The sequence below is a fragment of the Melozone crissalis genome, unplaced genomic scaffold (assembly GCF_028551555.1).
Source record: "Melozone crissalis strain CALT ecotype California unplaced genomic scaffold, PUWL_Pcris_2 ptg000039l_1, whole genome shotgun sequence".
NCBI classification, from domain to species: Eukaryota; Metazoa; Chordata; class Aves; order Passeriformes; family Passerellidae; genus Melozone; species Melozone crissalis.
Window position 1 is genome coordinate 4073546 of NW_026535817.1, and position 72089 is coordinate 4145634.

Genomic DNA, 72089 nt, shown 5'->3' on the forward strand with positions numbered 1-72089 from the left:
TTCTTAATTAGAAATTAATTCCAAGAGACAATCTGACCAAGGATTATGGTCAGACCTTTGACAGAGCCCTGTATTTAATCTCTTGAGTAAATTTCAAATGATGATTTATTGTCTGTCACACAAATTCTGTTAGCAAAGTGAATAAACTGCATTTTTTTTTTAAAACAACCCTCATCTATTATTCTCAACTCTCAAAAGTCTTTTTAATTTTAAAATCAAATATTTAGGAACGGCAAAATATTGCCTTTAAAAATGCATTTCAATGTACTAATAAGATAAGCTACTGATTAAACCAGTCCAGGTGTTCAGAACTGCCTAGACATCTCCATGGAGCATGGTTCTGTGCTGTATCATCATATTCTCTCTTTTGTCAGGCTCATTTTGTTTAACAATATTTCAATACTGTGCCAAAAAAAAAAAAAAAAAAAGCTTTTATGTTTCGCTTTATTTCATTCATTGCTGTTCTAATCCACACCAGAATTACAGTTTTTATCTGAAGATGTTATGTGGGAGGTGATGAAGGGCCCAATGAAGCTGCTTTATTCCCTTTCTTCCCACTTGTGGTAACAGGTCATGTTGGGGTTTAGCTGGAGGGAGAATCTGAGCAGCTTCACTTTAACAGGAAAATTACAGTGCCATAGCTGTGCTGATAGAACTCCCCCATGTGGATACTCTATTCTAAGGATAAAACATATTTTATTCTAGTGTAATTACTTTGCTTTTTAATTCTATCTGAGCAGATCCCTCCAAAGGGAAGCATATCAAGATATCCACAAAGCTTTGTTTCTTCCTGTGGTCCAGCTCTCTCAGGGGAAGATGAGATGCTGGGACATCACCCAAAGGAAGAGCATCATCTGCCACCTAGTCCAGCCAAAGGGCCCTCTCCAGGGAGGAAAAAGGGGTTTGAAAATGGGTACCATGAATAGTGGTACCCATTTTCAATAAGTCAATAGTCCTGGGTAGGTAGAAGACACAGACAGACCTGTCTGCACGTGTTTGCCCGTGCAGAATTTCTGGACTCCGAAACTATTTCTATAATTCCACTTTATGTGTCAAAAAAGACTTCATGCATCAAAAAATTACTAAAAGGTCTAATTAATAGAAATGAAAAGAAATAGGAATGTTTTATTACTTATTCAAGCCTTTCTTCTCTCTCTTAGAAAGACTGAAACTCTTCAGTGGTGATGCATATAAAAATCACTCTGATCTAGAAATAACATAAAAGGTTTGCTTCTGCTGCCATGATAAATAATAATAGTGTGGAAAATCCAGAACTGCCTGATCACACGCCATTCGCTGATCAAGGATACATTTTACATTATCAGCATGGAAAGTAATGCTCTTTGTTAATAGCAGAATATGTACCACAGCCTGAATACAAATAGTTATGCCCACAGCACCTGAACTTTCCAAATCACCAGGACAGAACTATTTTTAGCTATAAAGCTATTTTATACCATTTGATTTTTCTTAGGAGTGCAATTTTTTTAAAAAGAAAGTGCCTTGGTAACTCTTTTGCAGCTTTACACTTCAGTTACTAAAGTGTCACAGATTTTAGAGACCATCTGAACTTCCCCTTGAAAGGTATGAAAATACTCCTGGATGACTTCTAAACAATCAACTTAAGGGCAGACACAGCTTGTGTAAATCAGTATCACTCCACTTAAGCTGATGGAACTATGCCAGGATATCAACTTTCATCTGGCACAGTCTGTTTTTTGCTCCCAACAATTCTTTTATGGAGTTGGAGAACTAAAGGGTTTCAGAAGAGATTTTTCTGGGTGCTGTCTGACCTCTTTGAGCCCGACTGATGATTTAAAATAGAATTTTAGCTGATGAACCAAACACTGCATCGCATTTCCTCCCACAACAACAATCTGAAATAATGATCTATAGGTGCTTACTGTTGCCAGCACTTTTTAAATGTTTCCCCTGGTGCCTCAACAGTTGAAATCCCAGGAAGTTAAATTAGCTTGCAAATTTGACTGAATCAACACCTGCTCATCCAAAACATATTTTAACTACAGGAAGGAATTCTTCACTCTCATTTGGAGCAGCAGAAAAAAAAAATCCCACCCAAGAACACAGAAATCAGGGCCAATTTCAAGGCTCTGCTGGAATACAGAACTAAGCCATAGCAAATTGTTGCTGTTCCAGCCTGTTTTCTGTGGTTCCGGTTCACAAAGCAAAGCTCGGCTAGTAGTAAATTTAATATTTGCCACGTTTCTCCTGAAAAACAGGCAAACCCAGCCAAACATTTTCTCTCAGGCAATGTGATATAATTTGAGAAACAGAAATTAACATCACAGTATCATTAATAATTTCTGCTTCACTTTTGTTTTCTTACATGCCTTTTCATTCACACACACAATAGCATGTGTTTTCATTAATACACATAATGACATAAGGCTGAGGGAGACATTCTTGTGAAGAGCTGCTGCTGTGCCTCTCTAAACATGCTCAGCTGGGGTTGTTCCATGAGAATGGCAGCTGATAAGCCACAGAAGCATGGCTGGAATCAAGGAGGGAAGGAACAAGCACTGTCTCCTATGCACCAAAAAAAGTGCCACGGCAAATGGGATTGTGCTGGTTTTAATATCAATCTCTCCCTCATGAATACACAGCTTTAGCTGTAAACATTTAAAAAAAGAGATAAAAATAAAATTTCCAGCTAAAACACCCAGGAAACAGATGTTCTGTTTGGCAGGCAGCTCTGGCTGCCATTGTTTCAGAGGGCAGCTGCATTTGAAACACCTGAGTAAACTCCAGGGAAGAGACCACATATGCAAAAAATATAGGTACAAGAACCTTCAATGCATGGTGTATTCATTTGCCATGCATGAGTACCAAATGTGTTCTCATTCCTAACTTAGGAAACTGCATGGAATTCCTTAAATTACCCACGCTTAGGTTAGGGCAGAGGTTCCCTGAGATACCTGGCAATCATTCTGTCACTGTTGAGCCCCAGTACCACAGGTTCCAGGAGCCCTCACAGCCATCAACACATTCCTGACTGGATTCACCTTATCTTGAAAACAGTTCCTTGATTTTAAAGTGATTCACTGTTGTGAACACTGTTAATTGTCTTTATTAGTGCATCACCATCTCTCACCATCCAATAGAGAAGTCATCCTCCCTAGAAATGAATGAAGGAAAGAATGAAAGTCATATACCCACAGAGAAACAAACAAAAAAAATTTAAAAATTAAAAAAATAAAGAGAGGACAAAAAAAAAAAAAAGGATCTCAACTGAAGATAACCTTTAGTTATTGATAATAAATATCTCAATCATCTTCACGGAAGTTTCATCACGGGAGAGGCACATCCATAATCATGCTACACATATATTCTGTATCCTTATATATACACAATACATTCTGCATCAAATATACTCTCTATCCAAAAATGATGCAATATTTTTACTCAAAATTTTGCTGCTGCTTTAGTTTTGTGCCAGCTTTTTATGGAGCCCTGTACTAACTACTGTCAAGGGAACTCATTGTATTTTTTCCCCTGTAGAAGAGGGTGAGGATTACACTAAGACTTTAAGTAGAGGAGAGATAACAAAGAAAAAAGGCAATAAAGAAGAGACATAGGAAAAAAATAGAACATCTATAATCTTTTAGTTCTCAACCTTTTAAATAAGTCAAGTAGAGATGAATAGTAATTTAGTATTCTAGGACCAAAATGAAGTGAATTTTGGAGAGCTGCACCTTACAGATATAGGGCAGTCAGTTTTGGGAAAGCTTTTACAGTCCATGTCAAGTTTCTGAAACAATTTAATAGACAATAAGCAGAAGTTCAGCATTTCTGAGTTTCAGACTGTGTCATAGCAGCCAACATTGTGTGAGGTGCTGTGATGCTGGGGAAGCACAGTCACAGGGCTGGTATGAAATCTCACTGTGAAGGGAACAATAGTTAATAGCCTTGTGCTGATGATGCATTACATCAAGAATCACTAGCTCAACAGCAACTTCTGATCAAGCATCATAATAGTGGTAGAAATAAATGAGAGTGCCTCTGTTTTTCCAGGCAGGTCAGCATCCCACTGTCCCATCCCACTGCTAACTGCAGCTTTGCACAGGCACATCACAGACACTGAACTTCTCCATCATGAGTACCAGAAATAATGTTTAGCTGTTCTCAATGAAACATACTTTTTTTTTTTTTTTCTGGTTGAGGTCTTCAAAACACTTAAAACCCCCAAACAATCTATGGTTTCAGTCAAGACTGGAGAACAGGGCAAATGTCTTTTTAGTCAGAGGAATTGATCAGATGATCCTACAAAGGATTTTGTTGCCCACAAAAAGTCACCTGGCCAGGGATGCACACTAACTTGGGTGATTCAGGGAGAGCACTGCACCTGCCCAGGCTTCTTGGACAACAAAACTTTGCTGGGTTTACTGTGCCAGCACAACAGATTCAGAAATGATTGACTTTGCCTCTGTCTTTTGCCAGTTTTCAGTCCCATAGTGTAAGAACTTCCATTGAAACACATGAAATCTGAAAACTGTGGGAGACTAAAATGTGCAGCGTAGGGATGCCAAACAGTGCCAGGGTCTCCTAGATGTTCCTGGGATAATTGCAAGGGATGAGACTGGTATTAGACCCACAGTGCTTGAGACAAAAGGCAACTAAACCCCAAATAAAAGTTCCAGTCATGGAAGCTAAAGATAGAGTTAGAGAATAGTGACATGATGGAGTGACAACTGGCCCTGCAAAAAAGGGAAGAGAGTGTCAAAACTGACACAGGAGCTGTAAGCCTGAATGACAGGGAAGATGCTGAAGCTGCTGATGGACAAGCAACAGTGGATGTCAGGAAAATGAGGTGCACCTGTGGAAAAGAGCTAGATCTAAGCCAGGGTACAGAATGCAGCTCAAACAGAACATTTTCTACTCTGGAAGAGTAAGACAGTGTTAAGACCTAAGGTAGGAATTGCCTTCTCCAGGAACCAAGGGAGAGAGGAAGAGAGATAGAGGGAAAATTTTCATATCTATTGAGAGAAATTCTAATAGCAGAATTTATATTTTTCTGTCTTGAATTGTTAAATCTATTTTAGATAACCTCATTTAAAGAGGCGGTTTTGCCATGCACTGGATTCTTGTCAAAACTATTTCGGGACAGCCAGACACCAGGTACCCCATAGTGAAGTCCTATATAGAAATGTGCTTGATAAATCAGTGTGGTTTTTGTGAGGTTCCCCAGGATGAGGTGAGAGATGAGACTCTGACTCCATGTTTTCAGAAGGCCGATTTATTATTTTATGATTTTATTTTATATTAGACAATGCTATACTATAACTATCCTAAAGGAAGAGAAAGGATACAGACAGAAGGCTTAATAAGAATGAATAATAAAAACTCATTACTCCTCGGAGTCTGACACAGCTGATGGTCGTTGGTCATTAAGGAAAAACAATTAACATGAAACAATGTTGGCAAACAATGTCCAAACCACATTCCAAAGCAGTAAAACACAGGAGAAGCAAATCAGATAATTATTATTTACATTTTTCTCTGAGGCTTTGCAACTTCCCAGGAGAAGAAATCCTGGGGAGGGGATTTTTCAGAAAATATCACGGTGACCCATCACAACATATTAGCACTGAGAAACTGCATGGTGATACAGGTACACTGACCTTGGATATCTCAGCTGACCCTCCAGAGGCATGTAGAGTTAATTCTGAGTTTACTCCTGGGGGGTCTAAACCCTATTATGGTGGGCATCAGGAACAAAAAAGAGAGGTGCTTAATCTGCATCATAGTTTGAAAAGTGACTGAAACATAGATGGTAATAATGGAGTTCTAGCAGCAAAGGGCTCAGTGCCCATGTCTGTCCTTGTGAATACAAACCTTCATGATATAGAATTGTTCAGCTGTGGACAATGTTAGACAAACAATAGAAAAGGAATTGTTAGCTATATGTCTGCTTTTCTATATCCTTTCTGCTTTTCTCTCTTCCTTCTTCTAATTCCCACTTATTAGAGTTTTTGAGTAACTTAAAATCAAACAGTCTTAGAGTTCACTAAAATTGAATGGGCAAAGTTATTGCTTTAGAAGTGCTTTGTGTTGATTGAATATTTCAATAAACCTTTTGCCAAAGTTCTTTGATTTTCTAAAGTTGCCAGTAAAGTATTTGTGTTGTTTTGACCTCTTGGGAACATCCCTAACATCTCACTCAGAGTAGATGAGCAATTGCGAACTCCTTTCTAAAGCCTCATTGAGCAAGTTTGTTTGGGGCCTTAGGTTGTTCCAATATATTTATCTTTCAGTTGACAACAAATTCCTTCCTAACTTGTATTCATTGCACCCCTGACGTGTGTTTAGTTTTACTTTCTGCTTTGTTCTTTCTCAAGTGTTAAAAGGAAAAAGAAGAATACTCGAATTCTGATGGACAAACTGTGATATGCAAGTCTGAGATCTTAACTTCAAAGCCTGACTGCACAGAGGACAAATGCAGGAAAAGTGTTAAAGGAGTGACGGCAGTGGGTGTCAGATGAGGAAGGCTCATCAAAACCTACCTTAAAGTTCAGTGGGAAGTCTTTCCCTGCTATCACTAAACGACTGCTCCAGAATGTTGGACTGCCAGAAATCTCCTTTGAATCTCCACCCTGGAGATTCAAAGGAGATTTCACCTCCACCTCAAGGCTTTTAAGATCCAGTGTCCTTTTTCAGGTCTAACAGATTAAACACTAACAGTGCTCACTTAGCCCCAACAGTTGCTAACCTCCATGAGGCAGCTGGCTTTGCTGGTTAGTTTATCTTCCCCTTTCAGATATTACCCTAACCCTCTTTTAAGTTATTTTTTATCTTTTTCAGTCTGAGGTTCATCCTAATAGCTTTTTCTAAATGTGCTGGAAATGAGTATTTTCTGTTTGCTTTGCCCAACTGATTTCTAAAATTTCTTTTTTTTTTTTCCCTTTCTTTTTCATTAAAGCGAAGCAATAGATTCATCTCTTAACCTCCAGTTTAACTGAATTATTAATCAGGCCATCAAAGTTGTTTACAGTTCGTTGTGTTTTGCATTTTTAAAGACTGATTTTCTACAACATGCTCATTACTTTCTAAAACTTTACTGGTAAGGGAATCTATGCAGAAGTACATGTGCATCCCATCATTATTTACAGTATTTTTCTTCCCACCAACACCTGGAAATTACATAACTCTTGGGAGCATTTATCCTTGTAAACAACATAGAGACTTAACATATCTAAGCCTAATACTTGCCATATGGTGGCTGGAAAGGTGACACGAGGGTTTTTTATCTTTTTAAAAAAGAAGAGAGGAAGAAAAGAAAGTCAAGAACAAAGCAAGGACAATGACAGAACAGTTGCTGAGAAAAACAGGCAGAGGAATTGGGGAGAAAGTAAGAAAAAAAAAAGTGATAAAAGAACATGTTGAGTAAGATTTCTAGCTGGTGTCTGTTCCAGGGTTGGGATGAAGGGAGACTTTCTTGTAATTCTCTGTAGATCAGAGGCTGTTAAAATCAATGTACAGGGGAAGAGAAGACACCTCATATGGTACCATCCTTAGACAAAGGGTATAAATTCTATAAATTTATATTATAATTTTATATAATATATAATTATATAATATACGATTATATTATACTATACACTATATACTATATAATATATAATATATCATATATAATTATATTGTAATCTATTATAATTTATTTTATAAATATATATTCTACAAATTTTTGGCCCATTTTACAAGTGCACACTAAGGCACTGACTTTAAGGCAGTAGAAAAATTCAAGTTTACTCAGCTCTGTAGTACCAGCCCGGCAAGATGCCACTCCTGCAGGTCAGCAGAACACAGCTTTGCTATAGTGGCTGCTACTACATGTCCCATTTTCTCTTGGGGACACTTTCCCAGAGGGTTCAGGCACCAATTGCCACATGGAAAGCAAGGATTTTTAGGCAGTTTGTGATTACTAAATACAGGGAAACTTGGATTCTACCAGCCATGTGTGTCTAGACTGTCATGAGCTTTGGCTTTAGCCCATTGCATGCCTTAGTCTCAAACTAAGAGTGGAAGGTGAAGGTGAGAAAATAAAATGAGAGCAAATCTTATGTAGATCCATTTGAGGTTGCATAAGTAGGACAAAAGACAGAGTTCAATAGACAAAATGACAAAACAAGCTGATTATTAAAGTGAAATTTGCAGCTAGCAGACCATGAAGAAAAAAAAGGCTTTTAGAAATCCCACATCCTGAAAAGACTATGACTGTAAGTGAAGGAACTGGTCCAGAACTACAAATAAAATGAAAAGCAGCAAGATGAGGCAAGGTGCAAAGCTAAATAAAAGCTAAGTAACAAAAATTGAAGGGAAATGGCAAAGAACAGAGAGTTCCTGGAGTCAAACTCATTGAAGGAGAAAGAAAAAAAAAAAAGACAGCTGAAACTACAGTAGGACTCTGAAATGTAAGAGAGCCATCATTATTTATAAGTGCCTGAGAAGGGATAGAAAAAGAAATGAAAATGATGCCTGACCTACTATGAGAAACAGAGATCATATTAATTCTAAAAGAAAGGAATTATCTGGCTGTGGCTAGACAGTGCACTAATGGGATTGGCACAATTCATCTTACATACCCATTACTATGAGAAGTATCTAAACACAGGTACTATTGTACCTGTCTAGTGCAAGAGTACCAGCAACTCATTTAACCATATAATTCAGTGTGAATGTGCTAAAACAATCTCAGATTCTTTTGAAGAAAAAGCAAACTTAGCCTGCAATACTCTTCTTTGTACATCTCTCTGGGAGAGACACCATTTCATCAGATTTGTCTCAAATATTAATTTCTATACAAATGAGCTTCATGGAAATACATTTAAGTGAAATATATTTGAGAGGAATAAGGATTATTCCTCCTCCATTAGAAGGTAAAATATTTCTAGTTTTAGAAAAGATAAAAAAAGTATATTCCAAGTATTGGAATTTGAAAGTGAAATAGACTGAGATTGACTATTCCTCTTTCCAAATGGGAAAAGTAGGCGTGGTTATACCAAAAATAGCAGCATAATATTTTGTGTTTATTTTTTAAATTTAAAGAATGCAATTTGTTAGTTCCAATTCAGTGTAAGTAAAGGACACTTACATTAAAAGTATGAAGCTAAATTGCTATTACAGGCAGATACAAGTCCCACAAAATCCTGTTAATACAGATTTTTGCACGCTGCCCATGGAACATCTCAATTGGATGGCACCTCTGTGCACAGAGCTAGGTAGGATGCTCAGTCACTGGAACTTCTCAGCACAGGTAGGAAAGCTAGATTTTTTTAATTAGATCCCTTCATTATTTTTTCCTAGCCTTTTCTTCTCCTAAGGTGGATTAAAAGAGCAACAGCTATCTCAGGATGTGAGTAAAACATAAAACAAATTAGGAGAGCTCATTTGTCAGATCTGCCCCATCTCCCAAGCCAGGGAGTTCACACCACGGGTTTGTGTTTCTGCTTCTGAGCTGTCAGCAGACAATTAAATGAGTCAAAGTGTGAACTGAGCACTAAAAAAATAACTGGCCTTCACTGGTTTTCACTCCTCACTTCTGAAGCACAGACCACAGACCAAGCTCCATGTCAAATTAAAATTTATATGTGTTTTATCCTTTGTCTTTGCACAGAATTCTTTGTGTGACCTACTTGGTACACGTACAACTTGTGACTCAAAACATAGGCATTGCATGTATAATGCTATGACTCATACTAAGTCCAAAAGCTTCATGGTTACTTTAAAAAAATGAAATTAAATAAGATGCAATATATGTTTCAGAGTATTCATGACAGATTTTATGCAGAATTCAGGTGCAAAACTGTACTTCCTTTTTCTAGGTTTTGTGATAGATGTGTATTTTATTTATTCTGTGGTGCAGCAGAATGATAATTCTTCATGTGGCTGTAAGAGCCCTAAGGAGTTACAAACACAGCCATGGTCAGAATGAGGTCAGGCTACTCCACATCCCTTTTCTCTGGTACAGCAGCAGGAGGAAAAACATATGGCATAACAGACATGAAGTCATATTGCTTGTTCTAAACATAGTTTTCTATTTCTGTCACATGTGGAAAGTTCCATGTGTAATAAATGTCAAGAGACCTTGCATTGCCCCAGAATTTTGAAAATTTATCCACTTTTTCAGGCAGCTGAAACAGGAGGGACACAGACCACAGCCTGAGAACTCTCACACAAAAGCACACAAAGATTTGCATCTTCATTTGGGCTGCAAAGAAATGAACTTACTCACTCCAGCAAACCAGAGAAGAGAACTATAATCACATGTGAAGTGCCTCCAACTGTTTGTTGACACCACTGATCACTATAACCATAATAAGCTCAGATGGCCACATTTGGGCTCCTTTTCCCATTGCAGGACCAGCCTGAAGTCATCCTGCAGGTGACACTTGGTGCCAAGAGTGACAGGAAGGGTTACCACAGGCTGAGGTATGTTGGGAAGGATGAAAGTTTGACAAGAAAGTCTCACAGATATCTATGCTTAGCAGAAAGATTTTTAAATGTGGAGTCTGATGAAAGAATAGAGATGGAAGCAAGTTTTGATGTAAAAGAAAAGAATTGCTGAGCCAGTCTTACTGGATATCCAAGGAGGCAAAGGGTGTGTTAGTTAGAAGGGGTTTTTATGGCTTAGAGCAAAGGATAAACCCACCCCAAACAAGATGATGCTTTTACCAAGCAGAAAGAGAGCACAGGCAAACAAGCCTGCCAATGTGGCAAGTAGAAAAAAGGTCTCAGAATTTTCCACTGCAAGAAAACCAAAAAACAACTTCTAGCTTAAACTGTAATGTACTAACTTTTAGTGATTGGAGAACAGTAACATGAATATGGTAATTACAGTAGTTATGACAGGCTATAGATAATAGTTAAGGTACAGATTGGTGCTACTGTATGAAGATGCTCAAAAAAGGAAAGTATAGAATGCATTGTAACCAAAAGAAAAGTGTCTAATGCACTGTAACCAAAACCAAAGGGTCTCCAGGGCTGCCTGCAGCTGGAGCTGACAGCTGTGGGCACAGCTCTGTCACCCACCACCCTGGGCTGCTGTGACACCTTGGATGGAATAAACTGCATTTTGGAGAGCCCCTGGAGTCCCACATCCCTCATTTTGGCTCTTACAGAGGCGCAGTTGGCATTTCTGTGCTGTCCCAAGCTCAGCCCTCCTGAGCACACCTGGTGAGACAGCACAGGGCCAGGCACAGCCAGGTGACCTCACCACAGGCTCTGGGCTTGGATTCCCAGGCTGCATGGATTTGCTCAGCGTGCAGAGATCCTTTGGTACACATGAACAAACACAGCTTGGAGGTGAATTACAGCGGACACTACATAGATTTGTAAGAGACAGGGTGTGAGAATCTCCTTCAGCATTCTAGTACTGAACTTGAGGAGAGTGTTTCAGCTTGTACTAGAAACTGCTTATAGAGAGCTAGGATCACAAGCCCATTTATCGTTTTACTGGCAACTGCTCCCTTTGCATTCCCAAGGAATGGGGGGAGCCTCATCAGAAAACCTGCTGTGCCTTCTGCAGCGTCCTCTGGGACAGCACGGCCCTTTACTCATACTCAGGAAAGTTCCTTAAACCCCTTTCATATTATATATGCTTCACTGGGAGCCTTGCACAGCCATTCAAGAGGAAAGAAAAATAATGGGTAATTAAAGGCATGGTCATATATTTCTTTAAAAATGGTTTATATATATATGTAAAATATATATGCGAACATCTCAGAGTACTTTTAGTGGAAATATCATTAGTAAAATCACAACTTACCCAAGGAACTCCACCCTCAGGTGAAGTTTTCATTCACTTCAGTGGTGAAGTGAATGAAATATATATATATTTTGAAGTTAATGAAAATATATATATTTATAGCCTATATTCAGGTTATATCTGCCTGAGTAAGGCCACAGGATTTGGATTCGACACAAATCAAGGTATGAAACATTCCCTCGCCAAAAGAAAACTGTAAAAGAAAACTGTAAAAGAAAACTGTAAAAGAAAACTGTAAAAGAAAACTGTAAAAGGAAACTGTAAAAGCTCTACCACCATAACACCATTATTCCAAGTGTATGATATTGGACTGCTATTATGCCTGATAGTTGCAGGAAAAGCAGAGCACTCTGTTCCATTCTCCCAACACAGATCTCTGCAGGTACTTTTAATGGGGCTGTTAATAAGCTGGCAGCCATCCCAGCCAGATGTAGCACTTTCAAACATTGTCCTCACAGCTTTGTCAGGACTGTTGACACGGCGTGTCAGCAATGGAAAATTGCCACTGCACCCAGCAACCATCTTCATTACAGGGAATCACATTGTTAATCTACAGCCAAATGCAACTGGAGGCAGGGAGGGAGTTTAGATTGCACCCATCTGTACACTATCACTCCAGGTGGCAGGTCGTTCTTCAGGATTAGAGATTGAATCAGTCTCTCCATCATCAATAAGCCCTGCTCCACAACAAGAACCTGTCAATCCAATATTTTACATCCAGCACCGTGAGGACCGCACAGCATAGTAATGAAATTTCCCTCTAAGCAGGCCGTGGGGATCTATATTAGAGAGATACATCTCTTTAAAAAGCTCGGGAAAATCAGACAGTGTGCTGCACAATCTGGACACTAGCTCAGTTTCCAGCACCACCCTAACTGTTTTATCTGTTTGGGGGTGAGATCTACCAGATATATCAGCATTTTAATGCTTATTCTTATTCTTATTCTTGTTCTTGTTCTTGTTCTTATTCTTATTTTCATTCTCATTCTTATTCTTATTCTTATTCTTATTCTTATTCTTATTCTTATTCCTATTCTTATTCTTATTCTATTCTTATAAAGTAATCTTATTCTTTTGGTAGAAATTAGTATTGGGCAATTATTTTCCATTTGGAAATGTTTGACAGGGTCAGAAAAGATTTCCATCCCTGAAACGAAACAAGCTTGTTGATATACAACTGCTACATCACATAATTTTCTCCACTTATTACAACTATAACCTAGGCTAAAACAATGGTTTCATATTACTCCTTATTAAAACTTGCTGTATATTATATATTATCTTTTCAAAATGCAGTTTAGGACATTCCAGAGCCAACTGGAATTTCCTCAAAGCCTACTTGCAGCAGGCATTTTGTTGCACTGAGAAGTCTTCTGCCCCCTTAAATAACCCATTTTCTCTTATGTATGTGCAATATGCCTACAACTATGGCACCTAATCACCATCTCCAGGATCTTCCTGAATCAGAAGTTTACTTCAATACTTTAGGCATTTTGACTTTCTGATATGTTTATTTTTAAAATATATACTGAAAAAATGTATACATGCATGCTAGCTGCAGCACATATGCTTTCATTATTACAAATGAAACTTCATAACAAAAATATCATGAGTGCAAAATTCTCATATTGTAACAGGCATCTAGCTCCTGAAATGTATATTAAATGTATTGCATTCATTCCACTTTGTTAGATTATGGATTGTAAATTCAGCTCCCTGATCTTTTTTCTTTAGTGTTCAAGTTTTAGCTGATAATGATTAGTTACAGTATGTGTTTCAAAGCAGATAGAAATAGGAATAAATTCATTTTCTCAGTTTTGCACAATCTACTATTAATTTTTGTAGGTTATACATTTGTTAAACACCGAACAAGCTCAAACTAACAATTATGAACATTAAACAGAAATGACTGTGTGACACTGTCACAGAAACTGCTGAAAATAGGAAAGCAAAGTGGAAGACATTAAAGCTATGGAGATACAGGAACAGAAGACAGACTCTAACCCCTATTTTCTGAAGCAGTAGGACTGGTAGAGCTATATCCTAGAATATGTCTTTTACCTCAGTGCATCATTTAGTTTTGGCTTATTGCTTCCACAAATACAGAAAACACATTTGTTTCCAAATATGGTTTCTTTGGAAGCAGTTAATTTGATTATTATCAATGTACTACTGTTGTATTTAACCAGGGAAAAAAAAAAAACAACACACTAGCTGTCTTTTCTGAGCTCTCCTTTTTAGCCTACTGACACTGTGTTTGGATTAATGATGGTATTTCTTTCCTAACTACAAGGATCACAGTCCAGCATGTACGGAGTGGGCTCAGCCCACAGGACCAAAGTGCAGTAATAGAAATCCCTGCTAAACTAAATTTTGTGGCTCATGGAAAAGAATATTAGTAAATATTCCATATGTGGTACCTGTTAAACCCACCTTGAACTGAGAGGAATGCAATGATTCACTTCTTCATGCCCTGATTCTTCAATGAAAAATATCAGATTCAATAAATTATCAGAGTGGAATTTAATTTAATCTGAAGGACAAGGACAGAAATATGGAACTTCTCTCCCATATTCTTCAGTCATTTTATCATTTGTAAAATAAGGCCACATCCTTTGCTATACCCTGCTATTTTTTCTTGGAGGCTAAATAACTTGATGCCATGAAAGGCAACATCACATGAAAAGAAATGCTTCTGCCTCAGAAAAAGTTTTCTGTCTAGAACTCAAACTCCTCTATTTATTGTCAGACCCCAATCAGACCTTTTTTATGACCTTGGTCTTGCTTGGCAACACTTATAACAAAATAAAGGTTACATTTATACTACATTTACACTACAAAAAATGTTCTCTAGCATCAGACCGCCTGGTACAGCACACTTGCATTTCCTTTGGGCTTGATTTCATCAATAAAGGATTAAGTCTGCCCCGAGTGTATACTGCAGCCCACACTGTTCAATGCTTGGCTTGAGTGCCTTTGGCCCCTTCTGCTCTTTTGTTACCTATCCCAGAAAAGGGAGCTGGTTTTTCTGTTCAAAACAAGCAAAACAACAATTCTGGCACAATCTGCCAGAAGGTTATTTTTTAAACACAATGCTGAGTCTATATTTTGTGCCATGGGCATAGTGTGTGACCTATGAAGATAATTTAGGGTGCAAGGTTTGCCAAGATAATGTGGGGAGACCATGTAAACACTAATTTTAACACCATTCTTTTGTGCAAATGAAACTTCCAATGCAGACAAAGAAAGAGCAGAAGGAGCAAAAGTTAAACGACCTGAAATTGAAATGAACAGGCCACGTGTCATACCCCAAGGGATTTTGGCTCGATGCTACAAGCATCTTCCAAGAAGATTAAGCATCCATCATTAAATCTGGCCTCCTACTCTGCCACGCACAACTCCAAAGCATGAATTCTGTTACTGAGTTTCCAGGGGGGAAATTTACCACCAAACTTTCAGAATCACCTTTGCATTTCTAGTACTTTCACACTGCCTGGGAACCTGTTGAACTTCTTGCATCAATTAGAGAAAGCTTAATGTTAGTGTTCTGGCTTCCACCTGTCCAGAAGCGCCAGATAATGGACCATTCTGAGCCTGCCTGTCACCCCAGAACACCTCTCAAGTAAGGAGTATTTCTAAAGGCTTTTACCCTTTCATGACCTCCTTATATTACCAAAGTGATGCAATTTGCATGAGTCCAATGGAGACTTAATTCTTCCATGTGCATTTTAAGCTGGTGGATGCAGAAATACACCCCACCACAGCTCATGGTGGATTTATCTGTCACTCAGGCCTAATGAATTTCTTTCACTAAGCAGCCCTGCAGTGAAATTTTCTAGTTATACAACTAGAATGAAATTTTACAATGTAGGCTGCCCAGTTACATCAGTGAACACACATGTTTAAATGAAGATAGAGGAAAGGTGGGTGATTTGTGTAGAAAGCAGCACCATCTGAGAAATCATTTTAAAACAATGATTACAGCCATGATATGTGTGGAAGCATAGTGAAAGAAATTGACTTATATGGCCAGTTACAATATATTTCACCTAATGGAGGAAAAGCCGAGTCAATGAACAATTTTGTACCACCGTTATTGCAAAATGATTACAGCCCCCTTTATCACAGCTGTACAATATGCTGACTGAACAGGAAAACATGCAGCACACACAGTGTAGTGATTTCCACCACCATATAAGTAAATGTCAGACTTGCTTCATCTATTCAGTGATTTTCTTAATGAAAACGTCAGCATAATGCTGGCATTTCCCACCTCTCTTTTAATTCCTGCTCTCTTCTCTCATCCACTATTTGACCTTTGCATGCACTTGGTAGCTTGCCCAAGGTGCTGTCACACCTTCATTGCCCCTCTCTAATGATGGTCTTTCCCTGCCAGATTCAAAGAGGATCCTTGGGAAGCAATTGCAGGGCCCTGTTCCCACTAGGATGACGAAAATCTGAACGCCTCAATACTTTAGGTGACTTTTCACTTCCGCTCTGAAAAGACTTAACTAGGAGAGCAGTGACACACAATTTGAATGTTTTACACAAGACAGTGGCAAAAAGGAGTAATGTGAGTTTTATAAGCTAGGAATATGGCATATGTATGGCATGTAAGATAGAAATATTTTGGCAGCAGCTCTCTGGCCACAGAGAGCAACACAACTTTCCCCAGCCTTTTTGGGAAAGGCTGTGAGAAGATCAAAATAAAAAATGAGAAAAAATCTTATCTTCCCTTGCTGCACCTGTTGTTGTGAACATGTGGAATGTGTTATGGAGATTTGTTTACCAAAGAGGGGTTTCTTAATTAGCTAATGGGGATGGTGTTTGGACTGGAGGACCAACAAGGTCCAGGTGTATCATAAATGTCTATAAAAACAATGGGTTTCTTAATAAATATAAAACTACAACTATAACTATAATATTCTAATTTTAATAAAATTTAAATATTATTTTATAACACAAATAAAATTTAAATTTTATATAATTTGATTTTAACTTTTAATTTTTAATTTTAATAAAATTAAAATTTTAATTTTAATAAAATTAAAATTAAAATTTTTATATTATCTCATATTTTATAAAATATAATATACAATATATAAATATATATTTTATATATATATAATATATATATACAGAAAAAATATATACATACATATATATACATATATAGACACACACACATGTATATATATTCACATATATATATACACACACACACATATATATATATATATATATACACACATATACATATATATATAAAAAATAAAGGGATTGATCAGCCTTCTGTGAATCATGGAGTCAATGCTAATTATTACCCAGCTGGGGGCCTGCAGGGACAGAAAATGGCATATACATGGCATACAAATGCCATATTGACCCCATTTTGGTCACCACAATACAAGAAATATGTTAAACTAAGAGAGAGCATTGAAAAGAGAGCACCCAAGATGATGAAGGGCCTTGAGGGGAAACCATATGAGGAGCAGATGAGGTCCTTTGGTCAGTCCTGGAGGAGGCTGAGAGGAGACCTCACCGCAGTTACAATTTCATTGTGAGGTGAAGATGAGGGGCAGACACTGATCTGTTCTTTGTTCCCAGTGACAGGACCCAAGGGATGGCCTGGAGTTGTGTCAGGGGAGGTTCAGGTTGGATATCAGGAGAAGGCTCTTCATCCAGAGGGTGGTCAGGTGCTGGAATGGGCTCCCCAGGGAAGAGGTCACAGCACCAAGCCTGACAGAGTTCACAAAGTGTTTGAACAACCCTCTGTGGCACATGGTGTGATCCTTGGGGATGATCATCTGCAGGGGCAGGAGCTGGACTCCATAATCCTTGTGGGCCCCCTCCAACTCAGCATATTCTCTGATTCTGTGAAAATCAGGCCATGTTAGTTACATTTATAGTATCATGTTGCAAAGAAAAGACTTGATAATACTCTTGAGCTGGTAGCTGCCCTGAAAGATCAACATTTTATCTGGATCCTATTGCCTTCGGTAGAAATACAAATGAATCATGGTTCAAATAGTAAATAGGTTCAAATAGCTGAAGTAGGAAGAAAGATAAAAATCTTTTTTTTTTTTTTTTAATCCACATCCTGATTGTGCACCATTTTTCCTGGTGATCTGAGGCAATTTGTCTCCACTGTACTGTGCTTAAGAGCCTCTTGCATGTATTAGCCAACAACTGACCTCACAGCAGAGCCAGCAAGGAAGGGCAAGGGTGTACAATAAATCCTGGAGTGGCTTGAAGAAGGAATTAGTAAAAGTTGACCAAATCCAAAGCTTCCTTCTCATCAGTGCGTTCTGAGGGTTCGTTCTCTCTTCCAGGTCCTATACATACTCAAAGACTAAGTTTCCATTGCAGAAGCTCCTTCTCCTGCCTATTGTAATGAAAAGACCAGACGCAATTACCTTTTCTATACCATCCTCCCATTTCTATACGATATTCTCTTACATTGTCTGTGGGTTAAGAAAGGAATGGGCTAAGTGCGAGGGCAAATAGTTCATAGCTAGTGGATTTCACAAGGAGTCAACAAGAGCCAGAGCTGTCTGGGCTACACAAGTACCCTTGCTGATATTGTGCTATGTCAGCATGCTGATTTATCTACAGAAACACAAGGAATTTCTGCCTTGGGCAGAAAGTAGTTACCAGCAGCAGTTAAGTCTAAACCAAAGATAAACTGTTTGGGGAACAGAATTAGAATCTATTTAAATTCCTTTCTACACAGCATAACAAAATAGATCTCCTAAGAACAGCTAGTTTATGAATTTGACAGGTTTCTTCTGTGCCACAATCTCTTACTGTTAGCCAGGTTTTCTATAATCAGCTTTTCCTCATGAAAGCATGGAAAAAAAATAAGTTGAAATGAGGCTTATAGCAAGGTATTGAACATAATAAGTAGGATGAAATAGTTAAAGCTTTAGCTAAATATTTTTCATTTTTATCAGTTCACTGGGTGCTGAGAAAAAATAATGTACAAAAGAAGAAAAAGTATTCCACATACCATAGGAAAATGTTTGCCGTCCAAAAAAAAAAGAGAGCAAAAGGATCAGAAGTCAGCACATGACTGCAGTAGGATCCTCTCTGCCACAGACCAGATGAGCATCTCTGAAGTTTGGAATAGCAACAACTTCCTTAAGCAACTTTAGACACCTGTGATTGAGATTTTTGGCCATGTGCTCTGTACAGAAGCATAATCGAATGACAAAGTTCTGCAGTAATAAATGACTCCATGTAATGGTGAGTGCTGCAGAGCAGATTGCTTGTTTCTGGGAGTGAAAGATACAGCACTTGTTCAAGGATAATCTGATAATAGATCACAAGGAATTCCAATGCCACAAAAGACTAAGCAGAGCCTTGGGATTTCACCAAGAAGAGGGACATAACTAAGCTAGCACAATCTAATGATGAAGGAGACTCAGCGCAAGCTGATTTACTGCTGAACAACCTTCTCTTGTCTCACCTCATCTTAAGGAACTGAAATGTTTTCCATAACAGGTCATAAAGGCTCTGCTTTTTCCCTGCAGCAAAAGCCAACAGGTTTTATTTTGTAGGAAGGAAATCTGCACAAGCACTCCCAGACTATGAAAACAAACCACTTCTTTCAATTAAACAAAATCAGCGCAGTAACACAAATTCCCCGTGTCCCCCCCATGAGAAAACAATCTTTATCAAACCCTGCAAAAACAACATTAAAAAAAAGATGATCTGGTTAATGCACATCTTTCAAAACTATTAGTTTTACCCCATCTCCTGTTTTATTAGACAGCATTTGTTTGTTTGGAGGGGCAGGCTGCACTGGTGTGGTAGAGAATTTTCCACATTGGGAAGTTTCCATAGGAAATATTTGCTCTTTTCATATTGGTAAAAATGAGTTGGTGGCAACCAAGATATCACTTGGCTAAAAAATGTATGAGGAAAGGCAAAAGGTGCAAAGCTTCGAGTCACAGGAAAGAGAGAATTTGAGCTTTCTGCACCTTCCAGAAGAGGGAAATGCATAAACAGTGGATTTTAAATAGGAATAAAAAAATAGGGAGAATAAAGCCATAGCAGATAAAGATATCCTGTGCCATAGTTGATCAAGACTACCTGTATGTGTTTTGCTGTGAAAAAATGAAAAAAAAAAAAAATCTATTTTTTCCTTTTTTATCCAGTTCAAGATACAAATAATTCAGTTTTATTCAGTTTTTTGTTCCTCTCTTATCTTTCTTTTTTCTGATCATGTATTTCTCAGTCATTAAAACTCCTTAAATAAAAGTGCATAAAAGTATGTAAAGTTATATTTACATAATTTATGCACTTTTATTTAAGGAGTTTTAATGACTGAGAAATTTTTGAAATAGCTGTTTCTACTGCAACACATTAATGAAGTTTGCCTATGATATTTTTTCACTACACAAATTTTTAATCTAACAGATCACTTGCTAATTTAAATATCTTATTCTGTTTTGTAGCTTGGACCCCGAAGTTCTCTTTTAAGATATTGTAGAATAACCTATGAGCAATCCTGTAAAGTTTCAAGTATAAAGTTATTAACATTTAAAGTAGATACCCTTAGGTAGTTAGAAGAAATGATTCTATGACATAAGTCGAGTAATTTTAGCAGAAATTAAGGAAAAAGAATTTTTGAAGTGCCATAATTTTCATGAGAATTCCCCATATTTGAAAGAGATTGACTGAGATCTGCACTTCACACGTTCTTTTCCTCTTGCTTAAGAGTTTGTGCTTTATTCATGTATAATAATAGGCCACTTTATAGGGTATTATTATTCTCAGGGAATCATTTTGAATGAGAGCATAGAGAGGACCTAACAAACCATGAGTTCAGAATTTGGAAATCAGACAGGAAAATTTATTTGATAATATTTCTCAACCAAGAGAAAAGTCTAAAATTCTATTTGAGAACTTTCTTGATTGCCACGTTCTCAGCCTCATGGCTGATTCTAAGCCCAAACAGCCTGAATGACAACTCGTATGCTTAATGTTAAAATAGCAATGAAGTGCTTTAAACCAGGATCTAAATATTTCATACAGATCTGATCAGAAGCATGTATTCATCTTGGACAGGAAATCACATTCCATTTACATACCTCCTTGTCTTTGAGCATATGGTCTGAAGTTCAGAGCCTTAAAAATACATTTATTTCAAAGGGTGCTGGATATGGCATTAATGAATAACTCTGGCTGCAGTAATATGCTATTTGAAAATATTTAATTGAGGTCTGAAAACTCTGTGGAATACCAAAGCAATTTTCAGTACACTCTGACTAAATTCAATGGCCAAAACTTTCAAACACTTGTGGGTCAAGCCCTAAAAGAACTGAAACTGGAAGACTTGATGGTACAACCCTTATTACAAGAAAACCAAGGTCTAATTATGGCCTTCCAGCTACCTGAGGGAACTTAGAAGAAAGCTGGGGAGGGGCTATTTACAAGAGCCTGGAGTGAAGGACAAGGGGGAATGGCTTCAAAGTGAAGGAAAGTAGGTTTAGATCACACTTGAGAAAGAAATTCTTTACTATGAGGATGGTGAGGCCCTGGCACATATTATTGTAAATGCAATAACATACGCCAACCCCAATGAGGGGAAAGAATGATTCATCTGACTCAATCTTATCAGAAGGCTAATTTATTACTTTATTATACTATATTAAAGAATGCTATACTATACTAAAGAATACAAAAAATACCTACTGAATGTTAAAAAGATAATAATAAAAACTTGTGACTCTTTCCTGAGTCCCAACACAGCCCCAGTCACCAATGAGTTAAGGCAACTCACACCAGAGTCCAATCAAGCAATCACCTGTGGGTATAAAATTTCCAAACCCATTCCACATGAACAGAACACAAGCAAAGGAAATAAAAATTGTTTTCTTTTTTTCTGAAGTCTCTTGTTGCCCTTCTGCTTCCCACGAGAAAAAAAAAAAAATCCCTAGACAAAGAAATCATGTTAAAAAATGTGGATATCACAACATGTTGCCTGGAGAAGATGTGGATGCCCCATCCATGGAAATGTTCAAGGCCAGGTTGGATGGATCTTTGAGCAACATGGTCTAGTGAAAAATGTCCCTGTCCATGGCACAGGGGTTGGAACTAGGCGTAGTTTAAGGTCCCTTCCAACCCAAACCATTCTATGATTCCACCCCTGGGGCTTATACTGAACACAGTCAATAAATTTGCTGCCTTGGAAGCAAATACTGGCTATAAGCAATACCAGCACACTACTGCAAGTTTTCAAAGTTAATTGAATCAGCATATAAAAATGTTTTCCCTGTGTAATAAATCTCACTATAATCAACCTCTCTATGGCAGGCACTTCTATATGATATGCAAATTTCAATTATTTATTTAGAATATATTCAGCGTTTTCATATGACTCCATTTTCTGTTTAAAAAAGTTGGGAGTTGAATTAAATAACCAGCTCTCCTTTGGAAAATGCTATTAACAACATTGAATGCCAACATAATAATGGAGCTTTTCAAATAATCAGACTACAAATATACTTTGGAAGTGAAAAAAGGGTTTCACTCAAGCTTCCTTTAGGATCTTCCTGGGTAAGTCTGCTATGCTGACTTCTTTACAATACGCAACAAAAAAAGAGATAAAGGTTTAAGGATATTTTACCTATTTTTCCCTGACACAAGAGAAAAACTAAATGATGTAATCATTATTTATTTCCATTTTAAAGTTCAGTCTCAATGAACTCATGCTGGATTTCCAAGTGTAAAAACATGAACACCTTGAAGGAGAAATATAGGCCACTGACAAAAATGTACTAGTGACCCATTGACATTATGAATCTGTTCCTCATTGTTGTTAAACACTCTGGAGAAAAGCCAGGTGACCTTACTCAAGGTAAAAAAGTAAAAAGGAAGCACCAGAAAACAGATGTTATCTAATGGAACTTTTTCACAGTTTACTGAATTTCTCATTGTTTCTTGAGAGACAGGAAAACCATGGCAAAAAAAAAGGAAATGTAAGCCACACAATGAAATTACAAGTTACAGACAGAGATATGGAGTTCTTTTTATTCCCTGAGCAGCAAATGATTACCCTCCATCAGAGTAACTCAATATAGAACAAGACCACAACTTGTCCCATGGCTAGTTACTATTTAAATTTGTACAAAGCATGTTTTCTTTTGTGATTATGATCATGTAATCTCACTAGGAATGAAAGAATTTTCATCATGATGGCCTTCTCTTAAAATTGCAAAACTCAAGTTGTGAATTTCTGTTCTTTTTCTTTTTTGTTGTTTTTGCAGAAAATGGTATCGAATTTATAATCTGCATTACTTCAATGCAGACCAGACTCACAAAAAATAATTTCTAAATGAGCATTTACATTTCATAAATTTTTCACAGTTGTTTATTTTTTGGGATTCACGTGCAAAAATTAAATTTATATGAAAGAAATAACTGAAATATATGCATCACGTGACCAAAAAACTGATCAGTAATACATACAGCAGGAAAAAAAAGATTCATAATTAAAGTAGATTAAATCATACACCTCATCAAAATGAGGGGTGTGTAATTAAAAAAACTTAAATACAAAACTTTTATGTATAGTCAGTGTATATACACCTCCTCGTATCACAGGAAGTTTGATTATAGACAGGTAAGTGATGAATGCTAGACTGTGATAGAAGGATACATCAAAAAAAGATATTTGAAAGTCCATAAATAAGAATTGTTTGACGCTAGATCCAAAAAATCAGCATGTGAATGATTAGCTGCACCCCTCACTAGGAGATATTTCTCCTCTTTTTTTCTTTCTGGCCCCTTGAATATTTAATTTCACTCTTTAAAAGAGAAGAAATTCAAAAGGAGAATAATTGTAGAAAATCCACTGGACAAAGACAGCAGACACACAGAGGGTGTAGATTTCAATTTCCCCTGATCCCACCCTTCTGACTGTGCCTCATTGTGACAGACAGAAGAAAAATAAGTAACTGCAGAAAAGGAGAGTCTGGTGAGGACGGGAAACACCCTCTGAAGCTGTTCATACGTATTCTTACCATCAGCATTTCCTGTTAAATGGAGATAATTGATATGGGTTCTCTGGATTCCATTCTGAACCTTCCCTTGTCCAAGGGAGCAAAGACAACTTGTAGATTTTTGACCTGGTGATTGGTTTTTAGAATGGTTGGTGCCATGTTTAATGCCATGCTGCTGAAATGCCATTGGATGTGTGTGCCCCTTGGCCACCCCCTAATCAAACAGGAACCTCTTAACTGGTACAAGCTAAGAAGAATTTTTGACTGTTACTAGAAACACATTCTGGCAACACTGTATGGACTCAACTTCTGTGAAAATTCCCATAAACTATTTCTGAATTCAATCCCTACATTCAATTTGGCAAGGACAACAAGAAACTCAGGATTCTAGTTTAGGTTGGTAGTATCTCTTTCCCTGCAGATGAAGGTTTTGCCTGTGATTTTTGCCTTCACAGAGGAAACAAAGTGATTGTTTTTGTGTGCCTGTGTGGCTTTGAGGTCTGCCTTCTCCCTTTCCAAACTAATCCAATAAAATAAAAAGTGTTATGGAAAGCATGACTCCTATGAGAGAGGAGTAGTCTGACTTTGAGGGAGAAAAAGTGTCTGCATTAGGATGATAAATGACTGACTATAATTAATTGATCAATTAATTGATTTTACAATAAAATCCAGTATTAGAAGTAGTGGCCTTAAATACACCATGACCTGCAGTTTTATCTGATAAATTATGCTCCATCAAAATCCACACTCAGCAGTTATTTATTGTGCAAAGTTCCAAATTGAATCTTCTACTTCTGAATTAATTTGGATCTTAAGTATTTTGCATTTGTATTGCCATCCAAAAGGGTTTGTGTAAAAATCATGTTTAAAAAAGGGATATACAATATTTACAGTAGGAACATGCTTGACTTTCTATGATATTAAAAAAGCTTAGCAAAAGGGAACAATGCTCATCATCTAAATGTCTGCTCTAGAAAAATTATTCCTAGGGTACTTTCAAGATGCTGCTCTCCCTGGATTCAATTTATGTTCTGCATCTACAATAAAGGGCAAATGTCTCTGCAGTTCCCTGCTGAAATCAGTGTTGGGCTTGTACTTCTCAGTCTCACAGCTTGGAAGAATGCCATTGCAAAGGAGCACGGAAAAGGGAAATGAGCCACCGCAGAGAAAGTCAAGAGTGAGGATGCACTTCAAATCAATTTTGCCATGAAGTTGAGCTCTTGTTATGTCTGCTAGGAACGGATTTTAACAGATAGGAGAGAATAATCTCAGGGCTGCTATTCTCCTAATCACATAGATTTTGGGGCTTTTTTCCTTTTTTTTTTTATCTTTTCTAGAAAAACCAAAATTTTAAAGATTTTTTTAAAACGTATATTTTTCAATGCTGCTAAATGTCTAACTGATTTCCACAACATTGGTTCTATCTTGGAAAAAAGATGCTATTTACCTATAAAATGTTGTAGACAGATTATTAAATCAGACTTTGTTACTCTTACTGCTATGTTGTAATGGTGGAAGAGACGATGGAAGCGATAGAAGATGATGGAATCAATCGGATGAACTATTGGAAAGAAATTTGAAATGGCATTTGACAACATATCAAATAAAGGGCACAATTCAATAAGAGATCACAATTCAAACGTTCAGTAGTGTATAGAAGACTACACCATTTTAAAACAACTAAAATATGTTTTTATAAGTGCTATCCTACTGCACAGGACAAAAACTGAGGAATAAGATTTCAGAACAGCTGAAAAATCACAAGAATTGCTCACAACCACTCCAAGGGTATTCTACAACTAACTGAAATATAGGTCATAAGACTTAAAAAGAAAAAAAAAAAAAAAGGAAAATTCAGCTTCAAATACTTACCATAAACCCATCACTACAGTTACACACATCAGCATCTTTGAGTTCAGCTTGCAGCAGCAGTTAGGCGCTGTTGGCAAAAAGAGAAAGCAAAGTTTGTTGCTACAAATTTCTGGATTATCGCTCAAAATATCCATGTCTGCAGTCTGGTTTAGAGCAGCCCCATGGTAAGAATGTATTTGGGATTTGTTATCGTTTGGGCAAGCATGACAAGATAAGATCTTAACAACTATATTCGAAACGTGCACAAGTTGGCTTACACTGCCTGCAGTGCTGCATTGATTCCTATCTCCTTCCTGAGTAATTTCACTAACAAAAGGGTCATAGCAAATGTACACAGAGCCAATAAGCCTACAGACACTAACTCCCCCCTGCTCCCCAAAGTCTTTATACAACAAAAATTGTGAGTGGTTGATTGTGGCTTAGGTACACTGCCAAAGGAGTTTTCATCGACTCGCTGTTTATTCACATTGCAACATTCTCAAATTCACTTCATCTATTTTTAGGGACAGATAATAAACATTTATGTGATCAAAATAAATAATACAGGACTACTGAAACACATCTCAAAGGCTTTGCTATTCAGAATGCCACCAGCTCCTGCCAAGGAAGTACACTCAGCACTAGCCACACTTCAGGTTTCAGCCACTTATTTTTGACATAATGAAAATGCCTTCTCTCCGAGTACATGGCCACTCTTCCTCTCTTACATCAGAGTCTACAAGCTATTGAGGGTAAAAGATGTATGAGACTGTTCAGCCTGAGAGCCAGCAACTTAGTCAGTATGTTTCTTTTTTTAGTATTTAATATCTTTCCTGACTGCAGCAGATTTAGTGTGCTTGGAAGTTAACACTGAAGTATTTGGACGGCCACTGTTTGAGCGACAGCGACCACTGAGAAAGGACAGCAAATCAGAATTTCTGCTTGTTCTACATTTAAACACATTGTTCAAGAGACAGGATAAATACTTTTTCTTTTTTTTTTTAAAAAGGATCCCACCCATCAGGCCACTGTGCCACTGTGAGCACATGTTGCTGCTCAGCAGACACGTCTCTGCAACCACAGCTGCTCACATTCCTTTGTGGATGCTTACAGCCTGCAGACTGAAAGTCCTGAAATGAAGATGAAAAGGGGAAAAAAAACCCCACTGGATTCCAGATGATCTGACCGGCTTCAGACCAAGGAATCTGAGGAGGCAGCTGCTTAAATCTTCAGAGGGGGATTATCTAAATAAACCTGAGGGATTAATACATTACACCATTCCCAGATAACCTATCTGCAAAGGCATTAACTAAGAGTTTGGAACACAAGTAAAAGCATTCACCACTTCTACTTCAGCAGCCCAAAACTGCAGCCAAGCCACACGAGAGTGCACACTGACATCAGTCAGTCCTTTCTAAAGATCTATTCAGAACTGCATTGTTTCCTGCTATCAGCAGTTTTAGGCCAAATTCTATGAATCCCACTGATCTTGTCTTTTATCAAATAAAATATGAAGCGCTGGTGAATGGAATGGAAATTTTAACTAAGCTCAACAACAGTTTAAGCATTCCATGCTGGGATATGCAAAAGAACAAGGCTATTCTGTAAAAGTACAAGCAGACATGTAGCAGATTAGATTGTCTGCACCAGCATCTCTGAAATTCAATCCTTTCTTAAATCATTTCAAAGGCAGATGGACAGTGTTTTGCCAAGTCTGCAATTTGGTGGCAATGAAATTGCCTCATGAATGTGAAGTTAGATGACTACTTAGAATTTCATATATTTGTGAGAGAACAGAGGCAGAATTATCTGAGGTCTTCTAAACTGCAAGAAAAGAGAGGAAATTGGCTACATGCTGAAGCATCAACAAAAGGACAAGTTGAATCTGTTTATAAGAATGCTGGCAGAAGATTTAAGTGCCTTACAATTTCAAATCAAAGGCCTGCAGGTGGAGAAAAGCTGGAGAGAAAAAAGAGAAATCTGCAAATACATTTACACTTTGCTTCTGATATGAGATAGAAAAGTGGAACAGAGAAACTAAGAGAGGAGGAGGAATATCAGGAATTTTTAATATAGGTAAGTATTTCTGAGCTCAAATTTGCAAAAATTTAGGAGATAATGGGGGGGAAATGACTATGGTAAATACATTTGAAAGAATCCCCTGGCATATAAAACAGAAAAAAAGAAAAATTACAGGCTATTTAGTTTTGTATGATAGCAATGATATTTAAATACCTAGTGGCTATATTTTGGTTTTATGACTTTGTTAGGATACTTGCAGTATAAGCTGTGAAAGCCACTTGTAGTTTACTTTGCAATACTACCCTTCAGTTATCTTCTTCAGTGTTATATTTGAAGGACAGGCTTTATAACAGATTTTCCTACAGTTGGTTTTATTTTGTGCAAATAGTACCTGTGCAAAAGATGACAACATTGGTAGATAACAGAGCTAAAATGCACTTCTATCTTTATAATGATACAAAAATCTCATTACTCTTGATATGCTGTACTGGGTACTTTTCTACAAGGGAGACAGGGAAAAGGAGGACATCCCCAGATATCCTCTTGTTTGGAACATCAACATCCCTACAGTTACTAAACATTAATAAGAGCACTCAAAAATGGCAGATCAGTTCAGAAGAAAGGGATGAAAAGCCTAAAAACCATTTTTTAAAGGACTCAGACTTCTGAAATAGATATGACTTTAGGTATCTGACTTCATCTCTGTGATCCAAGAAGTTTCTGTTCATTGTCACTTTAATAATAAGGCTTTGCAAACACTGTCTATCTGATTTTGATTTCAAACTTTATTTCTGCATTTACTTGTCTCAATTCCACCCTGTTTCAATGTCAGAAGAATAAGAAAAATTGACAGGATAATGTTTAGGTTTTTAGACTCTCATTTTTGAGTTCAGAGCATGTTCACACACCCACTCATGCCATGCTTGACCCACAGGTTTAACCCTCTGCCTCTTCAAAACTCTCTCAGTGGTTTGGCTGACACTTGTCGCGGACATCCTTCAATGAAAAATCCTTTCCTTAGGATTTTTCCTCCTGAGAAGCTGGGAGGCCTCAGGGACAAAATGCAAACATTGATTATCTGCTGCTGTGGGATGCAACAGGTGCATCTGTGATTGGCCCATGTTGGATGTTTGTAATTAATGGCCAATCACAGCCCAGCTGGCTCGGACAGAGAGTCCAAGACACAAGCTTTTTTTATTCATTCTTTGTTTTTCTATTCTTAGCTAGCCTTCTGGTGAAACCTTTCCTTCTATTCTTTTAGTATAGTTTTAGTGTAATATATATCATAAAATAATAAATCAAGCCTTGTGAAACATGGAGTCAGATCCTCATCTCGTCCCCAGTCCAAGAGCCCCTGTGAACACTGTCACAGACACTCACCTTGGGTAGCAGCCTCATGCAGAAGCAGGAGTGTTCAGATCCACCTCAGCCAAATTTCAAGGAATCCAGCCCCCAGCTTCCCTCTGTGATGCCTCTGCCAGAAAACAAGGCAGCCTGGATCAGAGCATCACAGAATCATGCAGTCTGTCCTGCAATATCTGGACCTGTCTACTTTCATCATCCCCAGTAGGCACAGTGATCACCGTCTGGCAATTCAAGAAACATCTGTGACATATTTTTAGAACTTATTTCAGTCCTCTCCATTTTCTTTCATCACAATCTTTTGTCTTCACTCCCTGTTACTTACCTATTGCAACACTGGAACTCTAAATTCAGTTTTGCTAGTCTCTATTTTGTCTTTTAATCTTTGCCTCACTTTCCCATCCTCTCATGTCACAGCACAAATAAACTTGTCCCACCCCCTAGCCTCTTTAACTACCATTTCTCCTCTCTATTCAATCTCTTTACACTCAGAAATAGCACTCTGTGTCCTGCCTTGAACTTCCAGCTCCCTTCAATACAGCTAAGCAACTCTTGAAATCAGTCCCCTTTTGGCTTCTCTGACTCTGCACCATGATAATTTTCTCCTGCTGTCTTTCTTCTAAGGAACTCTCTAGATTTTGTTGTGGTTCTTGGTGGGAAATTCAAAATACATATTATTTTGTCTCCTTCACTCTTGCCTTTATATTTATCTCAGGTTACCCTTACCTGCAAATTTAAATTTAAATACTTTTTAAATACAACTAACAGCCCTCAGCATCCCAGACCCATTGCCCCCTTGTCTCTCTGACATCTTTCAAATTCCACAAAATTAAAATAGGCATCTTGATATTCACTTGCACCACTTTTTAATCTGAATGGCCAGCATTTCACTGCCATGTTTGTATATAAATACAAAACAAATTTGGTCCCCCCCATTTATTAAAAGTGCTGCTGCAAAGACTGGTCTTCTACTACAAAGTTGTGTCCATGTCACCCCTCTCTTTTCATTCTTGTAATACTCGGTCACTTTTTTGTATGAAACACAATCTCCTTGTGTTTATTCCTCATGCCAAGAACATCATGGACTCATCCAATTCCCCATTCAGCAATTTCCAGTAATTCAGCAGCAGGAACACCAAATGACTTCTCAGCTCAGTCTCCATATTTTAACTGCTCCACCTCTGAGGTGACAAAGTAAAAAACATCCCCATCATTCTCCACCCCATTCATGAAAAAAACCTCCGTTATCATGAAGCCTCAGAAAACCTGATAGTGTGTCTTGTTAAGGTCTGTGAGTGCAGGGTGCCTTGACTGTGTTTGTGCACTGCACTTTTTAGCACCTGGTATTTCATTTTACCCTTGGATCAGCTTGGCAGGGGCGTTCATTCATGCACTGATGCAAACTTCCACATTTATGATGCTGTGTAGGAATGTTCTCATAATGGGGGCGCCTGGTTGCAGCTCCTGGTTCATGCTCAAGACTGGTCCTTGTTCATGTTCAAAGCTGGTCCTGAAATGGGAAGGAGAGAGGGAATTATAAGGAATTTTTATAGCGATAGATGTCTTCATAAAGAACATACAGTCTGGAAAACTGACACAAGTTGCAGAGGACAAAATAGAAAAGTCAAGTGAGGAATCTTTTCACCAAGAGAAAAACTGGATTCCCAGAAGGGCGTCAAGCAAAAAGTCACTTCCTTTCTTCTTTTTGCCTTTTTCCCTGCCCTAGCCTTGCAGACGTGAGTTGTTCTAAAGGCAGGAGTCACATTCATGTTCACAGATTGAAAATCATGCAGAGCAATGCAGCATCTATTGTCATGACCAGAGAGCAAGGAGAGGAGTGAGGAGCTAAAAAACCTATTTCTCTTCTAGACATATTTGGGTATGTAAATAATTCATTTTGATGGCTTTATTCAAAACTGATGCACCTATCAATACCGTTGCTGCTGTTCCAAGCAACTAAAAAATCTGTCCAATTCTTTTCAGTGTAAATTTCTCTGACTCTTTTGGATTTGCAGGATCAGTATTACCTCTTGAGTTGTTTACCATTTTGAACTAAAAGCTTAAGGTATTTTTAATACTCTTTGTGAAACAATATTTGCAGTGAAATGGTACTTGGGAAAGTAGTAGAAATATGTCACAGGAAGCAAGAATGTTTATACTGAATTACCTGATTTCTGTCTTTTGTGATTCTGCATATTTAGCATCATTTGAATTAGGATTAAAGACCAGCAAAAATGACTGCTAAAGCCTTATAAGTACATTTAATCCTATTTTATACTGAGGCCTTTATTGAATCATGTATTTTAAGTTACACTCATGAGAAGTGCAGAGAAATGCACACTGAACTGGTCTTATATAGCAGTTAAAAGCCTTCTTCAAATGCTAATCATTTATAATTAGTCTACTTCAATTAGTAATGAACAAATTGCCCTCTCCAAGAAAAGAGAATATATTCCATGTGCTGATTAAAAGGGAAGAGTGATCTTCAAATTCTGAAGCAAATGATTGATGCGAAGCAAAACTCTCTCACAATTTTGTTCTTTTAACTCTTTGATGAACTGATCAACAAAGGCAAGTTTCCCAAAAGTCTTAGAAAACATTATTAGCAATTCACATAAAGAAAAGCACATCTGTGTTCATACGTTCTCACTTTAAATGCATCCTTACTTTAGAGCTATTTTACATCATTTACTAAGCAGGTGTTATATTTCCTCCTTTTTCTTTCAAGGAATCAGCTTTTAATGGGCTACTTTCTAATGTGCAAAATAAAAATCAAAAAGCAATTGGCTGGTTGGGAACTGATTGTTAGGCAGTAGTCCCAAAAAGCCTTTGGGCAGGAATAAAGGCATCTGACAGATTCAGTACAACTTCAATCACTAAAGATTACACAGTTTAGAAGAAAATATCTAAGTTGAATTTTGATACAGGACTTCTTTCACTTGCTCAGTGTCTATTCTAAATAGCCCATGCAGTGTTTACCAGAAGAATGGTTTTGCTTAGTCCTGTTAAAGGATTTATTCAGCCAATAATGTACTTCAAGCATATGCAAATCAATAGTTTTGAAACACCTATTCTGAAATGGGGTAGGGACAAGGCAAAGGAAATTGGATAATTCATTCAGAAAGTAACTTTCTGCTTTCTGCTGATATGCCAACTGGTGAATTGCAGAAAATCGATGTTCAGCTCCTTGTGTTCTGTTATTAGGTGTCCTGCTTCCAGGTGTTTGGAGTGGTCTTGTATAACTGGGGTTTTGTTCATTTGTTTTGGTGGCATTTTTACTTTATCAGGAGTGTGTGGGGGATATTAAATGAAAATATACAGGACAATGCTGCATGTTAAAATGTAGAGAAAACCCTTCTCACTGATATGGTTGTGTAGGCAAATGCTGTAGGACTGGTAAGGAATAATATTAACAAAAATATTGCAAACAGAAAAATGCCGACCTGACAAAATGAGATAAACTTCTTCAATGGCAAGTCTGTCTCAATAAGAGCAGCAGAACAAGGGAGAGAGTTTCTCCAGGATAAATAATGGAATTTAACTGAGATTTCTAGTACTTCAGTTTGGTTTTACCTTCCTTTCACCAATTACAGCTCTATTCAGTCCTTCCGCTAAGGACCCGTGGCATGGTCTCTGAAGGAGGAGGTGGAATTCCTTCCAGCCAACTTCCAAAAGCACTGGCTGCCCACCCTGTATTTGAGGAGGCAGGTGAAGGCACTGAAGTATTGCTTGGGATCTGATATAAACTGTAAAGCATTAAAATACTGTTATATCATTTGAAAGCATGTAGACATGTATTAAATTGTAATCACTCTCCTCTGTACGGGAACGGGGAAAATGATATCTCACATTACACCAACATACAGCTACAGCACTAATTAATTTCCTGGTTAAAGCCATAGATAACTCCATAAAATAATTAGCAATAGCTTCATAGATAATTTACCAAGTACCTGGAACTCAGACATAGTTTTTCTAGGAGAACGGTTAGTTTCCCTGTTAGTCTGCTTCTTCTTTAACTATCAACTATATTAGTAACATTATGGGGAGCTCACAGCAACTCCATAAATGTTTTATCAGACTTGAAGAAAGATCATTATCCCATAAAACAACAGTGTAAGCCACTCTCATTTTGCTCACTTAACCCTTTGTCTTAATTCACTTGAAAACTTAATGGTTCTTAAAAAGTAATTTATTGTGTCCAAGAACAATAACTTTCCAAAGGATTTGTTGTTTGATTGCAGGTGATTTCACAGCCTTTTTAAGATGTTAGGATCTCTATATTCAGCAGTAGATTGAATTTTTGTTCTTTCAAGGTTTCCAGACACAGCAGCAATAAAATGTCCACAAAACACTGGACTACAATGTAAAGTAGCCATATTATAGTTTATCTGTTTGTACTTTTATACAGAATAATTTACAGAACCACTGTTTGTTCGGCGATTATTCAAGAGGTTACTTAAGGATAGACTTTTGGTCAAGTGCTTTAGTTTCATCACATAGAGTCAGTTTTAACTTCTACCCCAGACATTATACCTGACTTTTCTGAAGGAGCAAGTTTAGGGATTTTCTCTCTGGGGCAAACACAGTTATATGTGTTTCCATGTTACCTCCTCCACCTTTGGAAATGAAAGTGAAATAAGGAACTGAAGAAAAAATCTATTTAATGAAAAAAAATCTGTATTGTTCTAAGACTGGCCTTCTCTCTGGCCTCATGATGTGAATACTGTTTTGTCTGACAGAAGATGTAGTAGTACTGTGTGGTATTATCAGACTATTAATGAACTTCCAGAGTTGTCATCAATAGTACTAATTCTGCACAAATGAAAAATAATTACCCAGGAGTCAATCAATTTGACACCTATAACACAGAGAGTACTCTGAGAAGAAACAGGAAAAATATCTTTGCAAAATGAAAGTTGTAATAAAAAATTAAATATTATTTTTAATGAAGGGGCTTTTCATATAACAAAAATTCTCACAGCACCAGCTTCAGAATCCATGTCTTATTTCATTAAAAAAACATATATGGAAAAAGGAACTGTGTGCACATAAAATACCCAGTAGACATGAACTCTTGTTATGTTCTGTGAACACGAGACAGGAAAAAGACCTGTTCCAAAGAATTAGTGAAAATATTTCACAGATTTCAAAAAGCAGCCTGGTTGCCTTAGAACTCAGTGAAAAACTTAGAGCAGTTTTATAGCTGATCAAGGTTCATTCAGAAGCAGATAAAAAGTTCTCATCTAGAAAGAAATGAAGATGCATTTTGACTATACACAATATAATCTGCTGTTCAGGCATTCCATAAACATCCTCATGGTAAACCTTACGGAATTTTTTTTTCTTTTGTGGCAAAAAATCACAGAATACCTTAATACAGCTGGAAAATTTGTCTTCATATCTAAACCACAAAGAGATAAACACCTAAGGAAATACTAAGAATGCAACACAATGATGGATTTTTGTGGAGAGAGGAACTGGAAAGAAAATTATTACTTCTTTGTCAGTGATACTCTAAAAGTACAGTTAGCAGTATAGTGAAAATAAAGTGAAAACATTGAGAGTAAATTTCATCTGGTACTTAGTTCTGGATTATGGAAAAATCTTTGATGGAAATTGCTTCTCCTGGATTTTGGACAAAGCATTGAAAATGTAACAAAGGATACACTGATGCATTCATGGAACAGGAGCTGGAAGAGCTCTTAGAATTTTTCCTCTTCTTTCCCAATTCTTTAGTCTTATAATTGAAAGCATGAAGTATTTATAATATTTTTGATGCCATTTCTATAGCAGGAAAAAGTTAATTCCACATTTTAAGTGAAGGAACTCCCAATTTCTATAGGAACATCTTGCAGTGAGCTACCAAATATTGAAAATAAAAGGTGAGAACTATCAGCATTTAGTTTAACATCTACATAAGGGCTATTTTTACAGAAATCCTTTATATACTGTAGAGATAGGCACTCCTATTGCCTACATCATTTTATATTGCCAACAGCTTTTTTATGAGCCATATCAACAGAAAAACCCACAGCCAGAGGGGGAAACCACATAAGTTGTACAAGCTAGAGTACAAATGGTAAGGTTATTAGGATATAAATAGACATTAGGATGTCTAATTAGGATTAAATGGACAACAATCAAACACCAAGTTCTTGCAGTGTGGGGTTTTTTGAGTGGGGTGAATGGGTGAAGCAGCATGCAGAGGCCAACTCTCCTGAGCTCAGGGCTGGCAGGACCCTTCTGCCTTCAAGCACATGGCATCCTTAGCAGCAGCCCAGATCTCCAGAGAAGTTCAGAGAGCAGCATGATCCTTCAGGAGAGGGAGTGACACCGGGAGGAATCTCTGTACAAATCACAAACGGGACGGGGCTGCTGTGGAACGGGCCTTGAGAATTTGTTTTAATTTCCAGCATCACTCTCATTCCATGGTTATGACAATGGGGAGATGCCAGCAGCTCACATCCCAGGCAGCAGACAAAGAACTTAATGTAACAACTCACTTTATAAGTTTTTTGACCAATCACACAAAGCAAAAGCACACTGACACTAGTTCCATCCAACCACTATAAGCACATGTACCTGTGGTTAAAACAATGCTTGCTTATTTCAAACACAATACCGGCTTGTAAGCCTTAAACACAATGCACAGAGCTCCATTATTAAGCTTCAGCCTTCCTAATATCTTGCTAGATAAACTTTTCTGTAGCTTAGAGAGTTTTTCTAGACAAGCGTTAGTACACAGACCATTGTTCTATTTGTCCTTGCTTTGCTACAATTTAAATAATTTTTCTGCTGGCCTATCTCATGGCTGCTGCTTAGCTCTGATCACAGTTCTGCTGTCTCTGGGGCCTGCCTTTTGCAGCTTTCCCAAAACCCTCTGATTCTGTGGATTCCCACAGGCAGAAGCTCTCTTCAGGAGCCAGGCTTTTCACAAGAATGTCCTTTGCTCTCTTTAACAGATACAGAGAATACTTTTGGATGCTTCCAATTACTTCAGGAATCAAACTTCCTCATTTGTCTCCCACTTGTTCTTCAGCTACACCCAACTGTGTAACAGACTGGCAAGCAGGCTGCACCATAAAGGAACTGTCTGCTCTTTGCATAAACTGCCATTGATGACTCCTAATAAACCTGAATTTTGAGCCGTGCACATTCAGATTCAAAAATGTAAAGCCAAGACTGCTGACTGTGATCCCATCACACAACAGTATGCCTGTATTCTACCAGGATGATATTTTGTATAGTTATGTCTTCTTGTCACATGAAAAAAACCTGAAAATGGAAAGTTAGCTAGGATGAAGAGGTTTTACTCACATTTTGCAGCACTCAAAACTCAAATCACCCTGATTATAGAGCAGTGAATTTGGGTATATTACAGAACACATGGAGACAAATGCTGCCCAAAATCAATCTTTGCAGAAGGTAAGGCCTTGATTTTCCCCTCAGATTTCAATCAATTCACAAAGCTGTGTCTTCTTAGAGTAGATTTTGTAGGTCCAGATTTGATGTATTTCCTGGAATACTTTTTTTCATACTTTTTCATAATGTAAGGAAATTTTAATGAGGTTTTTTTTCTGGTTATCTACATTAACAGGCATAAAAAATGTCCTTTATATGGAAGGAAGGAAGGAAAGGAAGGAAGGAAGGAAGGAAGGAAGGAAGGAAGGAAGGAAGGAAGGAAGGAAGGAAGGAAGGAAGGAAGGAAGGAAGGAAGGAAGGAAGGAAGGGAGGGAAAAAAAGAAAAACAAAAAGAAAAAGAAAAAGAAAAAGAAAAAGAAAAAGAAAAAGAAAAAGAAAAACAAAAAGAAAAAGAAAAAGAGGTTTTTATCTTTTTGTAAATGGGTACCTTAAAAATGCATTCTCTATTTTGTAAATGTTTAAATTAAAAATGCATTCTATATTTGTGGAAAGCAAGAGCTTACTCCGCCTCACTGCATGTTTTAAGTCAATATTATTAATCTTGAAATGCCAAAAAATGTCCAAATGTACCATTGCCAACCAAAAGACTTTCTCACTGGAAAAGGGAAACTCACAGGCAGGTTTTCAGATTTTTCTAGGCTCCCAAAATGACTCTTACACCATTCTATCTCTTGGCCACTAATATAAGGAACGAGCCAAGCAAAAGAAGATGGACACTCCTGTTGCAGACATCTTTTATGGAAAATCCTTTCCTTAGGATTTTCCTCCTGAGAAGCTGGGAGGCCTCAGGAACAAAATGCAAACATTAATTATCTGCTGCTGTGCAATGCAACAGGTGCATCTGTGATTGGCCCATCTTGGATGTTTGTAATTAATGGCCAATCACAGTCAGCTGGCTCGGACAGAGAGCCAAGCCACAAGCCTTTGTTATCATTCTTTGCTATTCTATTCTTAGCCAGCCTTCTGATGAAATCCTTTCTTCTATTCTTTTCGTATAGTTTTAGTGTAATATATATCATAAAATAATAAATCAAGCCTTCTGAAACGTGGAGTCAGATCCTCGTCTCTTCCCTCATCCTGAGACCCCTGTGAACACTGTCACACACTCCCAAATCTGGATGACCTGGAGCTCTCAGAAAATCCATCCAGGGCAGCAGGCAGCCAGACACAGTTTAGTGTAAACTGACACGGCTCTAACTTCAGCCAGCAGTAGGGATCTATCTGGATCTTGGCCAGCATCAGGCATGAGACACTGAAAAGCTCTTTTTGTTCTCATTCTGTTTGGGTTTCCTTTTTTTCCAAATAAAGCCTGCACACAGTACCCAACCTGATTTTCTATTTATATCCCTATTTAGACACGTATAGGTGACTCTGCAGACCTTTCAGTGAACACATACTTCATGGCAGACACTTGGCCAGGGCACACGGTGGAGGAAGCAAAGCTTCATCAGCCCCATTCCCTGCAACAAACATACCCTAGGCCTTCCACATCACCCAGTTGCCTTTCATTCCAGTTAGAAATGAGCTGGAGAATGGATATGGGGAAGTGACGCATTTCCAACCTAAATTTTGGTCTCTTTCAGTTTAGAGGCTGTGTGCAGTTAGTAGATAATCATACCTGACAAGCTGGAATGGCTCATGTACTGCTGTTTATACGTAGCAGATGATGCTCCTTTGTGGAGTTACATGCACTGTGATCATATTTTACTTTTGAAATATTATTGTTTACAAGATTAGAAATAATAAAATAATAGCAAGCCCAGCAGAAATATCAGAGCTGGTGCTTAAATATGAGTTTTCCTCTCCTAATGGTTATATATTTATAATTTACTAACCCTGCAGTGATAATGAGGGTAACCTGCCGCAGCAAAGTAAGCTCTCTGACTTTCCAGCTTAGAGTTCTGTTTGCTCAGGTGAGAGAGCTGGTTTCCTCCTCAGGTGAAGGTGTAACTCTCCTCACAGGCTGATGTCATGATCTGTCCTTACGAACGGTTTTTGTGATGGTTCCTGGATTGATCTCAGGATGCAAAAACCAACACAGCACAAGGGGGGTTTGCAATGATAATCAAAACAAATGCACCTTTATTGAATGACCATAACAAAATGCAGTAGAGGGATTAAGGGAAAGAAAAATACAGAGAGAGAAGAGAAAGAGGGGATATAGCTACCAAACATAGAGAAAAAGTCCTTTGGCCCAGTCCAGCCGAAGATCCGCCTGTTATGTCGGGGAGATCTCAAATCTCTAGCTAACTCAGAGGTTTTTATTATGATAGCTCTATTGAAAATTGTGAGGGGCAGGAAATAGATACAATAAGGAATAGATGCAACAGGTAGTCCATGTTCTCAGCAGTAAATGACAGCCATTGTTTTCGTGGTCCAGTGGTCACAACCTGCAGGCAAACATCTCGCTTTGGTCAGCTTGCCTCCCCCACACACCTCCCCTGGCTGGGGGTTTCAGTCCCAGTCCTTGGAAGGAGCAGAGGGGCCTTTCCACATGGGGGTTTCAGTCCCAGTCCTTGGAAGGAGCAGAGGGGCCTTTCCACATGGGGGTTCCATTCCCAGTCCTTGGAAGGAATAGAGGGGCCTTTCCACAGGGGGGTTCCATGTCTCAGTCCTTGATGGAGCAGAGGGGCCTTTCCACAGGGGGGTTCCATGTCTCAGTCCTTGGAAGGAGCAGAGGGGCCTTTCCACATGGAGGTTTCATGTCTCAGTCCTTGGAAGGAGCAGAGGGGCCTTTCCACAGGGGGGTTCCATGTCTCAGTCCTTGATGGAGCAGAGGGGCCTTTCCACATGGAGGTTTCATGTCTCAGTCCTTGGAAGGAGCAGAGGGGCCTTTCCACATGGAGGTTTCATGTCTCAGTCCTTGGAAGGAGCAGAGGGGCCTTTTAGGAGTTTCATGTCTCAGTCCTTGATGGAGAGGCTTCTTACATCTCAGTCTGTCTGTCACGGTGGTTGTAAAGCAGGTGAGGGTCTTCTGTGGGAGACCACCCGAAACTCAGGAGAAGTCCAGCCAGGCCGAGAGGTGGGACAGCTCCCAAGGCTGTTGTTGCAAAAAGGACATGGTTCCCCTCTTCTTATTGGGCTCAGTGTAGCATACAGCAAACACCACCTGTGAACAATAACTTAGCACTGTGCTCTCAGATCTTGGAGCCCTTGGCATGTGTAACTTACTCCTACAGAGCCAGAGATTTTAGGCAGGGGAGGTCTTTTCTTCAGTGGTCCCCAAATTGTTTGAGGGATTGTGGGGCAGATGAGGGATATTTTGGACAGACTCTCACAGCTGCTCAGCACAGGAAGTTTGGTCTCTGAAGTTTCTCTGCAGACAATGTGCCAAGAGGGTCTCAGTGAGACTCCTTCACACAGCCCAGGGACAGCTGGAGGCTGGGACACTGTGGGAGAAAGGACAGCAGCTGTGACATGTTGGGGGACAGAGAGGACCCAGTGTGGGTGTCACACTGTGCAGGCAAGCTGGGGGTGGTCCTTGGCCTCTCCTCAGCTACTATTCTTCTCATCTCTCTGTTATGTGGCGTCACTACACCACTGTTTCCCCTGGTGTATTTGAGAGGCTTATACATTGACAAGGCGCAGTTCTGCTGAAGGTGATAAATGCTGCCTGGTCAGCCTGGCATTGCCCCACCACCCAGGCTGATAATATTTGTTAGCTTTCTAAAGCTCCAAAAAGCACAAACCCAGACATGTTGCACCCTTTTCTTGATGCTGACGTGGTCTCTGATGACCCAGAGACTGCTGGGCATCACTTGCCTACAGCTGGACCTACTGATTTCCCATACTCTTGGCTAAAAAGACCTGCAGGTCTGCTTTCCAAAGGCACCAGGTGTTTAGGTAAGAAATAGCCTACAGAGGGCCATGAAATGAAACATTTGAAGACTATAGGATGGTGGGTTTGGAAGGGTTTTTGGGGTGGGCATGTGTAGTGGATATTTTTGCCCCCGATGAGGGGGAGAGAATGATGCGTCTGACTCCATCTTATCAGAAGGCTAATTAAGTACTTTATTGTACTATATTACTCTGTATTATATGATACTATATTACATTGCATCTAAACTGAATCTGCCAAGCACTCAGCTCTGCACACACTGCCCAGAATCTCGTGACTCTCACCCAACAGTCCAAACTCACAAACACTCTTGGCCCTGATAGACCAAGGAAACAAAACCCCATCACTTTGGGTGAACAATCTCCATATTGCAGTCTACTTTGGCACAAACACAGGCACAGCAAACGAGATAAAAATTGTTTTTTCCTTCGTCTGAGGTTCAGAGAATGGGAATCTCAGGAATATTCTTGGGGAGAATTGTGCCTTGCTTTTCTCTGTGAAGAGAAATGTGGCTCTAGGCTACATACAACACATAACAGACACAATTCCCTCCTATGTCTGTATGGGGATATACAGCATAATCTGGCTTTTTGCACAGGTGTATTAGAGTCACTCTAAGAAAAAGATCAAAATCTCTTGGTGTCCATACTACTTCCCCTGTATTTTAAAAAGAAAATAAGCCTCTAATCTTATCTAGACTAGACTTCTAAGATTTTCTTCTTGTCATGTCCAAACAATCAACATTCATGTAATAGGTAATGCCTTGATATTAACTAAATTTCCAAGGTATCTTTTCATGGAGTTTTCGTAGCATGGGCTGATTTATTTAATTGATGAATAGCTTTGTATGTGCTTATTTTTAATCCTACCCATTTATCTTATGAAGAATTGCTGTTTGTAATTATTCCAAAGACCCAATATAAATATTTTTAAGATAATAATGAATGGCATAGCTTTTAGCAAGCCTTTTAATGATTGTAAAACAATACTCTAATTATTCTGAATAAAATATTTACTCAGTTATTACAAAGAGCTTGATATTTTACTTGGTCTCCCATGAATACAATGAATCCAACAGATTGAATTTCTCTTTGAAATCCATGAGCACATACCTTCCTTTTAATCACATTCTCATACTTCAAAACCTGTAGAATACACTTGAAGATCTCTGTGTTATAAATTAAATACTACCAAAAAGACCCCTACAGCATTTTACCTGCTCTATCATCTCCTGCATCCAACTGTTGTGTCACATTGAGAATTTAAATTGGAAGGTCTTTCTGCCAGGGGAGGTTTTTTTGCTAACTGGCAGAACAGCTTCATTGTCCATGGCTAAGGCTCCTTGTGCTAATGCACTACAAAGAGTGATTATTATTTAATGAATACCTGTAGTCTCCAGGATGGTTCATTGAGGTTATCACTGTCAGTTACATTTTCTAAGCTCATATTAAAAATTACAGGAATAGCTACTCCCTTGTTCACTAAAGAGGACAGAATATTTTACCACTTAAGCAAAGAGTGTGCATAGATACCATCCATAGTTGCAGTCTCAAGAGTTCTTAAAAATAGCAAGGAATCCATCTCTGGGTGCCTGATCCTAGCCTGTGATTCAAAATCCATTTTTAGGCCATTAAATAGGCAAAGGAGTTTGTAAAAGCCCTTATTATCCAGTCATGTCACACAAGTCACTGTCTGGCAGTGGAATCCATCAGTCCCCTATCATTGGAGATGAGTCATTTCTCTTTATCCAAGTTCACAGACTGTAGAGGCTATTATTTTGATAATAGGCCTTCAGGTGTTTCCATTTTGACATCTGAAGCTTTTCAAAAGACTTCTGAAGACTTTTAAGAAATATTCAAACCATCCAGACTCAAATATGAAGAGAGACTCACCTATTGCTTTCCATTCTCCCCATCTTCCCTCTTTTCTTTTGAATCTTGCAGACAAAAATTTGAGTGAGATTTGCATTTTTTCAAATTCTTTTCAACAAGTGAGCTATTGATTTGAGATAGTAAAGCACAATTTTAATCACTTAATTTTTGGCCAGTCGAATCAGTATTTTAGCTTGTGAAATGAAGTATTTTTGTAGGAAAACACTAAAAAAAATGGCTGTAAATTGCAACAAAATTTTTTAAGTTTTTCATTCATGTGTGCTTCACTATCCCATATCTTCATTCCCAGCTCACTGTGAGGTTTCTTGATCATTAAGGAAATTGTCATGACTGCATTTGATATTGCTTTGACTAATATTATATTAGTCATAAATTTTCTGAACTTTATATCCATTATTTTAAAATAGTAATCAACAGCAGATCACGTTTATTGTAATAATTTTATCTCTCTGCAGCATTCATGCAACTTACAATCACCTTTGAGCAAGAATTGAGTTGTTCTGAACATCAATGTGTACTGAAAACTGGTAAAACCAGTATGGAAGTCCTTTCGGCCTCCCAGAAAATTCTTCATTGTGAAAAAGCACTGGTAATTTTGCCTCAAATTTTTGAGAGCTTTCTTTCTTTGGCTCCTGCTGTTTAAACAAAATGAGATTTCAGATTATCATGTCTATTAAACTAAATCTCACCTATGTTTTGCTTATTCTACATTTTGTGTCTAACTGCATCTTCCCATAAAAGCTCTCAAGTGGAAATGCAACTCCTTGACTTTTTGGGTTATAAGAACTTCTTTGTCTCTCTTCTGTTAAAGGAGAAAAAGACTGAAAAACTATAACTGTTCATAAAATTTATTGTGCTCGTAATCCCGTAAATTCCAATTTCACTGTTGTTTTTATTGGCTGAAAAACTTACTCAGGCTTTACTCATAAATTATGCATTTGAGAACTGAGTACAGACAGGATCTAACAATCCATAATTACAAATCAAGTCTTACACAAGAATCTCTTCCTGTATCACTCTGGTAATTCTTTCAGCAATGCAGATTTGTATCTCCAGTATTAGGGGGTTTTTTTTATTTCTTTGGGGTCTGCATATTGTTGATCAAAAAATAATTAAAAATATCAAAAAATAATTAAAAATATCGCAGCAAACTCAGACTGGCACTGCTGCTGTCCCCATCCCCTTGAGCACACTTAGCACTGGAATTTGTGGAGGAATAATATTCTGAATGCAACCCAACACAGCCATTTAGTTAAGCATGAAGTTGGACTCAGAAGGCTCTTTAGACAGTTGGTCACAAGAGATTCCTCTCCTGAATTATCCCCTGGGGCAGCATCCAGGTCTTGAAGGCTACAGAAAAAGCCTGAATACTTCTCACACAAGTGTTTAATCTCAAACCCAAAGTACTGTGAGTGCTGTGATAAAATGAATAGAAGGAAAGCTCCATAATCTGACAGCGTTGAGTGGGAGCTCTACATGCTGGGTACCTCAATAGGTAAGAAGTAGTTCAGAATTTACCAGAAAGTGAAAGGTCAGACAATGGAAGCATCTTCTTTAAACATGTCAGATTTCACTCAACAGTCATCATAGATTTAGTCTGCCTCCCTTCTCAAGGGAGTTTAAAATACTATAGCTCTGTAGGAACCCAGACTGCCAACCCTTGTGCTATTCAAACAAGGAGTACACATAGCAGTATGCTGTGCTCAAAATCAATTACAGCAGTTAATGATTAACTGAAAAAAATTACTGATTGCATCATTATTTTATATGCAGTTTATTTTAGAATCATAGAGTCTTTGGATATGTTGGAAAAAAACGAACACCAGTTTGATGGTATTTTCAATATTCTAATTTTATCATAATGATTTAAGGCATTTGTGACTGCTTTAAACTAGAAAGCACATCTCCAACTCCCAGATCTATAAAAAGCAACACAAATGTGTCTTATTGAATATTAGACACAAGTCTATGACTTTTCTTAAAAAGCTTTGAATATTAATGAACAGTTTCTAAAAAATTGCTTAAAACCTTCTGGAACGGTAACTCGAATCACAACATTAACAAGTTTGAGTTCCCTGTAATGATAAGGGTCCAAAAGATTTAGAACAGGTTTAAAAGAAACAGAAACACTGAGAGTAAAGCTTCTCTGATGCCACTCAGGATCAACTTATTCCTAGATAACAAAATACCAGCCAAGCATGAGATTTGCACCTTCACTTCATATTTCTTGCACATGAACTTCTTCCTGCCTTATCAATGCAGCTACGAAAAGGCTTAGTGAGTGCACTTGGATTGGAGTCTCTCCCTGTAGTTCTGACTGAAAACTTAATTGTTCGTGTCCATGTGTAGCAGCAAGTCATGCCTGCAGACTCGTGATAAATTTAACTGCAGAACAGGAAAAAATTAAAAAAAAAAAAATAGGGGATAGATAAAATATTAACCTCCATCTGTAAGAGTTAATGTGCCAAATTATATTACATGTATTATGCATAGAACTTAATTTTATTTATGCTGTAAATCAAGTGGTCTGATCAAAAGGAGAAATACTCTACCTGCACTTCAAGCAATATGGGTCACTTTAAACATGCTTAATTCTACCGTGTCCCTAGCAAATTTATTTCTGTCATTTAGATCAAAGGCATGTATTTGCAGCATTTTCTATGCCTGCTCTATAGATGCAGATACATTACTTCCATAAGACCTGCTACAAACGCTATTGTAATTGCTCAAAAAATACTAAAATCACAGGATTTAATTCTATGAAAGATTCTCTTTAATAAAATATTGCTGGTTTTCTCTTAAGACTGGGTTATTACTTATTCTTTTCATGCACTTCATTTCAGAAGTTTCAAAGTGTTTGACAATAACAAAAAAATCAATTAAAAGCCCAAAGACAACACTGCAGTAACATGAAAAGAAATATAATAGAATTAAATGCAAATTTCTAAATTATTCAAATTAAAAGTTTTATAGGTATCCACAGTAATAAAAAAATAATAAAAAGCCTTCAAAGGAAGAAAAAAAGGCAACAGAGGGTTTAAAGACTGATATTGAGTTTAATATCTGTAATTAGTTTCATAATTTGGCAATACTTGTGCCTCACAGGATAATGGCAGTTGTCTACAGAAATTGCATATGAATTTGCTCAAAACTAGTTTTTCTTTTAACTATCTGTGCACTAATGTGCAGCTACCAAACCTAAAACTATTTTGTGCTTTTTTTGATGCACTCCATCTTTAAATCTCAAGTTAACTTAAACAACCCCGGCATTCGGCAAGACAAAAATTATTTTTTTACTTTATAACTGGGGAAACTGAAGGGCAGGATTCTTACCTTCAGACATTTCACAGGTTCCTGAGTGAAAATTGGAGTGCCCAAAAGCACAGAGGTGACAAATCTGCCCGGTTTGCAGTGATGCACGTGGGAGCTCCAGAGCCTCGCTGTGTCAGCAGCAATCCTGCTGCACTTACTCAGGTATGAACCTGAAAATCTCTGCTTTTGCTGCCTGGCTGTGTAAATGTTGGGCTGCATGGTTTAATCCCTGGCTGGGCTGCATGATTTATTCCCTGACAGTTTATTATGGCGCTGCATCTGGAGAATTTCATGGCCTTTACTGTGACACAAGCTGGGCATCTCACAGTGTATTTCCCATCGCTCCTTCTCACCACAGCACCCCGGTTTTACAGAGTGGGAAACCATGAACAACGGAATGAAGAGCTGAATGGAAATTCACCTGGATCAAGATGCTGCACTACCCCAGAGATAATGGAGAAATTAGCATAATGAGGCAAACAAACGCTTCCCCTCCAATGCCTCTTGCAACGCTTCCTTTGCTCTGTTGACTTCTAAAACCATCTCAGGGCTGCTGACAAGCGAGTGATAAAGGAAAAGAATAACATGCTGCCAACAAATGCTGCCCATTCCTTTCTATGCTCTCCACACACATGATCTGGGCTACAGAAAAGTAGAAACAGTCATGCTGGGTTAGAGTGAAGCAGCTAAATCCTTCCTCCAACTGCAGAGTGTGGGCACATGGGAGAAACAAGGTGAGGACAGACTGGTCCTGCTTAGCAAACATCACTGCTCTTGGAAGTCAGAAGTATAAGGATTTCCTGAACTGCCTATGGGCCATTCATCTGGAACCAAGTTCTAAAATTGAATCACAACTTTATGAAAAAATGCATGGTTCAGACCTATTCCTTGAATAAAGGTGAGTTCTATTCCTCCCTTAAGTAAATTGTTCACAGCCACCTTTGTAATGACAATTTAAAAGTCATTTTATTTTTCCTGCTCTCCCTGTGACCCTCTTTCTTGTACATGTTGTGTCCTCTGTTTTCTCAGAGGAAATAAATCCTCATATATTTGGTAACATCCATCTCTTGTAAATACTTCCATTACTCACAATGCTCTAGCTCACCTTTACACCAGGCATTAATCATCACAGCTGATAATTACTATGATTAAGGAACACTGACACTCAAGTTAAAAAAAAATAAATAAAAATTCTCATTTCATAAGTTCTTAGCTTCGTAAAGGATCTTTCTGTGCATACTGTCAGAAATCCTAGCTCACCAGCACTACAGCTACTCCAGTAAACTCGGGAGCCAAAACCATTCCTACTCACAAGAATTTCTCTCTCTGCAGTTATTAAACCATTAAAATTGCCCTTGTCACACCTTTGGTGCAGTGACCTGGCACTTTTTGGATATCTGCAGTGCAGCCCACTAGGTTACACGTGCTCCCCATGGGCATTTTGGATGCAATCCATCCACTCTGGATGTTGGGAGTGTTTAATAGCATGGCCAGATGCCACCTGGTGGCCCCAGGTCAATTGAACACAGATTTAAGAAAAGCCAACATGAGGCCAACAGGGATTTAAAAAAAGCCAACATGAGGCCAACATGGATTTTAAAAAAGCCCAGAAGAACAAGGTTTAAAAAAGCTCAAAAGAACAATGACAGAATGAGGCATGATTTATCTTCCATTTCCACTCCCACTTATTAGAAGGGGTTATATTTGATCAGCATAGGCCCACACAAGCAAAACTCCAGATTTTGGATGTTCTTGAAGATATGGGGCTCCCACGTCCTTCTGCAGCCGTCTAGGTCAAGCACATGCTATTCATAAATGTTTAACATAAAGGGAAAGAACCACAAATAGAAAGCAGCATTCCTACAGCTCAGTCCACAGCCAGAATCACTTTCCTCTCTTTTGTGCTTAAGGTGCACCACAAATTTTTGTCACAGTTGATTGGAGGTTTTAAAAACAATTAAAAAATTTAATCACAGTTGAGAAGCTCTACAGGTAGGATGCTTATTTCTGTACCAAATAATATCTTATTTTTTTATTTTAAATTATCATAAAATAATTTTTAATTACTTTTATTTTCTTCACAGAAAGGAGGTCAGAGATATTATATTTCTTCTACTTTAAAAACTAAAACCTAAAAAACCAAAACAAGCCAAGTTCTTTCCTACATGTAGTCTTTCCATGCAGGCCTTTAATAAAGATGTGCTTTAGCATGGTGTACTTCCTCACATTTTCTTTCTCATTTGGTAAGGCTACCCAGCTGATCATCCAGGTTTTCAGCTGTATCCTTAAATCCACACAGCATTTCATGCAGCTGAATTGAACTGAGGCCTTGTTGGATAATGAATTCTGCTCTTTGTGAGCCTTCTCATTCAAAAATTATAATATTGATGAGTTCCATTTACAAACCTGACCACCTTCTTATTGAAACACAGACTTTCACACTATTTTTATGTATTAGTGTGAACCTTACTTCTACTCTATGTTCATGCTTTCCTTTGTGTTTCTCCCATGCCTGTTGGTTTCTGTAGGGTTTGACTGTTGCACTGCTCCAGAAAGTTCAAAAAGCTCCAATTTTGCTAAGGTCTGCAGAAAGGTGCCTTATTTTCAATTTAACTTTAGGTGACACCCATTCCTCTAACTTTGGATAGCTACAACATACTCACCTGAGTCTGCTAAGGAGGTCCTGCTAAATTTGTGGACAGAAAAAGGCATTTTATAAGACAGCATACTCCAGATTTGTGAAATCACAAGAACCAGCTAAGATCCAGACTTTTAAACTCTACCTCTCTAAAATTAGCTGAACTAATTCTGTTTCACTTACATATTTATTTTAACACCACCTTCCTCAAAAGCACACAAGGAGAGCCAATTGTTTGATTGCCCTGAAAAACAACAGCAGAACAACACTTGAGAGCTCAATGTGTTGTATTTTCCCAAGTGATTAGCAGTCTATGAATGCCAACCTGCAAGTGCAAATCATATTCAATTACCATCAATCTAGAGCAGAAAATAAGGACATGATTGTTCACAGGGGTTTAGTGTGTAATTCTGTCTTTTTCAATGATTTCTCCAGAACACACCATACACCCTATGAAAATCTTCCAGGCACCTAATTTATGGTGCAGTCTAAAGAACAAAATTGTCCTCTTTGATGAGCTGTGATCAAATGCATTGTCAGCCTAAGGTGGAATGAATTTCAACCAGCAGCATGGGTTTCCTTGAGCCATGAAGGAGGAAGTGGTAGCAAGAGATAACAAGATGTGCTGTGTTCACATTCAATCAATTACGTCCCTGCTCTGCGACTCAATTCACCCTTGTGAAGAGAGAAAATTCATATTTTGTGAAAAAAACCCAAAAATAACAGCTGTGAAGTTTTATGGTACAAAATTACACTTTGCTTTCAAACACACAGAAACTTCTGTTTGTTTCACATCTGGAAGTGAAATCAGATTTCAGCCCTTGAGGTCCACGTAAATAATTTGAGACTCAGTTTGAAAAGGGCTAGGAAGGTGTGCATTAATATTTAAACTTGTTTTGCATGGCATTTTCTGGGACATGTTTTCTAATCATTGACATTATCCAAACATGCCACATCTCTTCTTTAACAAGGTTTTACTGTGGGATTATCTTGATTGATGTGGATAACAGTATTGCTGTGAAGAGATGGTTTTTATGCATGCACTCCAGTTTCTGTTAACAACTGTAAAGATTAGGGGTTTATACAACAGGTATTAACAGACTTTTCCTGTTATTAACAATTTAGGTCAGTATTTTCCTTTTTATTTTATGCATGAAGGTTTTATGATTATGCATTCCAAGCGATTCTGCTTTCTTGTTTGATTTATTGTTGAGCAAGCTTACTTAAGTCCTTGCTCACTTTTTAATATTTGAGGAATTCGAAAAGGCTGCAAGCTCGAGGAGGGTCAATACATTATTTCCTACACTTGGGATGAATGTAAAATGTATTTCCTTTTTGTTCTGTGTTTCTATAAAACTTATCAGTAAAGTCATCAGCTTCATTAATATTACTGTTAAAATTATGTTCTGCTGAATGAGCTGGTGCTCTGTTCAAGGCTGTGCCTGGTACTGGGTGAGAGAACCGCAGGAACTGCCACTCAAATACATGAAATTACATATAATTCAAAGATTTCAAAAATCTTCTACCTTGAGTCCCAGCATACAGTGTTCCACCCTTGCTCATCTTCTCTCAAAAACCTCCATTAAGGCTTTCATTTTTATTTTTGTCAAAGAACTCAGAAACCTTTTACATACTTTTCTGAAGGAAAATCTATGCCCCATGTATTCCCTGCTATCTGCAGATCTGAAAGTTAAACAGATATTTTTCTTCATGGTAACAGAAACACCAGGGGGTTAAATAAAAAAAAAAAATAGAGCAATACTATTGGGCTGAAATACGTGCATTCACTTCACTTCCAAGCCTGGAGCTTCCAAAAAATTTTGTGTTTGCATAATAAAAAGAATGAATGTTCAAATGAGAAATTTTACATATAAATAGGTTTCTTACAAATCACACATGTATATAGCTTTAAAAGCATCCCAGAATCTTGATGGCTGTAAAATGTTTAGTTATTGACCTCACTTCATTCTTCCTAAGGAGAAACAGATGTATGTAATTGAAATTATATGTGGATTTAAAGTTCTGCCTAATTTATGGATTTTGATACATCTCTTCACTATTATGCAACAAAAGGAGATTTCTTTCTTGCTTGCTCTATTTTTTTGGTTTTTTTTTTTTTAGTTTTTTCATTTTGATGTAGCTTTATATTTTTTGAGGCTTGTCACTGCTATAGGTAAGGGTGTGATTTTGGCACAAATCTTTCCTCTGGGATGTGTATACATTATGTATTTGGCCCCAACACCAGGTAATGACATCATCTACTATCTGGACAATTAAAAAATGCAAAAATATAAATTATGTTGCCCCCTATTATTTTTGAGTACTGCAAATCCAGTGAAGATATCTGTCTCACAAAGAGAAGGGAATTAGAAGCTCTTATGAGAAAATAATATGTATTCCAGAGCTAGGGTGCAAAATCTCAATTAAAAGGACTAGCAATTGTTCCATGAGGTAAGACCAGAGACATTTTAAATGTTTTTCATTTTATCAAACAAAAGGTAGAGCACCAGAAGCTTGCACTGTTTGATGGCATCACACCATGACATCAAGGAGAGCAGGATCTGGCTGACCTGAGCTGCTGTAACTTTCTGGCCTTTCTTTTGAAATAACTAGGGTGGGAGTGCCCCCCTAATATTTTGGCAGTCATTTCAGAAATATGTTTCCTTTACACAAAAATAGGTGAATATTCTCTGCTGATGCAGATCCATCCCAGTGCACTCAGTTATAAGCAAAGTGTACAATTTGCTTTTGTTTGGAAATTAATTAAAAGTACAGTTTTCTTTCACAAATTAAAGAACAATTAAGACAAATACAAGCAGCACAGTTTCCTTTAGACTCAGGTGATAAAATTTCTTTTAAAACCATGTGATGTAAACACCTTCCCACAGGATTAAATGTCCCCTGTCACATTAACATTGACCTAAGCTCTGTGAAATGAGTAATTTCAACAGCAAAGCCCTGTTTGGCAACATTACTTAATATTTTCTGGAACCCTTCCCTCCAGCTTGCTGAGCTGACACCATGGCAAGTCTCAGGATCTACTGATAGGACAAGGTTAAACCTTCAGGAACCTTAATTAGTCTACTGAGCATTTTCAAATAAGTACATAGACAAAGAGAGAAAAAAAAATAAAGCCTACCACGTATAGGAGGGAATACAGCTAGCAGAATAAAATACATTTCTCAAAAAAATTGAGACAGAATTGTAATACCAAATAATTGGACATTTAAAGTAATTTTTAGGCAACACTATTCACAGAGGGGAATCACTAAGATTTTTGCATTACTCAGACAGACAGTACACTTAAAATATCATTATATTTTTTAAAAAGCCAACCAGCTATCCTTCACTTTATTGCTCAAAGAATGGGAGAAATCTAAGAGAGAAAACCCGTGTGCCCACAAACACAATTCTGGGGTACAGCCACAGGCTGCTTGGAGTTCTGTTCTGAAACATGCCTAAGCTTCTTGTCCCCTGAACCTTCTGGAAAAGGAGTTGGGACCTAGAGAGCCAAGCCAGCCCAAAGGGGGAGCCTCCACAAGCTGTATTGAGCTGGTTTTTACTCACTGCAAACAGACAGAGCCATCTCAGGACACCGTGCAAAAATCCAGCTCCTGGCTCGCACAGTGAAGCTCTACCTCCATCATGAGGAGCTGAACGTTCCCAATGGTGCTTTTCCCTACACCACTGTCTTCCCAGGCCATTGGTTCTGCAAATTCTGGGAAAAATGCAAGCAGATAAATCATTCAAAGTCATGTAAGCAGATTTCTTCATCAAGTGGCTTGTGGCTTCAGGTAAGGGGCTGCCCACCTGACGAGGATGGTGAAATTATGCCAGGACAGAAGCACGAGGTTTAAATTAACTGTCACACAAAGGAAGGCTGTGCAAACTGAGTGAAATGTCAATCCTAAGCAGCACAGCTCAGTAGATATTTAAAAATACCATCCCAGGCACTAGGAGTGCCTGGAAAATGGTGAGAGGGGAACTCAAAAGGAGACTGAAATCATGACAGCTTGTCCACTGACTCAAGATCATTATGCCAGACCAGGCAGGTAAGATTTTCCCCTACTTGTCTCAACAAAAGGAATGGATAAAAAGACTAATGATTCTGTACAACCAATTGTCTTTACTTATGAAATTTAGATTCAAGAATATTTTTTGGAGCCAAGTCTCACCATTTTTTGTGAGAGTATTACTTTCAGAGACATACTGTGTCATCTTACTGCATTTGAAAGGGAAAATATCTTCTGGATGCATAAATGTAGCAGAGAACTTTGCAAGAATTAAAATATCATCATGCTAAACTTATAACAATGCAAGATAAGGCCATTCTCATGACCAAGAAAAGTTTCACCATACATTTCAGATATATTAAACTCTCAGACTGGAAGCTATATGTCTTCTTGCCAAACTCAAGCAAATAGAAAATCAAGGCAAGTCCACATTGAGTAGCTCCCAACAAATAATACAATAGAAACAAGATTCCCAATGATTAGTTCAGACGATCACTAAAATTCTCCCTTTGAAAAGACCTCTAAGACCAAGTCCAGCTGTTAGCTCAGCACTGTGAAGCACTGCCACTAAACCATGCCCCCAAGTGCCACATCTACATGTCTTTTCAAAGTCTACATGGGTGGGGACTCAACCACTTCTTTTGGCAGCTTGTTCTGATGTCTGACAACACTTTCAGTGAAGACATTTTTATTATTATCCAATCTAAACCACTCCAGTGCAGCACGAGGCTGTTTCATCTCATTGTATAAATTGTCACCTGGGAGAAGACACGTGATATGCTCATGTCAAAGTGGCCACTTTTTATTTTCCCACAATATTTTAACCATCTTTACTTTCACAATATTTTGCCCAAAAAGGAGCTTTCTGGCTTTGCAGCCCAACAATTAAAACTTGCTGTCAAGGCTCAGATCCAAGTCTAATCTCTTTCTGAACCAAATCAAGAAAAATGAAGAACTGTGGGCTAATGCCCCCTCATTCTATCATTTCTCTCCTATTGAGCACTTGGATTCATTGATACAGGAACCTGGGAATCCCCAGAATGTTCTTAGCAGCAGGCTGTAGAGCTACTTTTTCACCAAAAGAGGTGCTTAAGCACTTAGTACGTAGCAGAGATGTTCCAACAGAAAGGTACAACATTCTGTAGTAGCATAGAACTCCACAGCTAGGTCATTTTCTTTCAAGTTAACTGGGAGGGAAATACATCTCTTTAAAATCAGTAGAGATTTGGACAGCTTCTGATCCAGCATGCAAAAGAAAACTGCAGCACCCATATATCGCCCTAAAATCTAGATTTGCTTTCATCTAAAATGTCTGGCGTCACAGACATCTTTTATGAAAAATCTTTTCTTTAGGATTTTTCCTCTTGAGAAGCTGAGAGGCTTCAAGAACAAAATGTAAGCAATGGTTATCTGCTGCTGTGGAAAGCAACAAGTAGATCTTAGATTGGCTTGTGTTAGTTGTTTCTAATTAATGCCAAATCCCAGTGTGCTGGCTCGGACAGAGAGTCTGAGCCACAAGCCTTTGTTATCATTCTTTCTTATTCTATTCTTAGCTAACTTTTTCATGAAATTTTTTCTTCTATTATTTTAGTATAGTTTTAATATAATATATATCACAAAATAATAAATTAAGCCTTCTGAAACATGGAGTCAGATCCTCGTCTCTTCCTTCATCCTAAGATCCCTGTGAACACGGTCACAGTCTGGGAATTAATTTATTTTTTGTTTGCAAAAAGCATCTTGCTTTGATTAGCTGGGAAAAAAGAAGTGGAGAGGAGTAAAGAGAGATCTGTTTCTTGTCAGCTGGATCCATTTTAATTTATTTATTTTTAAGTCGGTCACTGAACTGACAAATCAATTTATTGTGTAGCCCAAGTGCGAAACTCCTTCCCGGGAGTCAAAGCGAGTTGCACATATGTAGGCAAATATTGGACTTGGCTTTCTGAGCAGACTCTTCTGAGCTGCAGAACACCAACTTCAGGCTCCACAGGCTCCATGTCAGCCCATGCCAATGGGTAAACTAATAGGGAGAAGCTTCATAGAGATAAAGAGATCACAGTTTCTCTGCAAAATACAGGTAAAAGAAAAGGAACCTTAATTTCTTTAATTCCTTAAATGGAATAAATTGGAGAAAAATATATTCTATTTTTGTGACCAGTGTCACAAAGCATTGTATCACTAAGCACATATTCCAAAAACAAAGCAAATGTATCCATGAAGAAACACATACTTTGCACTATTTTATAAATTCACCTGACTTTCTAATTCAGTAATTGTACAGCAACTAGCAGGAGCAAGCTATGCAATAATGAAATAGAATTGTGGAATTTTCTGCAACCTAAAGCAAAACATAAATACCCGGAACAGATTTACTACTTTGCCATTTGCTGTGAGCAGCCTGCACCTACAAAAAAAATATTGCTAGGTACCTTCCTGATCATAAGCAGGAAGAATTTTCTGCTTGCCATTTAAATCCTGTGTCAGGATTTGACCAAAACTGACATTCCTGTTTCTGCAGAAGACACGGATGGTTTCTGGATTAACCTTCTGGATGTCCTGTTTCTGCAGAAGACACGGATGGTTTCTGGATTAACCCTCTGGATGTCCTGTTTCTGCAGAAGACACGGATGGTTTCTGGATTAACCCTCTGGATGTCCTGTTTCTGCAGAAGACACGGATGGTTTCTGGATTAACCCTCTGGATGTCCTGTTTCTGCAGAAGACATGGAGGGTTTCTGGACTAACCTTCTCTGAACACACCATGTTCAATAAGAGGAGGCAGGAAAAGCAGCAAAGCAGCTCCTATCCACAGGGATACCACAAGGAGGTGATGTGTACTGTGGCAGACCAGTTTAGATCTCTGGAAGGCTTTTGGAAAGCCACCGATGCGGATTCTTGGAAAGCAGCGCTCAAAATGGCGCCTAAAGCAACGCAACACATGCAGAACAAAAACCTGCCCTGGCTGTGCAGACAGATTCCCCCGCAGCTGATGTGGCTCTGTGCAGACAAGTTTTTTTTGCATCTGACCCCACAGGGGTGGGGTGCTCCCAGATTTTCACCTCCCTGCAGGAAGAGGGTGAGGGCAGCCTGTGCCTCCGCTGTGGCCCAGAGCGCTCGGTTTGGGGACCCGGTGGCCAAATGTAATTGCTGCCACTGACTTGTAAAGCTGTTGTACAGAGTGTGCCTTCAGGAATTACAAACACAGAAAGAACAAGTCTGTTCATCTAGCCTGATAGCTTCTATAGAATTCACCTAAAATCTGAGAAATTCTGCATCAAACCAAAATATGCCGCTTCAATTGCTGCTTGTTTTAGGAGGATATACAGGTGCAATTTAGGGTTCCAACAACAAATAACCACCACATTTGAAGAAACATTGTTTCAGTGACAAATTAGGCTCATTAATAACACATATCTTGTTTTTATCTGAACTTGTTCTCCCAACAAGTTCAGTTGTGTTGAATTGGGCGAAATTGACCCATTGCATTCACAATGTACTTGAATATTGCCCATTCTTTTATTTGAACTAAAAGTCAAATTATATAGATATAAACAAAATAAATCAGAATATTACCCCTTCTATTTGGAACCAGCTGTGTACTTCACAGTTCCTGTGAAACCACCTGCCTTTAAAACCACCTGGTTTTAAATGTGACATTTTATTAGCATTTAATCTGGCATTAGAAAAGGTATTCTCTTCTAGCTGCAGAAGAATTTTAAAACACCAAGAAGAAAACTCTTCTCAGCAAGAAATCAAAAATGACCCAGCCACAGAGTCTGAAATCTGCACCTCAGTGTAGGTTTGATTTCTCAGAAACTGGGGAGGTATGAACAAAATTTTGGGTTGGCAGGGGGGTGTGGGCAAGGGTGCATTCAGCAGCTCTATCATGAATGATCTCATTATTGATGGAAGATAATGAACCCAAACCAAAACCTGGCACTGTCACTATGCCCACTCTGCTCTCAGTGGTTTTCCCTTGGTCCCTTCATGGATTTGAAGGGAGAGCCCCAGCACTCCCCCACCTTCCTCCTGCACCATCTCCCAATTCTCCCTCTTCCTCTACTCACCCTGCTCTTTCCCTTCATGATCTCCCCTTGCCTCGTGACAACTGAAAAATCCTCCCCGAAAAAATTCCATTAAAACATTTTCAAAACTCTGCAAGCTCTGAAAAAGACCTCTCCCATGATGAAAAGAAAAGTAACAACAAAAATCAAAGTCCACATGTTCTGGTATAAGAACTGCAGTCACTCTATTTAGAATTCTTTTTCTTTCCATTCCCCTTCTTCACACTCCTTTTTCACTCTTTATTTGGATATGATTAATTTGTCTTCATACAGCATGGGGGCAGTTCTAACAATCTGTGAAACAAAATTTTCAATATCAGTAAATATATTGATTAAATGTATTAGTAAGGATATTATATAAAACACATCTTTTGACTTTTACCTCCATCCTGGTGAAAACAGCCATCCTGTACATATCTTAATACTAAAAAAAAGATCTCTTGAAAGATTCAAGATGCCAGACTGAATGAATAACTCCACAAAGGATTTAAATAAATTTATTTAATTCAAATTCAGGGTTTAATTTTATCTTAAATTTAAATTCTATCATAAAGAATGTTAAACTCTGCACCTCTTTTTTGCCTCATGCTTCTATCAGTAATAAAAATCTGTTTTCCACAGCAAGGAATTATGAACAAATCATACTCATTAAAAAGATTCTATCTGTGATGGAAAACAAAATGTTTACCAAAATAAAAAAAAAAAAAAGCCTCATCATATTTAGTAAAAGACACAAAGCAATCAAGGTCTTCAGATGACATTCCTGTACTTAGATTAGAACGTCTTCATTAAGTTACAGCAATATTCAATTCTATCCAAACAACTAAGTAACCACACTTGGAGATCCTGTTGGCATAGATATATAAAAAATGAAAGAACAGACCAAAAAATTCCTTTCACCCTGTCTCGTTGGTACCAGGCAGCCTCAGAGCCAGAGCAGGCACTGGAGCTGAGTGGCTGAAGCACTTGGCAGCTTGGAACCCAGGGATGGTGCTCCAGCCTCGTGTGCAGCTAATGCTGGAGCTCCAGCAATCAGATAAAGTCAGCAGGAAACCCATCAGATGGGCAGTTCACAGCAAAACCCCAGAGGGCTGCAGGAATGGAAAGGCAGCAGGGGAGGAGAGCAAACAAAGAGATGCTGAAGCCGCAAACAAGCAGAACAAACAGTGGCAACAGGCAAGAGCAGTTTAAGAAACAAACATAAAACTGAGCCACACAACACTTTATTAGCAAGACAAAGCACAGAGAGCTTCAGGCAGGCTGAAAGCTGGCAAGCAGTGGTTAGTGAATGATTTGAAACACTCAGTTCCAGAATGAAATTAATTCAGCAAATAAAAATTACCTTTTGGAAGGAGACTTTTTTTTCTTTAGTACCTATTTCATATTCATCCTCATGCTATCTGATAGAGATTGAAAATTCTGAAAATCATTCTGAGAATGTGACAGGATGATAAGTCAGCTGGTGAGCCAAACTAGCCTGCTCACCAAAGAACCATTTGAGATTATTAATAAGAAGCATCCAGAATAGAAGTGTGACTTCACAAAATCCTCTGTCTTAAGTAAGACGTGATCAATATTACCTCTTTGAAAATAAAGGAGAGGTTGTCCTTGGTTTTTTTTTTAATTAAGCTACAGGATGAGGTACCTCTTATTTAACCCTATAAAACAGCTCAGAAACATTCAGAACCATCTTCCAGGCTGATTGAACTATTCCCTATGGTCACAGAACTCAACCCCATATCCCTATCTGTCTTTAAAGTGGTGGGTTACCATACCCATTAGGATATTCCCATCTCCTCATGGAGGCTATGAAGTTACAGAGGGCAGTGCTAAACTGGAGAATTCTGCAGCACATGAACCACCTTAGCTGGGAAGAGAACTTCGAATCGCTGTGCCAAAAGCTGACATTAGAGCTGAGTCTGTCCTTAGCATGGAAACTGGAGCCTTCAAGTGAATAGTAACCACTAAGCCCCATGTTCACATGTATTTCCTCTCTGGCTCACTGAGTCATAAATTATTTTCTGCCTAAAATAACCAAAGTCAAGGAAACTCCTTGTACGTGAGAAGAGATTCTGAACCTGTTCAGACCTCAATTATTGTGGGAGAATTCTTTAACTGTGAACAAGTAAACACACAGGGAGACTTTTGTACCAGCAGCCCTTCAGCTCTGTGCTGAATAAACTATTCCATGCAATAAGCTATCTCTTGGGTGTGGGACTGTAGTGGTGTTCACAGGAGTCCCAGGATGAGGGAAGAGACGATGATCTGACTCCATGTTTCTGAAGGCTGATTTATTATTTTAGGATATATATTATATTAAAACTATACTGAAAGAACAGAAGAAAGGAATTCATCAGAAGGCTAGCAAGGAAAAAAAGTGGAATGGAATGATAATAAAATCTTGTGACTCTCAGACTGTCTGAGAAAGCTGGACTATGATTGACCATTAATTAGAAACATCCAACACGGGCCAATCACAGATCCACCTGTTGCATTCCACAGCAGCAGATAATCAATGTTTACATTTAATTTCTGAGGCTTCTCAGCTACTCACGAGGAAAAATCCTAAGGAAAGGATTTTTCATAACATGTGTCTGTGACAGGGGAGGGGGAACAGGTCTTTTCGGGTTTTTTTAAATTTACCTCTGTTCTTGAGGCGAGTCGGGTAGAGCATGAGGAGAGGGCACGGTGCTCTGTTCCTTCCTGTTCCCTTTCCATCTCCTCCATGAAGTACAGGAGAGATGGATACTTCATTCTGTGCACACATGAACAGCCAGGCCCACCCTCTTCCGCAAGCAGTGAAGAAACAGAGGGACGGCCAACAGTGAAGAAACAGGGACAGCCAAAACAAGGAGGAGCTGGTGCTGTCCTTTAACTTGAGACTTGGCATTTGATCCCTCCCTCTCTGGACAGAGAAGTTTTCATGATGGCAGAGTCTGATCAGGTTGTCTGGGACCTGAAAGACACACTTCCCACATGGCACAACTTCTCCAGGATCTCCTCACTTTTCATGGAATGCTCACATCTCATTTGTGGGTTCTACCACCATTGGCAAGATAGGAAGGCTCCATAAGGAGGTCTCTAATCAGGTGATATTTGAAACCTGATCACATTGTTCCAAGTTCAGTGTGTATGTTAATCAGAATTTAGTGTCTTTCCTCAAATCTTTTCTGGCACCTTTAGGGGAATAGGAATTATTGAGAACAGAGAGTGAATATCACTTCTGTATATTCCAAGACAAGCAGTGCCCTGTGGGAATCTAAAGAGTGCTGCCGTACAGCCTGAGTGATGGTTCTTTGAGGAAGAATGACTGAAAAAATTCCCAGATTCTGCAATTAACCCTGTTATAGTGACTGTTAAACGTGTTTCTTTCTGCATTTCTGCATATGCTTATGCAATTCAGAGATTACACTCTCTGCCTCAAAAAAATTACCTGTTAGTACTGGTTACTAACTAACAAACAACCAAGATATGTGATTAAAACAAATTTCATTGTGGCATCAATTCTCTTTAAAGAGAAAAGGAGGGGTGGGCCGAGGAAGAGAGGGAGAGAGAGATGCTGTAAGTTCAGAAGCAAAACACTGTTATTATTCTGAAGCAGGAATGACATCCTTGCATTAACACAGCATGAAATCATGGTAGCAATTTTCATGCTGTATTATTTTGTTTTTGTCAGGTCACTGATTTTCAATTTCATCAATACTATGTAAAACTATGGAAGATAATATAATGAAAAGCATCCACTCAAGAATCCAATACCAAAGCAAGAACATGTAGCTTTTTTTTTTTTTGGCAAATTTAAACCAACCAATCCACACACAGAAAATGTGTGTTATTTTTGTCCCCAAATAACATAAATATACCAGACCCAGATGTTACAAAAAAGACAATATACCAAAGTAAACCTGATATAATACTAACTGTATGTTACTATGGCTTACTAGACAAAGCATGAAGCAAAAAGCTACAGTAGGCTTTGTTTCCACTGATCTACACCCATATTCTTGAGCTTTTCCCAAGCACTATTCATTTAAAGTAAAATTATCACTTAAATCACCCCAGATGTAGCTCACTGATTCCCACCATTAGTCACCATGATATTATATGAAAAATCCCTTTGCCAGGATTTTTCTCCTGAGAAACCTCAGAAAAGAAATATAAACAATAATTATCTGATTGCTTGGAATGAGGTCTGGGGATTGCTTACCAACAGGTGCATCTTTGATTGGTTCAGTGTGAATTGTTTTTAATTAATGACCAATCCCAGTCCAGCTGTGTCAGGACTCTGGTCAGTCATGGGTTTTTATTATTCATTCTTGTTAAGCCTTCTGATGTCTCCTTTATCTTCCTTTAGTATGGTTTTAGTATATGATTATAATATAATATAATATGTAATATAATATATAATATAATATGTAATATAATGTAATGCAATGTAATGTAATAATATAATGTAATGTAATGTAATTAATATAATATAATATAATATAATATAATATAATATAATATATATGTTATATATTATATATAACATAATATAACATAGCATGTAAAATAATAAATCAGCCTTCTGAGAACTTGGAGTCAGATTCTCATCTCTCACCTTGTCCTGGGACCCACAACACACCACCCAGCTGACCTTCTGTGTTTTGGCTGTGTCATTACACCTGAACTGAAGTCTCCTAAACCACAAGTTATGGCAAGATATAGAAATTAGAGTGAGACACAAGCTATTTTCAAAGCAAGCCCGCCAAGCCCCCACCCATGAGGATGTCACTCCAGGAAGAAAAGCTCACAGAACTGCATTTGGGTAGCAGAGAAGTCCCTACAGATCCACCTCTCCATTTGGAAGCGTTTATGAGATACTTTTCCAAGAGAAGGCAGGAAGGGAGAACAAAACCCAAGGAGCTGTCACATACAAAACATACAAACAGGCTTGGGGTTTGGCATCTTGGCCATGCAGCATGTCAGCATCTGCTTCTCTAATTCACAGCTGTTCCACCAGGCTCTAAATCCCCGAGCACCTTATCTCAGCATCTTCAGAAAGCCTCAACCCAAGAAACTTTCCTATGAAGGAGGCACCAAACTTTCAGTTTTCCTCTCAGGCGTAATGTGCAAAACCAGAGATTATTTTCCAAGGAGATACGAGCAACTTCTTTCTTCAGAGGGGACTGGAAGCCCCTAAATGCTTTCCCCAGTGGAGGAAAAGGGCAGCAGGGAGATGGACACACCCAGTGCTGCTCCCTTTATGGTCCAGTTTTACCCACTGCAGGCACATCCCTCACTGACCCTGAGTCCTACCTGCCGCTCTCATTGCCCAGGACTCTCCTGAAGCACTGAAGAAATCCAAGTAGTTTGGCTGGAAGGAACAATAATGCTCAGTCAGGTCAAGCTCTGTCCTGGGTGGGTGAGGAATGAGCCATCCCATAGTTAACACAGCCTCCTGTGAGGGCAACAGCACCTCTGCCTTCTTTGTAAGAGTTGAAAAATGATCAATTGCTGTGATAGCCTCCATTGTCCTACAAATAATGGCAGCCATATGTTTCCCTTATTAAAAACCTGTGGGGGTAAATTAGACATTCCATGATTTTTTTTATTTTAATAAAACTGGATCCTTCCCATCGTTATTTGAAAATAATTAGTCCTTCTTCAACACTGAATGATTAAAATGTAACTAACACCAGACTTCTTTCACATGATCAATGTTGGTACAATGAATAGTGCATGAATTAATAATGCCTAGGCACTTTTTCTAATTGTTTCCTAATGTTCTGTTATTATATATTCATTTGATATTCACTGCAATGCTAGTGATCACCATTTTTTAATTTGTGGCACAAAAATCACACAACTTGCCTTTACTTTCTGCATGAGAATTACATTAATGAAGAGCAGTCACCTGATTTCTGTCAGGTGAAGTCCGAAAAAAAACTAAACACACCAAAAAAAAAACCCCAAAACCAAAAAAAAACATCAATTGCAATGAATTATTTTCCAAGTGTGTAAGCCCCTAGAAGGTGGCATTTTTCTAGCTTCTATGGTGTCCAGATTTTCCAGGTGGCATCAGATTTCTTACTGTGAGCTGCCTTTCTTCATCTGTTTTCAGGCTGTGAAGAGAAAATCAGGTTAGATTGTTCATGGAATTGCCACCTTGTCTTTAAACAAGACAAAATATTCTAATAGCACATATTAGCAAGCCAGAAACTTAGGAGGAAAAAATTAAAAGCATTGTGTAGGAACACATTCTTTAAAAGCAGGGCACCTGAATGTGATATAAGTAACAAATGTGATATCCAGAGGAGTCTGTGCAGTACTTGTTTTGTTTTTAGGCTTTGCTAGGCTTGATCATATCTCCCAGCACAAAATCTACTAAGACAGATCACTCAAGACAATACCACAGAGTATTTTCCACCACAGAGTATTTTCTCTAACACAAATAAAACATCCACCTTTTGTAGAAAAGCTAAAAAAAAAATACAAAATACAAAATGGAATGACTCCAGGCTTTGTTTTGTGCTGCTGTCCATATCTTCAAAATACCTTATCAAACAAAATGAAAAAAAAAGTGCTTACATCAATATTTTATTGAAATTCTTTCAGAGAAGACTTACATGCATTATATTTTCAAGATGAGATGCAGACTATTTTACTTGCAGCAGAGAGCAATATATTGGATGATAGCTGACATTTGACTCCCAGGGTTTTTCTTTTATGAATCAAAATTCATTTATGGATAGTAAAGTAGAAGAGTGTGGCTAAGAAATCAATAAAAATGTTCTGTATTCTAGTTATGGAACATAGAGATAACCTTAAATCAACATTAAAGATGCTGCCCTGTGTAAACATTGACAAAGCCAAAGGAATTATTTTAAATAATAGACTTCAACAAGCAGGTATCAACAAGCTCTGTTAATGGAGATTGCTGCCATCCTTTACGATGGGTCTAATTTATTCAGCATGTGAAAATGATCAGTGACGTGCAGATGATGGTCTAATTTAGATTAAAAAATTCAAACCATATGACAATGTTCATCTTTCCTCTAACAGCTCTAAAATTAAAAAAAAAAAGTATCCTTTAAATACATAAGATTTATTTACTGGCTCAGCCCAGCTCCATGCCAGTCGCCAAAGACAGTTTTGTGTTTCTTTTCCGTAATGGCAATGAAAACACTGAAATTACACTACTGAACACAGCCCACGCATTAATGGAAAAGCCCATAAAATGAGTAGAACAAACCCCTCACACTTCCTGGCTGTCCAAAGCATGGCTGCTGTTGGAAAGTTCTGTTTGTGTTCAAAGAACAAAACACCAAACAGCAGCAGAGAGGGGTGAGGATATGAGCTCTGCACATGCACAAATAAACCCATCTCCCCAGCCTGGACAGGGAACTGACCCAACTGACCCAAGTGGTAAAACAGAAGAAAGGGGTGAAATAGTTTCTACAAACAGGCCCAACTGAAACAAAGAATCAATATCAACAGAAACTCTTGTGAGGGTGTTCACAGGGGTTCTTGGATGAGGGAAGAGACAAAGATCTGACTCCATGTTTCAGAAGGCTTTATGATATATATTACCATATATATTACATTAAAACTGTACTAAAAGAATGGAAGAAAGGATTTCAGCAGAACGCTGGCTAAGAATAGAACAGCAAAGAATGATAACAAAGGTTTGTGGCTCGGCTCTCTGTCCGAGCCAGCTGGGCTGTGATTGACCATTAATTACAAACATCCAACATGGGCCAATCACAGATGCACCTGTTGCATTCCACAGCAGCAGATAATCAATGTTTGCATTTTGTTCCTGAGGCCTCCCAGCTTCTCAGGAGGAAAAATCCTAAGGAAAGGATTTTCCATAAAAAAAGATGTCTGCGACAAACTCTGGTAAAGAACGAGACACATTCCAAACCTATTTTACATCAAATACTAATTCTAGGAAGACATATTCTTCAACTTTGGGTTTGAAACATTCTGTTTCTGAAAAACAGGAGCCTAAGCTAACTCTTTAGGCATTAAATGAAAACAATAGCAAAAAAAACCCCGTTTGCATTCTGTTTTACCTCAAGGATTTGATTTTTTTTTAACTTTTGCCTGTTTGAACACCAACACAGAAATTTTTCCTCACTCAACAGGCTATTTTGAAATAGCCTGTTGAAATGGAGCCTATGTTTGAAATGGAGCTGTTCTTGAGACGTCTCAGGAAGAGCTTTAGAATATCCACTTAATTTTCATTTTATTCAGAAACAGTACCATTCTATTACTCTAAATGATGATGTGTACTGCAAATAAAGCCATCAGGAATACCTACAAGTAAGTATACAGCTCATGACTGCAGCACATATCTTATTTATTGAGTCTTCCAATAGTTGTTAGCACATATTGCTAACAAGGCACCAGAACCTACACTTCTGAGAATATAAGATTTCAGTAAAAAAGGCATATCTATCTCTCAGATACATATATAAAAAAGGACCTAAATATGCAACTTTAATGTACCTCAAAGACAAAATCTAGAATCAAGGGAAAAAAAATCCAAAATGTCTTTCTATTTTATGTTTTAGCAGTAGACCTGATTCTTCTATATTTAACAATATTAGCAATACTGTATATTCAAAATGTCAGAAAATCTTTGCCAGCAGGATCAGCACAATGAGAATGAGGAATAAAACATGTCCAAGCAAAAAGAAAGTGCTTTCTCTCCCCTTAGTCTGATGTTTTACTAAGAAATCAAAATATGCTTATTACTCTCTATTGGGAAATGCATATCAATTTCACCTTTATTTTATGAATATTTACTTAGCTGAATACCTAGTGCTGCTAATCCATATTTTATGAATATGCGTACACACACACAAAAGCTACATGGAAATTGTTTTCCTTATAACATAAAAGAACTTTTTCTCTCAGTGAGCATTTATTATTTTGATCAGGGAGAAGAGATAAGCCCTGTCACCAGCCCAAAATATAGATCTGAATCTTGAGAAGTTTTTAAGACTATTTCCAAGCCATGGATTATTTTTTTTTTTTGTTTGCATATTGTACCTTTTGAGGCAGAAAAGGAGAGACTTTTTCCTTTTATCTCTTATTTTGTCCTTTGTTATGCCCTTACCTGTGTTATCTTTAGTGAATAGTAATACATTTCATAAAGATAACCTAATTATTTTCAGGACAATAAGCAGCAAAAAGCCTCGGTGGCTGAGGATAAAAATGCTTACCTTTTCACCACCCCCATCATGTGATATTTTTATATCAGCTATTTTCCTTTGCAAGGGTGCAGGGAGAAGCATCAGAAGCATTTTCTGCTCACATAGGAGAGAATAACTCAATATATGTGTTTCAGAAACCATTTCTCAGGATCTTTCAATTCCATTTATTTCAAATAGCACTGCCTCAAGAGTAATAAATATACAACTGCCTGGGGACAAAACAAAGTGTTTAATCTGGATGCAAGAGGTTGCACAGTTGTTAAACAAGAGAACCTCAGAATTTGTTTCTATTAGACAGAAGGAGAGAAGAATTTTATTCAGGACACTTTCTGCCAACCAAAGGAATTAAGGAATGCAGGTAGATTTTAGTAATAAAGACATTAAATAAATGTATCATGCATGAGGATTTTTGTATGCTGACCTTAAAGCTGCCTCTTTAACTCAGCAGGAGGCAGATCAGACATGGAAAATCAGCACATTTTGTAATGGAGCTGTGTGTAGACACTAATATTTACATCCTTGTTGACTCTGGTTCAGGAAAACATGAACATTAGTACTTCCTTTACAAAAGTCTCATTACTAACCCATTGCAGTGCATCACCACTGTAAGCACCTGCATAGGCTCTTGCTTTGTTCAGCTCAAAAAAACATGCTGGCATTAAAATTGTTGCTCAGGCCTGACTTATTTGTATTTATGTATTCAGGAATACCCTAAAGTGAGTATTTTTTTTTTTAGTGGTATTACAGAGGTTTAACCAAAATATATCCTTGTCCTTCCTCTAAAGTGAGATTCTTAGTTTAAAAAAGGAGGAAGCAGTCTCATGAGACAAGAGAAACACCCACACTTTCACTTGAAAGCTGTCTTTCCACATGTCAGTATTTTGTCTTGTCATCTCAGCATACAACCTGTGTCCCAATGAACTACTTATAAATCAACCACAAATAGCTAAGGCATTAAAGAAGGTTAAAATGCAATCCCATTTTTTAGTTTAGATGAAGCAGCTCCAGTGTATAAAAATATTATTTCATAAATTATTATATTCTATAAATATATAATTTTATATTATATAATTATATAATATTATTATATAATAAAATAGATATAATTTAATTATATAATATAATTATATAATAAATATATAATATATAATATTTATAATACATTATAATTAGTATATTATATATATTATTATATATGCATATAATATATATTACACATATGTGTCATGTACTATATACATATATTATATACATATTACATATGATATATTTTATGTATATACATATACAATATATATGTAATATATATTGTATATAATTATACACAATATCTACTACATATATTATATATAATATATATAATGTAATATATTATATAATTATATATAATATATAATTTACATAATATATATAATATATTTATATACAATATATAAAGATATATATTTTTATATTATATAATTTATTTTTAGCTATATAGAAATAATAATTTCTGGTTTCAGCCATGCTTTTCCTAATTCACTGCTTTAGCTGAAGGTAGCTCACAATTTAGTATGGCAAGACATTAGTGTCCAAGCCCGCCAGAAATTATGGTCTGTAAGATCCTGCACAACACCACTGCTCAATCAGACATCCATGAGCCACCAAATTGGAAATTCAAGTTCTTTCCAAGAAAAAGAGGATGACAGCAACTAATTCATCAGGACAAATCTGGATTGGAAAAGCCCAATAATTTTTTTTCAAAATGACAAAGTGGATCACAAAAAGATAAATTTAACTTTGGAGCTCTCTTTTAGAAATACATACCTTTTTTTTTTCCTTAACAAGGATGTTTAATGGCAAACAATGGTAAAAAAGAAAAAATATATTAACCATGACAGTCCTACAATAAGGTATTTTCAATGTGATGCTTTCATCTCAGCCATAAAACATGGTAAAAAGACCATAAGATGAGACAGCAGGGCAGCTAAATCCGTTGAAAGACAAATCAATGATGCAAGCTTACAGAATCCATGCAAGCTTACAGAATGGCAAATAACTGAGAACCAAAAGCTAAAATTCAGCAGGCAAATATGAAAATAAGGCTTACAAGCCTTTCTCCTTAAAGAAGACAATGTAATCCGTGACACTTGAATACCAAAATAAAGGTTCAGCACTCCTCACCTCTCACAGAGAGAGATTTTGTCTGAATGTTTCTATGCACTGGCCTTTGAGTAAGAGAATCAAAGCTGCTTCTCCTTCACAGTCCAAGCACCAAGTTGGGAGTTCTTTGGTGGGAAGACTCTGGTTTTGTTCTAAGTTTGCCTAAGTTGTAATTATTTGTGTCTTCTCCTAAAAATTAAACCAAACCAAAACAAAACAAAATCTATTTTTTGTATTAGCTAAACTAGATTTGAAAATATAGTATTTGAAAGGGTAATTTTGGAGAAGTATTAGAACAAAATAAAAGTTGGTTTTTTAAAATAGAAAAAAATATATATACATATATATCATTATACATATATATAATTATATATAATTATATTCATAAACAGAAGAGGAAAAAAAATAATTAAGTCGGTCCTTTCTTGGACCAAGACAAAAAGAAGGGTCCAAGGTGGTCCAACCTTTAGACTAAGGGCAAATTTTAGACTGTGAAAGTAGCATGATTCATTTAAAAAAGAATCTACAGCCCAAGGTATTCTTCTTACAGGTGATACCACTCCTACTACCACAGTACCAATTTCTGGTGCTAGTCCAAAAGAAAATGAGAAGAGAGATCTGCAGTAATAACATGGGTATGCGCAGACCCTCAAATAAAATACAGCTGCACTACACTGCACAACTGCTACAAATTCATTCTGAATTGCTACAAACACAAATCCAGAATTATCTTCAATTTTTTTCCAGGCACGGCAATCTCAGCATCATCTTTTTGCAAAGATAATTTAAAATGCCCACCGAGCACTCAATTGCTAGAATAAATGTTGATATTGTGCTAAATCTTCATCAGCAGGGAGATAAACTTTTATTGCATCTCCTACATTTTCAGTGTAAGTAAAGCAAAAGGACATCTGGATAGAGGGATGCACGTGGACTTTAATTCCCCAAACTGTGCAGCAGCAGGACTGGCACAGCTCCAAAGTAAGAGATTTCTCACAGCTGCACTGAGACCATGCTGCATCACTGTCAGGGGGAAACACGAGGCACTATGTGTAAAATTCAACCAGTTTTAGGGGTACTGTTGCCCTGTCATGTTAGATTGTTGATTGACATGCAGCTTAGTCCCAAAGTAAGCAGATTCCCATTTTGCTTGCCTTGTTGGCCTCATCTAAAACCCACAGCAAACTGTGCAATGAGGCAGAGAAACCAGTGCTGGAAATGACCCCTAGCCTGGCCTTAATGGGGTGTGTCTTGCCAGGCTCAGTTCCACCTTTGTCCAGGCTTTCCTCAGCCCCTCCCTGTCCTGTGCTTCATCTCTATACTCCTCCCAGGTCACCTGTGCCAGCTTCAACTCTTTATTCATAATTTTCTCCTTTCCCTTCAGTTTGACCAGCCTGTCCCTACTGGGCCATGCCAATGTCTCACATTCCTTGACCAGTTTCTTGCTTCTGGGAATCGCTAGCTCTTGCACACCATGGGAGAATTCCTTAGAGGTCTGCAGCTCTGTACCTCTCCCTGGTTCCCAGGGGCTGTCTCCCAGGGAATTTCACTGACTGTAGGGCTGGAAGTCTGCACTCTGGATGTTCAGGGGCCTAACTTTTCACCTGGCCTGACCCATGTCCCTCAGGAGTGTGAACACCACCGATGCCTGATCACTGCAGCCCAGGCTGCCTCCAATCCTTGTCTCTCCCATTAATTCACTTGCCCTGGTGACCAACAGACCTAGGATTGCCTCCCCTCTGGCAATGCTCTCTATTACCCAGCTCAAAAAGCTACCTTCTATTGTATTTGTGTGGTGCCCCATGGCAGGAAGGAATGATGAGTCTGACTCCATCTTCTCAGAAGGCTAATTTATTATTTTATGATACTATATTATATTAAAGATTACTGTACTAAAGAATATATAAAGGATAATTACAGAAGGTTAAAAAGACAATAATGAAAACTAGTGACTCTCTCCAGAGTCCCGACACAGCTAGGCCCTGATTGGCCAATGAGTGAAAACAACTCACACCAGAAATCACCTGTGGTAAACAATCTCCAAACACATTCCAAAGCAGCAAGACACAGAATAAGCAAATGAGATAAGAATTGTTTTCCTTTTTCTCTGAGGCTTCTCAGCTTTCCAGGAGAAAAATTCTGGGTGAAGGGATTTTTCCAGAAAATTTAAATGCAACAACCTTCCATGTGTTCCAGGAGTCTCCTGGATTGCCTACAGCACACTCTGCAACTTCCAGCAGATGTGAAGGTGGTTCAAGTCTCCCAGCAGGACAAGAGCCTGCAAGCACAATACTTCCTGCAGCTGGAGCAACAGGGCTTGGTCAAACACCTTCCTTTGCCAGGGGCCTGTAGTCAACCACAAGGCTCTCTTTGCTGCTGGGTTCTCTGATTGCTACCACAGGCTTTTGACCTCCTCATGGCTATATTTCAGAGACAACTCTCCACACTCCATCTCGGTGCCATCTTGATGTGGAGGGCAAGTCCTCTGCCCCTCCTTCCTCCCCTGTCTCTTCTGAACTGCCTACAGCCATTGATAGTCACACTCCAGTCGTGGGATTCATCTCACCAGATTTCAGGAACGGCAACGAGTTGTAGCTTTCCAGTAGCACTGTGCTTTTTGGTATTTTTTGTTTGCTGCCCATGCTGTGTGCATTGGTGTAAAAGCACCTCAGCTGGGCTGTTGGCTGTGTCACCTTCCTACGGGAACATCCCTTAATTCTTCTCAGATAATCCCCTGGTGTTTCCCTGCTGGTTATTACCTCAGGAGTCTCCCTGGATCATCTCCATAGGACCATAAGGTTGCTGGTTGTTTTGGGTTTTTTTACTAATTTTTGGGGTTTTTTAAACTTATATCTTCTCATGTACATCTCTCCTTATTGATGAAGGCTAGTGGTTAAAGCTAAAAGGGTAGGTAACTCACACTGCAGTGTCTGCCCCATAAATTGTCTTAAACCAAGACACTCTCATGGTACAGCTTGCCAGGGACAAGCCTGATGCTGTCCTGCTTCCTCTTCCCATCCAGTTTAAAACTGTGCCAGGTGATGCCAACCAGGGTCTGTGTACTCTGTGTACAAATCAAAAACAGGGCTGCTGTGGAACGGGCCTCGAGCTGTTTTATTTTCCAGCATCACTCTCATTACATGGTTATGACAATGGGAAGATGCCACCAGCTCACATCCCAGGCAGCACACCAAGAACTCAATGTCACAACTCACTGTATAAGTTTTTGGACCAATCACACAAAGCAAAAGCACACTGACAGTAGTTCCATCCAACCACTATAAGCACAGGTACCTTTAGTTAAAACAATGCTTGCTTATTTCAAATACAATACCTGCTTGTAAGCCTTAAACACAATGCACAGAGCTCCATTATTAAGCTTCAACCTTCCTAATATCTTGCTAGATAAACTTTTCTGTAGCTTAGAGAGTTATTCTAGACAAGCATGAATATACAGACCATTGTTATATTTGCCCTTGCTTTTCTACAATTTAAATAATTTTTCTGCTGACCAATCTCATGGCTGCTGCTTAGTTCTAATCACAGTTCTGCTGTGTCTGGGGCCTGCCTTTTGCAGCTTTCCCAAAACCCTCTGATTTTGTGGATTCCCACACCTAGTTCCTGAGGCAAGTCTCCTCCCTTTACTGAGATAAAGGGAGTCCCATCTGATACCAGCACCCCTTGTGCTGCATAGACCATTCCATAGTCAAACCCCCCAGTTTTGTCTTTACGTAGTCTCCCTGTTCTCTGAAGCAGTTTGACAAGATAGAACCCTGTGAATGTCTCCTACTTCCAAAACATTCCCCCAGCATGGAGCAGAGTACTACAGGCTTTGAATATGTCAGTCACTCAAACCTGCCTGACTCTGCTCCCACGTGGATATGTTTGGAAAACCAGCATGCCAGAATCCCTGATTGCTTGGGTTGTGTCTGGGCACCCAGGCACTGCTCAGTGACAAAACTGAGCTCCAAGGAGCTCTGTGCTGAGGCCAGGCTGAGACATCTTGCTCTCCCCTTCTTGTCTGTCTCTCCCCTTCTCTTGCACTTTTCTTTGACATGTGGCACTGAGTCAACTGATATACAAGTAGCACCTTCCTGCGCATTTCATGTGACCAATCAGAGCCAAAAAAAAAAAAAAAAAAGGACTAATGAGGCACTGGAATGGATAATAAAAACAGAATTACTTGTCCTGCTTCAGATCTAAGACAGTTACTGATCTGCAGACATTAAGACATTTCCCTATAGAAGGACTCTATAAATATCTCAGCGGGTGATTTCTGGCTGCCTTTGAAGTGTCAGGCACTTTACTTTACCAGAGATTCCTCTGCATTAGGCAGACAGATGTGATATAACATATTAATCCCAAGAGGTGGATAGCTATATCCCCTCTTGGCACTCTCCTAAAACTCACCAGAAAGGAGTGAACTTAAAGCAAACTGCTTTGAAGATGTTTGTTGTCACTTCATCCATTTAGAGAGGAATGGTGTCAAAGCCAAATGCTGTTTTGCTGGAATCTGCAGGACAGCCTCCAGC

General features: G+C 38.2%; 1 long non-coding RNA gene across 1 annotated transcript; it reads right to left on the reverse strand.

Annotated features, from left to right (window-relative positions):
- Positions 1–2946: 2946 nt before the first annotated feature.
- On the reverse strand, positions 2947–32770 carry LOC128941875 (uncharacterized). Its single transcript, XR_008483585.1, has 4 exons — positions 32602–32770; positions 30386–30538; positions 25666–25732; positions 2947–3136 (listed from the first exon to the last, which is right to left on the reverse strand). It is a non-coding gene; the product is annotated as an uncharacterized LOC128941875 (long non-coding RNA).
- Between the last annotated feature and the right edge of the window lie 39319 nt (positions 32771–72089).